Here is a 60089-nt window from a genome sequence, read left to right as displayed (position 1 = left end):
TGTTGCTCCCAGTGGTCTCAAAGCAGGAGCTTATTTTTGAATTCCTGGCTTAGAGGCAACTTTTGGTTACATAAAAACCAGGTGTACTGCCAAACAGAGACTCCTGTACCAGACCATATAAGGGCTACCAAACAGCCAATCACAGCTCTTATATGACATCCCCATGGACTTTTTTCATGTTTTTGTTGCTCTCCAACTCTCTTTTACATTTAAATGTGGCTCACAAGTAAAAAAGGTTGGGGACCCCTGTCGTAGAATATGCTCAGTTGTTATTACTGTACCCAAGGGGGGAGGCCCTATAGCAGTGATCCCCAACCTGAGGCTCATGAACAACATGTTGCTCACTAACCCCAGGACTGGCAATCTGTGAGGCGCGTGTAGGCGCTGAACGCAGGTTGAGACGCAACATGCTGCATTTTTCCTGTGTTCGGCGCCTACACGCGCCTGTGTGAGTACAGCCCCATTGGAAAAAACTGTAATGTGTCTATTCCTGCGCTCCCCTGCGGCTGAACGCAGAAGAACGGAACGCAGGGGAACGCAGCTACAACCGCTCGTGAGTAAGATCCCTAAATTAGTCTTTCCAAATACTCTGTAAGGCTACAAATGTATTGTTATTGCTACTTTTTATTACTCGTCTTTCTATTCAGGCCTCACCTATTCATATTCCAGTCTCTCATTCAAATCAATGCATGGTTGCTAGAGTAATTCCGACCCTAGCAACCAGATTGAAACTGTAAACTGGAGAGCTGCTGAATAAAAAGCTAAATAACTCAAAAATCACAAATAATAAAAACCAATCACAAACTGCCTTAGAATATCACTCTCTCTACATCATACTAACAGTTAACTCAAAGGTGAACAACCTCTTTAAAGAGTCGGCAACCCCCCCCCCCGAGCTGCTTTATAAGGTGAAAGACATGTGCCTCTTCTACCTCTACCCCTACTTCCAGCTCTGATTACCAGTCTCCTGTATCATAAATCTGATCTTCAGAAATATAAAGTGATCCCCTTTTCCCCTGGTTTGAAACCATGGCTTCTGTATAATCTGCACTCACTTAGAAAGATATATTACACTCATTTTGCATTTGATTATGTAAACATGACCTTATTTCCGTAAGAGGCATCAATGTAAAATGCAATTCATTTTATTGATATTTTCACTTCTAATAAATCAAAGATACTAGTGGCTTCTTTTTGGCACTTTCAATGTCAGAGCCAAGAAAAGCAATCTAGCAGCAAAATGGTAAAGAAAGTACAGTAGACTCCGAATGTTAACAGCCATGTCTGGGAACAACAACTAAAGAAAAATAATTGTTTCAAGTAATAAAACAGCAGTCATTTTGCTCTCAAAATTCTTGGCCATTAGGATAAATATTTCATGTTACTTTGCTGAATCCTGTAACCCAGTGTATCACTTACCCATTATTATAGCATTGTATGCATTTGTATAGCACTGCTGAGAGCATCAAATCATGGCACTTTAAGGTCACAAAACGGTCCCCTCTGTTATTGCCCTATAGGAAATTGTTACTCCTCTTTCAATAATCACTGTTCTGCAGTTTCAATTAAAGCCCCAATTAGCTGTTTGTAGTAACACAATTGTACCTCCTTTTTGGAGCAACTGGCAGAGCCGAAGATGAGCTGAGCTTTAAATAGGTGGTTCACCTTTAAGTGAAATTTTAGTATGGATGTGGAACATCTTATCCCTAGCAATTTTGCAATTGGTCTTCATTAATTATTTTTTATAGTATCTTCTGGCTTTCTCCAGCTTTCAAATGGGTCACTGACCCCCAGCAGTCAAAAATGATTGCTCTGCAAAACTACAATTTTATTGTTATTCTTACTTTCTTTTTAGTTTACTTCCCAATCAGACCCTTCCTTCCTATCCCAGTCTCATTCAATACACTGCCTGGTTGCTATGTTAAATAAGACCCTAGCAACCATATAGCTGCTGAAACACCAAACTGGAAAGCTGCTGAAATTTACCTTTACTGACCAAGCTTAGGCTGCCTGTACTAAACTGCCAGTTCTGACACAACTGTGGTTTAGGGGCACTTTTGACAAAAGAATGGATATGCTGTTTCCTTTGTTTCCCCATTATTCTGTTTTTCATCCCTGCCCTCAGTTGGCAATAGATGGTTTCTCAGCCTGTTGTGCTTGTACAAATGACTTTAATATCTGTTGATTTCAGAAAATAAACCAGTGTCCTGTAATTGTTCACACTGACATTTCAATACAAAATATAGGGGTTCATTTTAGGGACACGCCGAATCCAGAATTGGGTTCGGGATTCGGCCTTTTTCAGCAGGATTCGAATTCAGCTGAATCCTTCTGCCTGGCCAAACCGAATCTGAATCCTAATAGGGAGGGAAATTGCGTGACTTTTTGTCACACAAAAAGGAAGTAAAAAATGTTTTCCCCTTCCCACCCCTTTCTCAAAGGATTCGGGGGTTCGGCCGAATCCAAAACAGTGGATTCGGTGCATCCCTAGTTCATTTAATATATAGCAGCACTGAGAATTAGCAATATCATTGCTGTATTTCTCCTTCCCTGTCAAACATGGGCTGAAAGGAACTTAAAAAAAAAGTGTTTTAAATGAATGGCAATATAATGTATTGTTGACCTACACTGGTAAAACTGTTGTGTTTGCTACAGAAACTCTACTATAGTTTATATACACAAGCTCCTTTGTAGCCATGGGGGCAGCCATTCAAGCACAGGATAAACAGTAAATAACAGATAAGTTCTGAAGAATCCCATTGTATATAACAGAGCTTTTCTGTTACCTGCTATTCTGTGCCTTTTCTCTTTCTTCAGCTTCTGAATGGCTGTCCCCACACAGCAGCTTTTTTATATAAACTATAGTAGAGTTTCTGTAGCAAACACACCAGTGCAGCGCAATCTGTACATTATATTTTCATAACTTTTTGGTGTTACTGGATCTGGGCTATTATTTCCTGCATTGCAACAAATCACTGCCTTTCCTAAAAACCTTTCCCATTTTTCAACTGTCAATACTGATAGGGTTCAAACGGAAAGAATTGTTCCACAAAGGAAATTTTGAGACACGCTGGAGGATAATATTTTGGGCCTTTGTCACTAACGAATAAAGAAGTAGCAAGGTTATATGCTGGAAGGTTACCATTATAATCAGTAACCCAAGGAAATGAAAATGCCTTAGTGGCTTTAATACAAACAGTTAATTTATTTTATTTTATTATTTATAAGGGAAATATGCACCTTGTTTCAACTTAAACTATTCTGCTCTTTAATCATCTTGTCCAATTCAGCAGTAGGCTGATATATTTCCATGGATCTCACAAGTACTTGTTCCATTCTATGCATTGTTTCTCTCTCTCTCTTCTTGCTCCTCTTACTTTTCTTTGCCACAAGGATAGCAATCAGCCAAAGATGTAGGGGAGTAAATAAAAATGAGGACAAGCACTGCATACATCAATACTGACAGATTTAAAGATGACAGTGAGAGATGTAGAGGGGCAAGTGATAGGCATGGGATTCAGTAATAATTAGGCAAAACTGCCGAGGCTGAATGATTGTGCCTGAGACAGGTTTATCATTTCTTCTCACCCAAGGATTTACCACCTTGAGGGCACACACTCAGATTCAGGGAGATTAGTTGCCTGGCGACAAATCTCCTTTTCTTTGGGGTGACTAATCACCCCGAACTGCCTCCCGCCGGCTAGAATGTAAATCACCGGCGGGATAGCATTCTGAACGTTTCGTTTTCTGAAGTCGCCCGATGTTTCCTCGTGAAGGTGACAGTAGCTCTAGGTTTCCACAATGGCGTGCAATATGCACATTACTCTTTCTCCTAACGAACTGTGCGCAGATTTTATTTTAATGATGAACACCGGGAATGAAGATATCCCGAAAAGATTTCCAGGGTAATGCTGCAATTACACTTTTGGGTAAAAAGCACTGTGTCCCCTAAATAGCTGCACTTCTGCCGTCTAAATGAGCCTGTACTGTGTAAGCTTGATTTGACTATGTTTATCTTCAGGAATTTTTCATTTAAAAACTTTTTTTGAGCCTTTATGTTTTTTTTAACCAGGCCAAGCATAACAGACAGCAACTTTATATCTTTTTACAATGTTAAAAGATTGGCATAATACTTTGAACTGTGTGAACGTGTGTTGAACTATTTGTCAGTGTATATTGATGCCAATTCTACCCCATCAAATTGTAGAGCCATGTGACTAATGTCTGTAAAAGTTCAAAGAAAGGCATAAATAGGACTGCAATAAACACTTGTGAATGAAACCAGATTTTAAAACGGTCACCTTTAGGCCTATGGCACGAGGGTGATTTCACTGTTTGCTGCCCTCTAGTGGAGATCAGCAGTGGTCAAAATGGCCGTTTGGCACTTCTTCTAATGTTACTTAAAGTACCTTGTAATGAGAAGAACAAAACAGAATAAAAAATGCACAACATAGTATTGGTGACAGGGGTGTTGTGACCACTGCCTTTTACTGGTGGATGCCAGTTGCAAATGTCTCCCAAAGGCGTTACAGAGAAGAGCCTCAATGTAAACTCAATGTACAAAACAGAGTTCCCTGAAGTGAGTTTTGTTTTATTTTATCCCTGGGATGAAAGGCAAAGAGGCCAAATCTAAAACTTGCCATGCCAAAAGCAACATTCAGTGTCTGCAGACATTCAAAGGTTCTTCTTCTTTCCTGTCTGCCTGTTCACAGGTATTTAAGCTTTCTTCTAAGATTTGCAAATCCAAAACGCATAAGGAAACTGAGTGTTCTTTTTGCCATTCCAATATAAAGGATCAAAACCTACTCAACTTCTTGCCTCTTTTGACACCCATTATAGCTCCTCTTACAAACACACTTTTTATTTGTTCTTCGGGCTACTTGGAGAAATAGTTTTATCGCGCGGGACGGTAAAAGTGGCTTCGAAAAATAGGAACAAATCAGTTGGCCCACAGTGCACAGGATCATTAGGAAGCCATACCCTTATATTTATACATTTTATATATTATTACATATGGTATGTTAGCCTTGATATATATATATACAATTATAGGGATAATTTGTTTAAAACCAACAACTGAAATTCCATTTAACCTTGTTTTGCTGCCACGGGGCTACGCATAGCATTGGCCCTACTGGCAATTAAAGGGTTAAATATTACTGTGTGGAAAGTGCATGCATTGATTTTCGAGGTACCAAGGTTGGAATATTCTTTTCTTGATCACAAACAGTGACTTGACCTAAGTCCAGTTATGCAGATTCATTGAGTTCCTGACTCACTCACTGCACTCCTTGCCCACACCCATTAGGTTGTCCAGGATTGCATATTTTGGAGCATTTCTTCAAAGGCTTCTAGCGATGGAGCTTCTGATTGCTGGAATCTGTCCCTCATCCGACTGTACAGGCTAAAAGATTTCAGCTCCAACCATATAAACCCGAAACGATCCTCATCAAATAATATGAATAGACCTGGGGTCCGTTCAGGACTGCTGAATCCATGTCCAGCAATGAGGCCAAAAACCATAAAAGCTTATGAAAGGTAAAAAATAAAATCAGAACAGAGATTATCATTAGAACAGAGTAATTCTTATTTATCCAAATTATCCAAATTTCTAAAGATTATTTACTTTTTCTCTATAATAATAATAATAATAATAAAAATAATAATAAAACAGTACCTTGTATTTGTTCCAAACTAAGATATAATTAATCCTTATCAGAAACAAAACCAGCTTATTGGGTTTATTTAATGTTTACATGATTTTCTAGTAGACTCAGCGCCGGATTCGCTGGGCGGGCACCCCTAGGCTGTGCACTCTGCGCGGTCCTAGCGCCTGCCCGCACTACCACATGCTTGCGCAAAAGCGCCAGTGTGCGAGCGCCGGAGCACTGGGGAGCACAGGCTCCCCACAGAGCGGCTGGGCGGCATGCCGCCCCCAAAAATGTGCCGCCCTAGGCCTGGGCCTATGTGGCCTTGCCACAAATCCGGGCCTGAGTAGACTTAAGGTATGAAGAACCAAATTACAGAATGATCTGTTGTCCGGAAAACCCCAGGTCCAAAGCATTCTGGATAACAGGTCCCTTACCTCTACTCTTTTTGCACCTTGAAAAATATTTCTGAACAAAATTAAAGGCAAATCACTGTGCATATTATTTAATAGCGAAAGTCTTAAAAAATAAGCTATATCATTAAAAGAATAAGAATATACAGTATGTGTTTTGGTTACACAAATTTTTGTTTACCATGGCAATTGTCTGAAATATTACATTAAAATATATGTAAACCTTCTAAGAGCCTTCAAATGGTAAAATACTGTATGTTGGTTTAGCTTACTGTGTGCACAGGTGAACCAATATAAATGGTCAATGTTACTGTTCAAATGATGACAATGCATTACATTTGTGGAACAGTGTGTATCAGACTTGTCTGATGTTTACACAAAAGAGAGAATATTTTTTGGAGGTGTGCCACTTCCTTGATATTTACATATAAATATATATGTATGTACATAAATATCTCCACACAGGTTTGTATAGTGTACTTATTTTTATATAGTGTATTCTGTAATCAGTTGGTCACAGATGACTTGAAGCTGTTCATCAATTGAAGAACTTTAAATATATGAGCATGCGTCGTAGCTATTTATAAAGTATGAATGAACAGAAGCTGGCAGGAATTATTTCTTGGCTGGTGTTCTGCTAAGTGTCTGATGCCAAGCACAATCTTAGAGCATTTCTCTATCTTGTGTTGTATATAAACAATGGATAAAGCTGGGCCAGGAACTAAATCCACAATTGTGTGGTACAAAATAAACCATGTACTGGTAATACTATACTGAAATCATAAACAGGTTACTTACCACATCTTACAGCTACGAGGGTATTCCTCATTCCTAGCCATCACCCCAGCAGGGAGTACAAAGGACTGTTCATTTGGGGGTTTTTGTTCTCCACCATCACCATCATCAGCTCCATTTGCATCTTCATTTGGGGGCCTAAGGAGAGGGGCAGGTTGTTGAGCAGTTTCTGCTTTGTCAGGGCCTGCCCCTCTTCCATCATCTTCTTCATTGTCTGTTTGTCTCTGCTCTCTGTAGATCTGTGCCTCAACATCCAGAATAAGACGGGACATCTCATCGAAATTCCGTAGGTGCTCCACATCAGGAAGCTGCACTGGCCGTGTCAGATCAACCTCTACTGTCTGTTGACCTGCTGGAACATTGGGATCTCCCTAGCGGTACATAAAAATACAATATTCAAATAAATTGTACATCCAAAGTAGCCATTCCTCAAAACATTATTTCTAATGTGTCATGTCAACTGAAGGAAATATTACTTTTGTAACTGCACTAGTCACTGCCCTGTGACAGTTAGGGGCAAGTCAGGTTAGTAAATTGGTAAAGGCCAATGTCAAGCACAGTTTGCCATGTTTTTGCCCACAAAATTGTTTTTCCCCACAATTCCATCATTGCATCTGAGCGCTAAATTGCAGTTTACACAGTGGCACCTGATTTGCTAAACGGAACACAATTGCAAGTGTGTATGTTGATAAGTAAGATGCTATTGTGTACGTTTGTCGTAGTGGAGACTGTATTATTTCCTGTGCTCCAATTGCACAAGTTTGATGCATTTACCGATGTAACATGCACAGGGTAAAGTAACACCAAAAATGAAGGTGTTTTATAGTAATTAGAATACAATGTAATGTTGCATTGCACTGGTACAACTGGTGTGTTTGCTGCAGAAACACTACTATAGTTCATATAAATAAGCTTCTGTTTAGACAGGGTGCAGCCATTTGAAGGAGAGAAGGCTCAGGTTACACAGCAGATAGCCGATAAACTCTGTAGAATATAATGAAGTATATCTGTTACCCGCTATTTAACCTGTACCATTTAGCCCTACTTCAGTTAGTGCCATTGCTACACAGCAGTGTTTATAAACACACAATAGTAGCGTTTCTGAAGTAAACAGACCAGTTGTACCAGTGCAGGGCAACAGAACATTATATTTTAATTACATTATATCACTTTAATTTTTTGGTTTTACTGTCCCTTTAAAGGTAGTGTCCAGTGTTCCCATCAGTGGTGTAACTAGAAGTTACTGGGCCCCACAGCAAATACATTTTTAAGCCCCCAACATATCCAGAAGTTGCCCTGTTTTACCAATAAATGTTAAAATGGCTCTTTATTTAGGTCTCATGGGGGCCCTCTATAACTCCTGGGCCCCCTCTACCTAATGCCCCCCCCCCGTGGCAGCCACTGGGTCTGCTTCCTCTGTAGTTAAGCCCCTGGTTCCTATATGTCAGTAGTCGTTTTTACACATGATTCAGAAGATTGTTACCACTGTGCTTAAGGTGTATTTGAGAGTAATTATTTATATTTGACATAATGTCATTGGAGAGTGTTTGCCATAAAAGCCTTTCTTTTGCTTGTTTGTGTAATATTGTCATACTCGGGATCGGACTGGCCCGCTGGGATACTGGGAGAAATCCCTGTGGCCCCTCTCCAAAAGTCCCTTTGTATTTGGGTGTGAACCTTCAAAGATAAAATATTTCAGGGTTTTGTTGCGCAGTGACAACCCCATTGACGTGACAGTTATTTTAAGTTAGGGTGAAATTCAGCAGCATCGATTGGGTGTCATGCACATGAGTTCATGAATTCCTTATCAGGAATCTGAGGGGATGAGCACACTGTTAGAAGTTCCATAAAAGGGTGCTGTTGCAGGAGATTGTCTCTGATTGCTGGCCATGCTGTATGAAAAAAGTTACCCAGTTATTCTGTTGGTAAAAAAAAAAATGTTGGCCCAGGGCCCCCCATAAAGGTTTTTTTGAAAAAAAAAAACATTGGTGCAAGGGCCTCCCCTTACAAAAAACCAAAAAACATTCGGGCCCAAGAGAATATTTTTTAAAAAAAACATTGGTGGCAGGGGCCTATAGAGTATTAAAATAATACATTGGTGGCCAGGGGATAAATAAAATAAAAAAACACACACATTGGTGTTCAGTATAACTGAACTTGCGGCTTCAGGACTTCAAGTGCGGCTCCTTTCGTGACTTTGGGTCTTTTCACAGATACTGGACTTCCATTTTGGCTCCTTTCATGGCTTCGGGACTTCAAATTCGGCTCCTTTCTTTGGGACTTCAACTTTGGCTGTTCAGCTCTTCTGGACTACAGCAGGGCTTCGTCACTGTCAAGGGGGGCCCGGCAATTTCGAAAAGTGCAGCACAGCCAGGCCCCCCTTGACAGCGACGAAGCCCTGCTGTGTCTTTTGTAGTCCAGAAGAGCTGAACACAGTAGGCCCAGGCCCGGTACAGTAGACCCAGGCCAGTCTTTAATAATACAACAAATGGAACGTTGTCTATTTGATTCCATAGTATAAATGTGCCATATTCTGTAACTGATATATGTTCTAATTTCTTTTTCTGGTACATAACATGAACAATATGTCCTTGGCACAGCCTTCTCTAAGCATCTGAAATAGTCATAGCTGGTTTTAGTCTTTACAGTAACAAGGTCGACTTGTTTATTCTGAAATATTTAGTTTCAAGGCTGGATTCCCATGGCCTGGAAAGACTTTTCAGATTAGACAATTATATTTTTGTAATATGTTATTGTAATTGGTGATAATTTGGGTGGCAAATTCTCCAGAAAACATCGATGTTATTTTAGCTATGCTTTTGGGCCATAGACGGACGCCATAGTGATGGATTATAGACTGAAGGTGTGTGGATATTTAAGTAGTGAAATATCTTGATCATAATGTTGGTTGGGAAGTGATTTGTTTATTCATATGGGCTTTGTGCAAAATATCAGCACAATTTGTCATGTTTTTTCCTACTCAATGTAATGTTCTTATCAAGTAGTATTCAAGCACAGAACTTGTGTGTGCCTGTGTCAGATTTGTTAGTACAGGCATCATTCTTGTCATTTGTTTGGAAAATAAACCACACATTGTGCTGGCATTGATGGGGTGGGCAAATGTGTTGGTTGACTATAGTGCCATTTGCACATCATTAAACAGATGCATATAGGAGCATCTATAGGTGCATGATACAAAGGGATTCTGCCCGCTTAAGTAGGGTTGCCACCTCTTCTGGGAAAAAATACCGGCACTCCTATATTTTGCTATTTCTGCCCTAATTATATAACATTGGTATTATACACCATTTTTTAAAATACCAACCAGGTGGCAAGCGACCCTACGCTTAAGGCAGATATAAAGTGTTGTCCAAATAAAGGGCCCCTTGTGCCGGAGTGTTGTACTCTTTTCTGAAAACAGGCAGTTCCTTGTATAGCACAACTTTAGATGAGCACAGACAGGCAATATAGTGCTTTGCTGAATGGTATTTTGCCTGATGAATTCTCTGCCCATTATTGCACCTATTGCTGCACATTCCAATCTTAAACAATAGCTTAAATGTTAGACTAGAAATAGTTATGAATGCAGGAAGCATCATTATTGTATGTATAGAGGAGCAACATTGTGGGAAATAGTCTAAGGTAGGCCCAGGGGTCTTTTTGTTACCCAGTGCACTTTCGGGTCAGACAATTGCCATTTGATATAGCAATATGGCAATATAAATACAGCTTCTAGTTACACATTTTGTAGCCGAGAATTTATCTGAGCAGAGGTTGCTTTGCCAGTAAAAAAAACATACAAAGGTGATAATTACCCAGGCTATGCAGGGGGCATGCCCAGGATTTCCATGGGGAATTTGATCATTGCATGTCACCAAAATGTTTATTCTTTCTGGACTTTTGCTTAAAACGCACAGACTTTATATGTTCTGCAAAATGTACTGCCACCGCCCTGAAAAGAGGAGTTAATATTGACGCTTCTGCTGTGCCAAAAATGAATGGTCAGATAGAGCAGTGGTTCATATAGAGCAGTGATACCAAGCAAGATTCTTCTGTGGAAGTCATTTAGAATCTTTTTTCTTATGCACTGGTTGTAGTAAACTTAATAAAGTGTTATATTTCCAAATAAGTATATGATACTGCACACAAGGTATTCAGTTAGCGATTATTGTTGCTTTAGAAGGCGAAAAATTAAACGTTACACTTCAATATTAGAAAAACAATCACAAACAGAAATTAAGAGTCATTATATTGTATTTGTAAGGCACCAGTATTTTCCATAGTGCTGTACAATTGATGCATAGTGTAGCAATGGCCCTTTGCTCACAAAAATGTACAGTTCAGATGAGATGAGAGCTATGGCCCCATGATCAAAGAGAAGAGAATAAGAAATTTATAGAGACAATTCTTGTATGAATCCATATACATGAGGCAAAATTGTAATAACAACATTGGGAAAAAATGATATCATTGAATAGTAAAGTTATTCATTTTCATCTTTTTAATGAAGAACCGCCTTGCAATAAAAAATGGCAGCATCCTGAGGCTCACAACATCACCTGTAAGCTAAAAAGCCGAAAGCAATACATTTTCATTTCATAACATGCTAGTGAGATTGCTCTAGTCTTGTTGTGGTGTATGTATGTATATAATTCATTTAGAGTGCTTGCAACAAAACCCTTATATGACCGATGGCTGAATTCAGTGTCTTCCAGTATTTGAGGTACAATTGGTTCCTGTTGGCTTAATATTCCATCCTGTTGATCTCATGTACCAATTTTTACCAATTATTTCTCTCAATGGATAGCTTCCCCATCACTTGCCTGGCCCTACATCACTTGTCAAGCAGAGAGCAAAAGGGGGGAACATTATCTTAACAAATCAATAACTAGTATATAGATTCGATCACCCATTGTTAACTTGTGATTAAGCATTATAACCAATGCTTAACCAAAGACTCATATGACCCCTTGATTCTGTGTTTTTCACGGGACTCAGTGTTTTTAATTAAGGATTTTATGCTTTTTGAGCTGGCTACACTTTAATGATAAGTAGGTTTTCTTTCACTAATATTTCTTTGCTTGATGAGGAATTTTAGACTGTATGTATGAATGCAAACTGATATTTAAGGGTTTGCAGAACGTGGGCTCTACAGCCCTCGGCTGCGCGCCTTTGCGCACGTGCGTCCTCAGTTGCACACGGTTACGCACCCCAGGTACATTTCACTTAACCCATATATGTCGTAAAATAAGAACTACAATTCTCATAAACCCAGAGTCAGCAGAACTCCGAGAATTTCCTGTAACTGCAACAACCAAGAGCCCTGATAATTACATTTCCCTCATCAAAGGATCCATAGCTCCCTTGTCTTTGCTTTCCTTGTCTGCACTCTTACCATGCTGCTTGCCCGCCAGTTGGTGTTATATATATATATATATATATAGATAGGTTAGTAGCCTGTACAGGTCTGGCATCCTCATTCCCAGTGTTAATATGGATCTTTGATCGGAAAAGAAATGCACAAACCTGTATAAAAATATCTCCATTCATATATCAAGTTTATCGACAGACTTGAAATTTACTTCATTTAATTCTCTGGTTTAAAGATTCTGAAGACTTGGTTAAATCAGGGAAGTTACAGTGAGAGCTGATGATTGTGCAAATAGTGGTAGTGTTGGTGGCCTTTCCCTAGTATATACAATATATGATTTGTATCCGTACCCCTAAATGAGCACACATAACGTATGTTCCATTCTTACCTCCATGTCTTTCTCTAGGTCACACTCTTGCAAGTTTTGGAATGCGCTGGTAAAGACTTCAAGGGATCTAGCATGGAAAATCATTTCTACTGTCAGGAAGTCTGAGAAAATTTTCTGTAGATTTAAAAAAGATACATAAGTGCATCAGTAATTAGCAACTAGAAATATTCACAGCTAATTGAAAAAGCAAGGAGACATGTATCTAAGGTCACATGGGTGATTTTCTTGCAGTTTGTCTCTTTTATTGGGTGCCACTGCACACTTCTGTTACCGTTTGCAGAGCGCTGTTCAAAGCAATCACGGAGTCTGGCAGATTAATATCAATATAATGGCTTTATTGAGCGCATTGAAAACTAAGCAGTTTTCAATGCGCTCAATAAAGCCATTATATTGATATTAATCTGCCAGACTCCGTGATTGCTTTGAACAGCGCTCTGCAAACGGTAACAGAAGTGTGCAGTGGAAGCCGGCTAGAAGGAACCGAACTATCGCGAGAGCTGCGGCTTAGCAGGAAATGGCGTGCAAGGGAAGCGCTCCGCCATCAGCCACATCGCATTCTTTCGTTTATTGGGTGCCTGTCAAGAATTCAGTGGGTAGCAACTTGTAATTTCTCACGGAGCACCAGGCAACTTCGGGTCTTAAAAATCTTGGTTTTTTTAATACATTAATAATAGTTAATTATCCGCAGTACTGAAACAAAACCCCACACTTGACGCGTTTCGTGGCTTCACGCCACTTCCTCAGAAGCATAGGGAACAGCCCTGCTAACCACCCATAAATAGTGAGAAACCCCACCTATTAAAAACCTTTAACCCTTAGTGCTAATACATACAAGGTCCTAATGCAAATAGAGAGACTGACATAGAAATAAAGCATTATGTGCAAAAAAAGCACTAAGCATCCACTAAGTGTGTGAAAATATATTGATAAATTGGGGGGGGGAAGCTCATGCGGTTTAGTAGTTTTCAGGAAATAGTGAGAACTTTTCCAATATTGATAAACCCCCTAAGTGTTATATATATTTATTTGTTTATTAAGTAAAAAATGTATGCAGTGCTTTGCAAGGGTTGAACAGGGGTACAGTTATTATAAATTAGACATGGATAATATTTAAGAAGGATTAGGTGCCTGCCCCAAAGTGCTTACAATCTATTAGAAAGAGAGAACACTATGGGATGGGGATTGTCTAGTTGTAAAGGAAAATAGCAAAATGCTTCCTTTAGAAAATGATGCTTTAGGAGCTTAAGGAACAGAGATAGAGTGGAAGTTATCCTGATCAAGCATTCCAGGGGCTATTAGAAAGAATGGTTTTATGTGTGACTCAGCTCTAACTACGGGGAGGTAGTGTAATGGGAGATGAGGGCAGAGTGTAATAAAGCCAATCTGTTCAGCCATTGTATGAATGCTAAAGGTTTTATACTCATCTTACTGTTCATATACTAAAAGGCTAATGCTCTGTGTGTCATTTATGTGCTCATACAGAGGCAAAGAATCCGTTCATACCAAGAGAATCAGCCCCTCAGCCCGGTTGCAGTAACACCCATCGGATTTCGGCACTAAAACACAAGTATGCATCTTGACCAAAATCTGCCACATTGCCTGCACCCGAGCCAACACAATGGTTCTTAGTGCAGGCCAGAAAGTCACTGATTCTTGTGGTAGGAGTGGATTCTCAGCCTGTGTATAAGAACACAGGTCTGGCATTAGCCTGAGACAACTACAACCTCAAATCAGTTTTGGTGGTATGCATTTAGAAAACAAGCTTTTTTGTCTAGTTATCTGCAGGGGTTGGTTGCATCCACTCTTTTTCTTTTTGTAATACATACAGTTTTATTTGTATTTTTAAACCCATTATCTGTAAAGAGAGATTGATTCTACCCACTGACCCATATGTAAACTGTAACAACAGTGTTTACTTAAAGCAAGATGTCTGCTTTGAGTTTGCTGTTGGACTTGTACAGACTTGGTGCTGTCACTAAATGCCAAACAAAAATCTTTTATTGCATCCAAATATGAATCACAAGCGAAGCAGAAGAAGAAAGCTATGTTTTACATGAATGCATTTGCCCACTGGCTCCCAACTGATACTGGAAGCAGTAGTTCAGGTGGATGGCACAAGCAAAACCAGTGTAATATTTTTATGTAAGATATTATGTGAATGAGTACCTGTATGTCCTTGATCTTCTGCAGCTGGAAATTATCAATGACCTCCTCCAGCTGGAGTGGTACGTGCTGCATCAACTGAAGCTTTCTGAACATTGGATTCTGCCTGGAAAATTTGGGATGAAGCACATTTTTAAAAACATTTGAAACGTAACTTTCATTTTGAGGCTATTGAATGAGATTGAATGTGCACAACCTAGAAACTCCTCCCAGACCAGGCAGTAGCTCTACCATTTACTCAGTGCCTGTGTCAATAGGCACTCTGCGTTTGCTTCTAAAGAATCAGGTGCTTTAGGTGCTAAATTGTGCCTAAGTTACTGTTTCCCATATGAATAAATTCATTTTATTTGACCCCACTACCAGTTAAAAAATGAAAGCATCTGATTGGATGTTATGGACAACTGCACTGGTGCAGTTTCTCATCTATCATTACAAATGAGTGATGAGTTTATGTGAATTTATTTTACTGAATGCCATTGTAGGCCTTATTTACGGTGCCCCCACAAAAGTGTGATCATTATTTGCAGTGCACTTCTGCCTGGGGACTGACAGTGAGGAGAGAATGAAAGGATGAGGAGGCACAGAGAGGAACAGGTGACAAATTCTGGTCACCCAAACATACTAATACACAGCAAAACAAATAAAAAGCTTCTCCCAAGTAGCTAACAATAGAGTGCTCAGTTTAAATAGTGTCTCCTGAAAATAAATCATTTAAAACTTGTGCTGATTCCAAAGTTTTCTCATTGTTAACAGGCCATGGAACCAATTTAGCAAGCACCTTATTCCACCTTATTCCATGGCAAAATGGATTAGTGTTCATTAAAATAAATGAGTGACACATTGGTCTGTCAATGAAGTCTGGTACAAGCTGCACAATTAGAAAGTGTTTGCTTTCTCTGAGGGATATTGGAACAAATATGCATTGCTGGTGAATCTATAAGATGTATGTGCTCAGCCATCTAAAGTTTATGCTCTCAACAGTCTCTGTTCCTTGATGGACTTTAGTTCACACACACACACACACACACACACACACACACACACACACACACACACACACACACACACACACACACACACACACACACACACACACACACACACACACACACACACACACACACACACACACACACACACACACACACACACACACACACACACACACACACACACACACACACACACACACACACACACACACACACACACACACACACACACACACATATATACAACCACAGCCCTAGCCTACAATTAAGAAGTGCTGATTTCCACAGGTTGCCAATACATGTGACCTTAGGATACACAGCTGTTTCTCTTGTGACATCTCCTGGACCTAATATTTTGGGGATTGAACTTATATTTCCCCAAATCTCAATATTTTTTAGGGCTAGCCATTATAGCATCCTTCTCACTCTCCTAGACATATCAGACAGTAACCTGATTTCTATCACACAATTATAACTCCCAATTGTAGTTATTTTTGTGTAGCAGTTCCAAATTAAGAAAGGCAGGACTCACTTGAAAGGCAATGGTGTTTTAAGCAGAGGGGGCTTCAGAACATAACTGGCTGGTGTGGATCAGAGAATGGCCTAAATTATACAGAACCACAGAGCTGATTATTAGTTACAATAGACTGACTGGGAAACTTATTGTTCCATGTGTTGAATCACAATGATGGCCTGCCTGACTGATATTGGATTTGCCAGATACTACCTATAGGACAATTTTGAAAGTCACATTGAATGAAGATTGTATCAGGCCTTTGATGTGGTCTTCTCCTGATGGGTCTGCATTGGACCCTGTTATAATCTAAGCATTAGCCTGGGGGACAATGTTACATTATATGAATAGTAGTTGCTTCACCCTTGCAACATGCTGGTTATATTATCTAGTTATACTTTCCTTTTGTTTTATATGTAATTAAAATACTTTAAGACATGTAGCCCTGTAGGATACTCATCGGCAGACTCACCTGAGACTGGAAAAGAGAGTTAAGGAATAACCAGAAAGCTTTCCCCTGCTTTATATCCCATGAGACCTATAGCTGCATTGCTGTTAATGGTATCATTTACCCTAGAGTCTTCCTATTTAATTACTTCTAACTCATTCTAAACATGTTTTAATGGCTACAGGAAACAGGCAGTCAAAATATAATGGTTTCAGTGGAAGACATTTAAATTAAGAAAGTGAATTAATGAAGGCACTACAACTAGGCCAATTAAAGAGCATGGATGAGAAACATCATTCTACTTTTTAAAGTCAATGTTACACTTGCTGGACAATGCTACATCTAATGAGGATCTTTCAAATGTGCTGCCCAACAGTTTTACAGTAGATCTAAACTGATTTTCTAGACAGTGAGGCTTCAGAACATAATATATACATATAACATTAGCAACTTCACAAGGGCCTCCATCCCATTTCAAAATACAGTATATGCACTGTTAATGCACTTACACATTTTAAAGGAGAGTGAAACCCCTCTGACAACCCAGGCCATAGCCACAAACCTCCCTCCCACCTCCTGCACAGCACTACCAGGGACTCTCATGCATTTGGGAAGCAGCCTTTCAGCTTTTTTCTACTCCCATTAGCTATAAATTTGGTGTGGACAGGGTCGAACTTGACCACCAGGACACCCGGCCCTATTGGGCCCTTCCTGCAAACAGCTCTGCACTCTGCTACAAGGCATTCACTCTGGAACACACCACCATCATTCATTTTTAACTGCAAAGTAAGTAGCATCTTTGGTTGAAGGGGGAACAGAAGCAGCTAGTGCCAGTGGCTGGGTGGTGGTCCCTGGAGTCTTGTACCCGGTGGGGACCAGGTACACCAGTTCGACTCTGCGTATGGAACTTCCTTTGTTTAGCTTGTCTTTATCTCAGTTGTTCTGCTAACTAATCATATAAAAACAATGGTGCACAGCTTGGTAGCAAGCTGCTCCTCCATAGACTTTCATGGAAAATATCTGAACCTAACCAGTGGAATCAATTGTTTGAAATGCTGCCTGCTGTATGAGGTGGAGATCATGCAAAAAGCTCATTATATTGCTGTTTGCCAGTTCTCTAAAAGGGATCTGTACCCTGACAAACAATTAGACCTATTGCACATGTAACAATTCCCAAGAGTTTTACCTACTGCTGTCATCTCTGCAGAAAAACCCCAGTTTACGGAAGCTGATCAATATTCAGGAATGGATTTTACACATATCAGATTTATATTATATATATATATATTTTTTCAGTTGCCAAGGAAGGTTGCATTTTATGATCTACTATGTTAACTAACAAAATGTATCATTCTATATTTTCCTATTTTGATTTATGGCCAACATGGAGCAACTCTATGCTACTATGTCTATAATCAGTGAGAAACATTGTAAGGGTAACTGTATTGCAGTATTTTACAATGACAAGGATACAATAATATGGCGGTCACTGGGGTTCTGTGCCGTAATTTCTCCAGCTTCTCCAATTCCTTTATTTCTCTGTTCCTGACTGAGTTGAACTTTTTGATCTCTGCCTGATGGGAATATAGAAGAGAAAATAATTAATACATGTTACAAACCCCCATACACCCATATAGCACCAATTTGCTTCAAACTTTGCCTAATTTTCTTTTTGGAGTCTGTGACTGTCACACCTATATCAAGTTAATTAAGAACTATGGTTTAATGCTACAGGATGGTTTAAAAAATGCTTGACACATTTTACTTATTACAGACCTGATCTTAAATCTCCTGCTGACAAAATATAAATAACATGGAATGTGGATTTTACATGTTACTAGCCTAATATACAGCATATTGTGATGTGCAGTGGACACATTTCCAGAATACCTACTGCAAATGAGGCAGACACTCTACATACCCTTTTGTCTTTTATTAAGGTTCCATATAATTTCATTGGATTTACCACTTTTGTTTCCAGCCTCTCCACCTAAAAGTTAAACATAAAGGCACTAAACATAAAAATCTTTTAGCCAAACTAAATTATTATAAGGGTTTATGTCAGGACAAGATTAACAAGGTTTTAAACAAATTATAATATTCATTGCATAACCTTAATATTGTTTTATTCAGGAAATACATTTGGATTTGGGAAATTCGGGAAGCTGGAAGTTGTCCTTCCCACACAGACTGGACATCCCTGCTGCAGAACAAGAGCTGGCCATAACATTATAGGATCTGCGGTTGCCAAACAAGTGGATCTTTCACCCATATGCCCACCTTGACATGGGAAATATCAAGCTAAACTGATCATTTAGCCTATGGGGCAACGATTGGACCATAATTGTTGTAATGCCGGTAGTCGGATTGAAGACCACATCAACGCAGAGATGCGGACCTTGATCCGGCAAGAAAAGCAAACTTGCCTAATCGATCTCATTGATTTGGTTGGTTTTCGGCCTGATGTGGGATGTCGGAGGGCCCCATACATGGGCAGATACAGGTCCCGACTGAGAATTAAAATAGGCCCTGGCATTTCAGGTACACAGAGGCCCAATCAGCCCACACAGAGGCCCAATCAGCCCACACCAGCCCACTAAATACTGACTTTCTATGGCACCTTATAGCAGCCCCTCTGGCATTTGCCAGTACCCACAGATTGCCAGTCCAAGCCTGGGCAGATAAGATGCCAAATTGGTCTGAAGGGCTCAAATCGGCAGCTTAATGAAATCTTCCCTTTACAACTACCTGTTGGAGTCTTCTATGCAAAGCATTCCAGTGAGATAATAAGCCCTGGCAAGGTTCACAAGCTCGCAAGTCATATGTAACGAGCAATTAATGTCTAAATAACTACCTCAGCAGCAGCTTCACGTCCCAGAAAAATAGCCTGATTAAAAAGTTAATCCTTGCCTCTCCTATGATTTTCTTCTGCCTATACAGAGATCATTTAACTGCCAGCTCCGCCTGATTCATTAACGCTGCTTTGTGTTTCAAATTTTTTCAAATTACCCAGTAAAGGTCAGTTTTTCATGGGTTGAAGATGAAAATCCTTACATGCAGATTATTGCTTTGAGAACTAAGTAGCTATGAATATGGAAATGAAGCAGCCAGAGTCCAGGCGCAAAAGATACATACACTTTCAGATACATAGCTGTTTGTCAGACCTTTCTCTGATATTGGAATTACCTTTGAAGACTCCAGCTCCCCTTTTAATCATCATTCATATTCTTGTGTGCAAAACCAGTAGCCACATGATAAATTAACACTTCCAACAAAAAATAAATAACTTCCAGTTGTAAATACTTTCCCATATTATGGTTGGTTTAGCCAATCACAAATCTTCTATTATGCTATAGAAATCTAATATTCTCTGCTTAGGGAAGTGATTTTGTAAAGAAAATGGAGATGGATATGCCTTAAATTTAATTGAGCAATTATCTCATTATTTCTTGAGAGATACTCTGATATATAATATATTATGATACCATACATATCTTTTATATCTTATAAAATCAATGCACCAGAACTGAAGCCCTACATATATCTGGAAATACTGATTTCTTCTATAAGTTTAGTGTAGTGCCACACAGGGCTCATTCTTGGCCTGCATATAAATGTAAGCATCAGCCAATTAGCAGGCCCTCCGTGTGTTGGGACCCACAGTGCCTATGAGTGCAGACACACAAGCGGAGGCCTGCAGATTCATGGTGTCAGTTTATAAAGAGGCTGAGAATCAGCCCTGTATAGCACTAACATAAAATAGATTGAAGGTTAAAATTGCTGAGTGCATCCACAGTAAGTAAATTCACTTTCTCCTACAGCGTCTCTCTACCATCGTTTACCTCCTCACAAGTTTCTCTTGTACCAACTGAAGCTTGGCTCATGCACAGTACAGCTATCGCTCTAGAATTACTATACTGCACATAAACCTGCTCAGGGTGGTACAAGAGAGAACTCAAAAGATTAGTTAAAATGGTTAAAGAAAAAGGAGTGTTGGCCTTGGGTAAAAGGAAGGGCCAAACATCACCCCCTAGCGATATTAAAATTAGTTCTACTTTAAAAGAGTAAAGCATGCGCTATCCCTGAATAATATTTGTCTTGTGTGAAGCATGCACATAGTCTCTATATCTACTACTTGCTTGAAATGGCAAGATAGGTCTAAATCAGTGATCCCCAACCAGTAGCTCGTGAGCAACCTTTTGCTCTCCAACCCCTTGGAACTTGCTCCCAGTGGCCTCAAAGCAGGTGCTTATTTTTGAATTCCAGGCTTGGAGAAAAGTTTTGGTTGTATAAAAAACAGGTTTACTACCAAACAGAGCCTCAATGTAGGTTGAAAATCCACATAGGCGCTACCAAATGGCCAATCACAGCACTTAGTTTGCACCCCAAGAACATTTTTCATGCTTGTGTTGCTCCCCAACTTCTTTTACTTCTGAATGTTGCTCACGGGTTCAAAAGCTTGGGGATCCCTGGTCTAAATGAAGCCTATGATTAAGTATCTGAGTGATATGAAACGCGTAAGGCTGTATCCTTGTGTACTAAAATAAACTACTGAATGATTTCACAAGCCTGCCTAGAAGACTGGTCTCTGCTAGTGCCTGCCTTTTTCTGTATACAGTGGTTCGCTTCCCAAGCTGAGGGTTCAGGGCGGTGCACCTGGTGACCTGGACCACCCTTCACAACTGGTGAGTTCTACTAAGAAACCCAAAATTTTTCTACTGACTACTATCAACACAAGTAGGTCTAAATGAAGGTTTCCAAACTGAAAAGAAGGCTGCCATATGAGGGACCCTAGTAGGTGATGAGAGGCACCGATCAGTTAATCTGGGGTAATATTCAGGGGAAAATTTACTGTATTTGTTACCACTGATACCCGTGGAACTACAACAGGATAATTTGTTTTCCAAAATTCTTATGAGATATGAGGGACATGGACAGTTGTTGACCTCAGTTAAGAGCTTGAACCTTAAAAGTTTAAAAATTATTTGCCAGAAGTTAGCAAACCAGTGCACTATAGTGAAAAGCACTATGAAATTGCCAATCCATATACACTCTTGCAAAATTGCAGTAAACTCTGTTTCTGTGTGCACAATACAGTTTTCAAAGCAACCTTCAAGATCACTTTGGGCTTGCATAGTCTTGCAGTACATTGCAGTAAATTCAATAGGATTGATCAACTACCATACCAATGTATGTGATTAGTACAGTTCTGTAGTGTTTTCATTGATATAGTTTACATTTTAAAAAATACTGGGATTCATCAGGACTGGAACTAAAGGGAGGCAGAATACACACTAAGTTCCCAGATGCTGTGGGGGCTTGCATAGGCATTCCTCTCCCACACTTGATTTTGTTTTTACATGATCTGGAAACTGTAACCCTAAGCAGATGAACTAACATGTATATAGCACCTATCTTTAGTTGGAACAGTATTATTGATCATATGGTATCCAATAGGTGTTATACCCATATGGAAGATGAGAGGATATATTTGAGCACTGCACATTACATTCCCTAGATCTGACAGTAGCTTCAGTGGTTATTTGAATGCTGCAGTAGCGAAGATTTAAATGCGGGTGACAAAGCTCGCCCTGCCACTTCAGTTGATTCAGGGTGAAACAAATGTACATGTTCTCAGTTAAAAACTATGCAACACATTATGGGTACTCACTGACACATACAATCTTCTTTTGACTAGATTCTTAGCTGATATATTTTGCTGGCCTGTCTCAGCCAAGACATACCTGTGCATGCCGATAGTCTTGTATTTTTGCCAACTCTTCCGCCATGTTTTTAAGGGCAGTCCTTAACTCTGGGTTTTCAGTGTTAGCGAAGTCTATAAGGTTCTTAACAAGCTCATCAGACTTATCCCTTAGTTTTGCTGTTTTACGTGTGTAGGATGCTAGCACAGAGCAGAACTGCCCAAAGTACTTTTCTGCATTGGCCACAGTGGTCTCCATAATTTTGACCTGAGCATCCCTAAAATGAGAAAAGTTAACAAGGCATTATATTGAATGCAAGTATATCTAAGCCAAGCTAAACTGTTGCTGCAAAATACTTTAAAAAGGACATAAACCATCTCAAAATGTCTTGCTCCACCAAAAGCTTGCTGGATCAATACTCCTGGGACAGGGATGGGTCCTTCAAATAATACTAACAAGTTCCTTAAAGGAACAGTAACACCAAAAAATGAAAGTGTTTTAAAGTAATGAGAATATAATGTAGTGTTGCCCTGCACTGGTAAAACTGATCTCTTTGCTTCAGAAACACTACTATAGTTAATATAAACTAGCTGCTGAGTAGCAATGGCAGACAGATAACATTATGTTCTACAGAGCTTATCTGCTATCTACTGTGTAACTTGAGCCTTTTCTCCTTTGAATAGCTGCCCCCATGGCTACACAGCAGCTTATTTATATAAACAATAGTAGTGTTTCTGAAGCAAACACAGCAGTTTTATTAGTACAGGGCAAACTGCATTATTTTTTTATTACTTTAAATCATTTTAATTTTTTGATGTTACTGGTCCTTTAAATTGACTTGTCAGTATCACTAGTAATGCAGGACTGCAGTATTTTTCTTCCCCCCAGACATATGGTTTACCATTGATAGATGAACTGTTTGTTAAAAAGATTAGTTAGCCAATAAGATCCTTCTGACTAAATCTGCCCATGTATGGCCAGCTTTAAAGAAATGTTGGGATAGTTCCAGAAAAATCAGTAAACAACTTCAAGTTTTACTCCAGTTGACCATTAAGATGGACCCCCACCCCTTTCAAGTCCAGTAGGCCACTGCCACCTCTCCACTTAGGGTCAGGGCACACAGGCAGATTCAGGGAGATTAGTTACCCGGCGACAATCTTCTGTTCTTTTTCCGAAGTCTTCGTTTCCTCGTGAGGCAATTTCGGGCGACTTCGGAAAACGAACCACGCTTGGTGCCATCCCGTCGGCGATTTACATTCGGTTCGGGGAGATTAGTGACCCCAAAGAAGAGGAGATTTGTCGCCGGGCGACTAATCTCGCTGAATCTGCCTGTGTGCCCTGACCCTTAGGGATCCATTATTCTTAACTATTTAGTGTTAGTATTCTATTGTTAAACGTTAGCGTTTTCTTAAAATGATAGAAGGTTTATTGATAAGATTAGGCAATGGCATATACAGCCTTAAACTTGGAGACATCCTATGAGGCTACTCTCTTTGCCATATACCAATTTTGCAGTCAATATAAATGAATTGAAATCTTTTGGAATGCTTTGTTCAACTGGTCAAACAGAAACTGGGTTATCAAAGAAAAAAAACCCAGGTTTTTTTAAAGTACACATCCAAGTTTCCTCCCACAATTCACATACAGGCCTGCAGGCAATGCGATTGGTTCCTGATACAAGTAATGCTAGTAGGTGCGTAAATGTGATAAGGACTTAGACTGTAAGCTTCACTGGTGCAGGCACTGATGTGAATGATATAGCTGTAAAACACTGGTGAATAGCTTGGTGCTATATAAAGAATAATAATATTTATTCAAAATAATAATCATAAAGGAAAATACAGTTTCAGTATATCTCAGTTTCAGTATATCTCAGGCCCTGACCACTTGTTGACATTTTATAACAAGGGAATCAAACCCCAAAAGAGCTGGCAAATAGTAAATACATGTTCATCACTCTCATCTAAAGCTTGACCAGCAAATGATGTTCATAATTTACATGGTGTTGGGACTCTAATTGAAACCAACTACAGAAATCCTCTATTTATCTCTAAATCAACTCTTAAGGGCGAATTTTCGCCAGGGAAGGCTCTGCCACACTTGCCAGTTGTAAATTCGTTACCACTACACTAATTCACTGAAATGCTAAGTTGCGCCACAGCAGCCATACGCTGGTGAAATTTCGCTAGTATTAATTCGTCAGCGCGACCATTTTATATCGATTTTTCACTCGTGTTCATTTCTACCTCGCAAAACTTCATTATTACTTTTGCGCTTAGGTCAATTTGAATAGGACGGGTACATATAGGTTTGCCCTTTAGTAAATCTGCCACATGTATCCAGCGCCATAAGGCGAGCACGTCAGCCTGCTTTATTGGCGGAGCGCCCCTGCATGTATCAACCACTGAAATCCTTTGAGGGAAAATCCCAGTCTTCGATGCACCTTTTACACCTGCAGCTTCTTCTCGTTCATGTGAATGGGAAAGTCACTGCTTATGGCAGATCCAGAGGGATAAATCACATTTGAATGAGAAAGCACACTTCAGTGGTCACAACTCACAAGCCAAGCCTGACAACATCTATCCCTGGGAAAAGGCCCTTTCTCCATTGCATTTTTCCTAGCATAACTGCTTTCCAGTCCATTACTAGATAATGGAGAAGCAACCAGTGAATAAAGTGCTGGACTCTGTGTAGCATAGTGCATAAGAAGGCTTGTTTTTACTGCAGCTTGCCTGTGCAACAATGGCATTGTCACTTGAGTTAACTGTATGTATTTATATGGCACTACAGTATATGGAGTGGTGCTGTACATTTTTACAATCTATTAATAGCCCAAGTGGGGGATTTGCAATAAATATATACAATTATGCACAGTAAGTAAGATTCAGTGGCACAAGTTGAGAGCTATACGGTGAAGCCCTATGGCAGCTCCCTGCGCTATTAACCCTTTGCCCTCCCCAGTGCCCCTGGTTTCTGATCGTAGCTGTCTTACCGGGAGAGGACAATATTCATGCCTTCACATACCTCCCAACTGTCCCTTTTTCGGAGGGACAGTCCCTCTTTTGACAGCTCAACCCGCAGTCCCTCATTTGTACTGGAAAGTCCCTCTTTTCTCTGCACTGAACAGCCAAAAAAAGAAACAACGTTTCTCACTTAATTGGCTTTTATCAGAGAGCCCAGAACAGCTAACAGGTGCAAATAAGATACTTTGTAACAGTTTTGAGACACAAAAACACAGTTGAGATAAGGAGAAATATTTTCAAACTTTCATAACCTGCTAAATTTTGTAAAACAAACATGGTAATTAGGGGGTGTGGCCACAGCAAGGGGTGTGGTCAAAAAATTGCTGCGCTATGTGCGGAAAACATTTTTTTTTATCCCTCTTTTTACTTCCAAAATGTTGGGAGGTATGCCTTCAGATGAAGTGGATAGCAGATATTGAAGAAAAAGTGCTAGATACAAAGACAGCTAGAGCTCAATGGAAGTCCCAAGTAGCAGCCTTTCTTTCTTCTCTCCAGTGGTTGCTAGGTAACCCCACAACAAACCTATAGAGTCAGGGCGGGCCATCCCTGGTCTCCAGGCAGTCACTGTGGGAGTCGCAGATGCCTTTCCTGCTCCCAAGTTTACCTCCAGCCTCTCCTTTATTTTGACAGCACGGGATTAGTTCTTATTAAAGGGTTAAGGCACGTAATGACCCCAGCTGACCTGCCAAATAACCAGTGTATTGCACACTAACTAACAACGTTCAAACACAAATTCTGCTTTAGACAGACTAGACAGATTAATGGAATCAAATGCCATTCTCCTTACTACTGCTATCGTGGGTTTCTCGATATATAGTGAATAAAGTACCCCCTCTTCTAAAATATAAGGATATTACAAGTTACCGAGGAGTTTCATGACCACTTCGGCCTCGTGTTTTTATACAGGTCATGGAACTCAGAGGTAACTTCTAATATCTTTATATTTTGCAACTGGGGGTACTTTATTTATTATAATACACAAGTTTTAGGGAGTCATGTGACAGAAATGACATCAGAACTCACCGTTTATAACTGATGACATCAGAACTCACTGTTAATAAGGAAATCATTTACAAGATATTCATGGCTTTTGTGTATTATAAAGATATAAAGCAGATGTATTGCCATTATGATGATATCATTTATTAATTAGACGTGGGCTGACTGGTACTTCTGACTTTTTTTCATCCAGTGCTCTCTCAGTGCTGTGCTTGGGACTCATCCAAAAGAGTTTCTGCTGCCAGAGTGGATGTTTATTGTGTAATTTTTCCACTGTGTCCTGGACTAAAGAGCACTGCCAGTCTCCTGGTTTGTATAGGTCTGTACCAGGACTCTCTCCCACCTCTCATCTTGGACAGAATAGAATACTAATGGAATCCAACACAGGAACTTAATACTGATGTTCTTCCAGCTAAACACAGTTGTAGTGATAGGGTGATAGGCAAACTAAAGCAGCAGCACAAGCAGTGATCAGTGTCTCACCATTTGACCAATAGAAACAAACCTCTGCAGTGCTGAAGGTGGAGTGACAGCCAAACCATCAAATCAGGCAGAAGGAAGGTGGCCATTACTGCAGCAAAGGAGGAAATCGGCAATAAACAGCGTTACTATCTGACTTGCACTGTAGGGGCATATGGAGGCGGGGTCAGGCAGGAGGAATTCTTCCCAAACTTCACAACACACAGCAACGGGGAAGGAGGCGGTGCACAGTCGTCTGTGACGTACAGAAGGAACTACATCTCCCAGAATGCATCGCTCACACAGAAACAAGGTGAGGGAGTGGGAGTGACGCAAAGAGCCTGGAAGAGGGGAGAGCAGTGAAATGGTCTAACACACTAACATTGACTCAAGCACATAACATTTTACAGTGTGCCAATGGTCTGCAAAATGAATAGTAGGGCACAAAACAAAGTATAGTAAATAGCCTCAGTGGCGTAACTAGCATTCATCCCCCCAAACAAATGTTAGAAGGGGCGTGGCAACCCCCCTCACCCCTCTTTATGTGCAGCAGACCCCACAGTCCTGGTCCCCTTGCATCTGTGTGGGTCTGTTTCTATAGTTACGCCACTGCTTAGCCTCATTATCTGCTGTTTTCTGATATATGTATAGGTGTGGTGACTGAGCTAGCATCCAGACATTATTTAATCAGCAGGGTATAAAGAAATCATATAGATGGGCAATAAAGGGAGAGAGACATTTAATGTTTAACCTCCCTTCTATTGGTCACCCTTCTCCCCAACCATAGCAAAGAAACCTGCTGTTTTTTTAGGGGAAGGAAATTTAAAATCACCAGGGGTGTCAAATGTTAACTTAAGGTCCCCATAGATGCAGAGATTTCTCTTGCCAAACGACCGATTTTAGCGAAGTCCGACCAATCCTTCGAAATTATCATGAAGTTAGTAGGATTCAAACGATCGCCTCTTCTTCAGGCAACAAATCTCCCCTTCCCGCCAGCTAGAATCTAAATCGCCGTTGGGATGGCATGCGGGGTGCTTCGTTTTCTGAAGTCGCCTGAAGTTGCCTCACGAGGAAACTTTGGGCGACTTCGTAAAATGAAGCGCTCCGAGTGCTATCCCGCATTACACAACTGAACAAATGACCTACTGCAGGCTTTTTTTTTTTTGCACTGTAGGCTGCGTACGGAAATAAGGCGCATATTTTTCTTTGCTGCGGTTGGGCTGAGGGGGGGGGTGACTGGTAGAGCGAACCCCTTGTTAGGCATGCCGATGTGACGCATACAACATCCAAAAATACAGCAGGAGAGGGGGGCAAATTATCTTCTAAATGCTATGTTACTGGTTCACTCTGACTGGTGGCTTCTCTGGATCACACAGTACATAATAATTGCGCTTTCTATACAGGTCAACATGCAATGCAATGCAATGCCTCCATCCATCCTCTCTGAAAATGTTCATCTGCCTGATTGAAAACTCCTGCGCTCCGTGACTTTCTGACACCCAAGACTATATTCAGGGCCTATTTTAAATCTCAGTCCCGTCTGCAATTGCCTCACATGAAATTGAAAGGGGCAGAGAACACCTATTTATTTTTAGCGTTACCAGATTTTGGGCTCTGTCTGACAGTCTCCTGTTACTCATTAGCATTCCCCCGATTTCTGGCAAAAATCCAATGTGCACATGGGCAGAACAGCGGAGTAATATGTGCAGTGCATAATCTTCAGGCTTCATGTGTGCATGTGCATGATGTTGCTTCCAATGACAAAATTATCAACAAGTCCCTCTGTGACAAATTAAGAAAGTTGAAAGATCTGCACACACACACCCAGGGCCATCATCAGGGGGACACAGGGAGTAACAGTTGTACTGGGCCTAAAGCAGTAGCGTCACTAGAGGGGGGCGGGCCCTGGTGCGTGACGTGCAGCCGGGCCCCGCCCCCTCCGTACGGCCGCATTTGTCAGTGGCACGTGAGCTGCCGGGGGGCCCTGAGGGGGTGCGGGCCCTGGCCCGCTCGCACCCCCTGCTCCCCCCGTAGTTCCGCCACTGCCCTAAAGGGGTGCTGCTCTTTCCGAATTAGCAGGCCCCCCTTGGCAGCCTGTAAGCTGAATCCGAAGTGCAATGTCCCAAAGACCTGGAAACCCAAAGACACAAAGTCCCGAAACCATGAAAGGAGGCAAAGGAAACAAGAAAAAAGAACCTGAGGTAAGTTCTACTGAACACCAATGTATTTTTTTAATTATTAGTTTTAGTTATTAAACCCTTGGCCACCAATGTTATATTTTAATACTCTATAGGCCCATGGCCACCAATGTTTATTTAAAATATTCTATGGGGCCCTTGAACACCAATGTTTGTTTTTTGTAACCTGTAAGGGGAGGGCCTGGCCACCAATGTTTTTATTTTACCTTGTTGGGGGGGGACCCTGGCCACCAATGTTTATTTTAACTTCTATGGGAGGCCCCTGACCAGCAATATTTTTTAACTTGTAGGGAGCGGCATGGCCACCAGTGAAGTTTTTTTTTTAACTTTTATGTTACTTTTATGTATTATGGGTAGTCCCTGACCACCAATTTCTTTATTAAATTTGTACCACCAATAGGTTTTTAGCGCCCATGTTTGTATGGGTGTGGGGTCAGGCTCAGACTGGCAATCTGTGGGTTTTGGCAAATGCCAGAGGGGCTGCTGTAAAATGGCATAGACCCGTGCAGGCCAAAGGAATAATCTGCTATAAATATTGTGAATTTTTCATGGCGCCACTGCAAATGCCCACACTTATGGGCAGCCATGGAAAATTTTCCAGTCATCAATCAAAAACAACTTGTTTTATTCTAGATCAACACTGTGGAATGCAGACCCGGCCTGTGGATTCTGGCAAACTGAGCCGCTATCAGTGGGGTGCATGGGGAACAGTCACGGGCCTGGTGGCTTTCAAGTCTTAAAGGGGCTGGTTCACCTTTAAGTTAACATTTAGTATGTTTAGCAACTCCTCAATTAGCCTTCATTATTTATTTTGTTATAGTTTTTTTTAGTAATGTGCCTTTCCCTTCTGACTCTTTCCAGTTTTCAAATGGGGGTCAAATGTATTGTTATTGCTACTTTTTATTACTCATCTATCTATTCAGACCTCTCATATTCATATTCCAGCCTGTTATTCAAATCAATGCATGGTTGCTAGGGTTATTTGGACCCTAGCAACCAGATGGCTGAAATTGCAAAATGGAGAGCTGCTGAATAAAGAGCTAAATAATTAAAAAACTACAAATAATAAAAATGAAAACCAACTGTAAATTGTCTCAGAATAACCCTCTCTACATCATACTAACAGTTAATTTAAAGGTGAACAACCCCTTTAAGGAGGACCTGGTTGTGCTGCATTTCCCGGATTAGCCGGGCTCCCCTTGAGTCGCTAAAGCCACCGGAGAGAACGGAAGAAGAGGAGGAGAATGAAAAGGAACACACCAAACTTTAAAGTTAAGTTCCATTGAATGCCAATGGGCTTTTTTTTTTATTTAAACTCAGGCTATGATTTTTTTTTTAACTTTTATGGGGGGACCCTGGCCACCAGTGATTTTTTTGTAACTTTTATGGGGGGGACCCTGGCCACCAGTGTTTTTTTTACTTGTAGGAGGCACCCTGACCAATGCATTTTGTAGTGGGGGGGACTGCCACTGATCTTTTTTTTAACTTTAAGGGTGGGCTGGCCACCAATGTTTTTTATAAATTAGGTGGGGGGGCTAAAGGATGTGCTGATACCGAGTGCCTGTTTCACTGATATTAATAAATTGTCAGTCGAGCATTCTAATGTCAAAATGTGCTATTCATGCAGTGGATACTGTACCTTTGTTGTTATATATAGAAACATACTAGAAGTGACCATGGAGTTCTGTGAGCATATAAAGGACAAAGACTGAGTGCTCTTATACACGTCATAAAAGTTTCCGCACGGGACAAAAAAACAGCATTTGAACAAGAAGGTGCTGAGAATTGTTCATATTAGTCAGTGAAATAAAAATGAAGCAGCTCATACATCCACCTACTAAGGGCAATGAAGTCAGAGGTGAAACTACGAAAGCAGGAGGGTTTAAGTAATGCAGAAATGTGTACATGAGAGTAAAGATGCAGGGAGTTTTGCACTGGAAACAAAATGCTACCATGTTAGTAATCATTTGCTAGACATGAGGTGCCATGGGCCAGATTCCCCAGTTCATATAGTCCTTTCTCACTGATGCAATTTAGCTGTAGTTTCCACATACAGTACCACATTTCTCTCCCACTTAATTCGATCTTGCCCACTCCCACACCTTGTGTATTACTCCCTTCCCTTTAGAGTGTAAGCTCTTTCTGCATAGGGCCTTCCTCACCTTTTGTACCGGTATTGATTGTGATGAATGTAACTCCATATGTTCTATGTATATAATTCATGTGATTTAGTTGTATAATCACATTTACTTTACAGCGCTACGCAATATGTTGGCACTTTATAAATACATAATTATAATAATAGTTTTCTGTCTTTTTTTGTGGCTAATTCCATGAAGGAATTTGTATAAAAAGAGTAAAAAAAAGTCCCCTTGTTTTTTTATAAAGCAAATCCAAATAAATGGCCAACTGCTCATGATTAATGAGGCTATATACATTAAACATGGGAAGCTATGTAATACATGTCCCTGTATAACTGTCATTAACAGTAGCGTGCACACGGCCAAATCACAGTTGCTGAATGACAGTTGACCATAGAGCTGTCTCAGTGAATGGTTCACTTTCACAGCGTCTCCCCAGTGAGAAGCGTTTTTTCTATATTTTAGTCATTTTCAGGATATATCAACCAACTATGGATAGATACAAAAATTCTCCAGAATCCCGTGGGCTCACGAGGAAGAGAACCATCAAGGAGAAGACAGAAGGGGCACCTAAAAAGACCAAGCTTATGGGTAACAACATGGAGGAGAAAAGCTTGCGTCAAGTAGAGCAAGAGGTGCTGAAGAGAGAGAGAGAGCGAGAGCCAGCAGAAGGTAAGAAGTACCAGATTGGTCATAAACGTAATTTTCAAATGTTATCTGTAATATGACTATGAAGATTTTCATTCATAGTTATCTGTAACTCATCCTTCCAAGAAAGTTTCCCTGCACCCTGCTAGTTTGTCAGTTGGGCTCAACTTACAGTTGGGGGAGATCTATGGAGAATGCCCATTTGCTTTCCTAGTTACATCTGGAAACCCAACTGAAGGGATATTAGGCTATAATTTGAAGGACATTTACTGCTCTACTACTTAGAGGTTGGTTATCTGTCATTGATGTTAAAAAATCACCAAAATCCCATCGGCAAGTATGTTTAAACAGTCCCCTATACGTTAGAAAACGGAAACAATGCTCTGATTGATTTTTGTGGACAACAACACTGGTGACATTGCTATCTATGCTAAAAGTGCAGCCTCAAACATATATCCATGGCAGTTAAACCTTTCTCACTGATCCACTCCAGCTTGTATCATTTACTAACCATATTTTTCTGCATGAATGTATTAATAATTTGCTCATGTAAATAAAAAGCACAGCAAACAAGTGTTCGCCCCAAAACTCACTCTAATTGACCCTTAGAATGGACTTCCATAAGTAGCAACAGAGGTTATGTAAAAAAAAAAGGTGCTAATAAAAAAGAAAGTCTAGTTATCTAAGACAACCAATCAGCAAATGGCATTTATTGGTCACCTGTTTAAAAGCAGACATCTTATTGGATACTATAGGTTACTTTGTGTATTTAATTATGTATATGGGTTTATAGGGTAAAACTGTTGATATGAAGCATAAAACTAGTGTTGTACAGGCAATATCTTTATTGAATAACTAAAATGATAAACACAGCAAGCTTTCAGAATATTTCAATTCCTTTTTCAAAGCTGATTGCAAAGATGCTATGTTGGCTCCTACTGGTGTATTATATTGTGTGGTGAATGGTCCTTTTTCTGAGGCATTCTCCATCTTCTCCAATGTAAATGCCTTCACCAATGGGGTTTATTGTATAAAACACATTTATTGCATAAAGCACATCTATTGTATAAAGCAGATTGGTGGATGAGCAAGTGTAGTGGTCGTACCTCTGGTGTGCCAGGAATTGTGAAGATGTGTGGGCAGGTTTTGCTTCTCTTCCTTCCACATGGGTGGGTTCCATTGCTCCTGGGTCTTTTTTATAATAAGTCTCCTCAAGGTTGTCTCTAAAGCTACACATTTTTTTGTTGATGGTACTTTTTATTGCTCATTTTTCTATTCAGACCTCTCCTATAAATACTCCAGTCCCTTATTCGAATCAGTGCATGTTTGCTAGGGTAATTTGTACCCTAGCAACCAGTTTGCTGAAACTGCTAACTGGAGAGCTGCTGAATAAAAAGCGAAATAACCCAACAACCATAATTAATAAAAAATGAGGACCAATTGCAAATTGTCTCAGAATATCACTCTCTACTTCATATTAAGTAAAGAGTGAACAACCCCTTTAAGGTTGGGTGAAAAGTATTTACTTGTTATTGGAACTGGATGAGCTTTTTCTCAGTGTCTGCCCAAATAATAAAATGTCATCAATGGTGCAGAGGTATGTTAGTGGTTTGGTGGTACTGTACAAGTAGATAGGAAATCCAGTTCTAGTTTAGCCCTAAAAACTGCAGCATACTGGGGTGCAAACCGCATTCCAATCTGGTCCCATCTGCTGTAGGTACAATTTTTGGCCAAATGAGAAATAGTTATGTGTTAAAGGAGAAATAAAGCTTAAATAAAGAAATAGCTAGAAATGTACATTATGATTTGGATTTATGTACTAGCCCAAGGCAACCACAGTCCTTTAGCAGTAAAGATCTGTGTCTCCAAAGATGCCCCAGTAGCTCCCCATCTTCTTTTCTGCTGATTCACTGCACATGCTCTGTGCTGCTGTCACTTACTGAGCTTAGAGACCCACTCACAATATACAGTACACATAGAATAGAAATATCACAATATAAGGCTGATTAGTACTTAATACAGATAATTTACTACATGGCAGCACAAAAACCAGTGCAACTAGCATCAGAATTTAATAATCAGCCCTGTAGCATCAGCTTATATTTCAGTGAAACTCAATGAACTCTGGCAAGTAATGGTGGTGACATGGGGCATCACTAAGAATGCAGAAGGGACCATAGCCCTAAGACAACTTGTGAACCTTGTGAATGTTAGAAACATGGAATATATATATATACAAACAGGCCTGCACATCTTTTCATCTTATAAACCATGTGCCAATCAGATTTGGGGTTTCTGCAACTTTCCAATACATTTAAAGCAATGCACTGATGCTCAGAGGCTCATAAATAAAAAAAATATCTTCTCGCATTAATTCAACACCACAGAAAGGTGTCTTCCAGGGTATGTTAACATTTTGAATGATTAATATTCTTTCCCCCCAGCAGGAAGAAGTGGAGCGAGTAGGCCTTGTGTTGAAGCTCAGATGCCTAAAAATCCTAAAAACATCACCAACTACAAGTTTCACAAGGAGCTGGGAAAAGGAAGCTTCGGAAAGGTGAGTGTTTGGCTTCCCAGGTACCGGTATATTTAGGTGTGTTTAGAAAATGCAAATTTGAAGCAACTCAGGCAGAAGCTACTGATAAACATGTAAAAAATGTGCCAATTTTAGAGAAAGCAACAGGGAGCTATTGTATGTTACAGAAAACAATTCTGCCTATTTTGTGATGTTTTCCCTTAAAAATAAAATACAAAGCCATCAGAACAACTACAGACAATTTGTGTCTGTTCATATCTCCCAACATTTTGGAAATAAAAAGAGGGGAAAAAAACCACGCCCATTTTGTGGTCGCCCCCCCCTAATTACCATGTTCATTTTACAAAATTTGGCAGGTTATGAAAGTTTGAACATATTTCTTATTACTGTTTTGCTAATGAATGTGAATTGCCCTTTAAGCTGTGAGTGTAACTTCTTCCAAGAGACCTGTTATCTTATATTGTTACAATTACTCATTTGCTTATCTCAAAATTGTTGCAAAAGTATCTGCAGCTGTGGCTGTTCTGGGCTCTCTGCCAAAAGCCAATTAAGTTAGAAACTCTGTTTCTTTTTCTGCCTGTTCAGTGCAGAGAAAATCGGGACTTTCCAGTACAAACGCGGGACTGCGGGTTGGGCTGTCAAAAGAGGGGCTGTCCCTCTAAAAACGGGACAGTTGGGAGGTATGTTTAAGCCTGTAGCATAATTAACTCTATAACATCAAATTCAGAAACTTGGAGCTAAAGGAGAGGTACACTTTAATTCAAATAATGGCTTTTTTTTTTTGTATAATTGTATAATAAAAGAGAATGTAAATTCCAGTGCATTACACACGTTATCCTCCATCTCAAGTCTGCTAATCACAAAACATTGAAAGTATGGTGAGAATCAGAGGCCCACCATACAACACAATTTTTCAGTGGTAGGGCAAGAGTTTGCAAGACAGACACTGCTTTAATAGTAATTATTAATAAAGTTACATTAATTAAAATGTGCAATTAATGTGTAGTTGTATGAGAATCATTTTGTAAGTGAATACTTAAAAAAACCCGCATATTGTTTATTTTGTCATTCTCAGGTTATGCTGGCGTCGCTTAACAACTGCAGAGATCAAGTGGCAATCAAAGTGATTCGGAAGACTACGAGTGTAGAGGACATCCTGACGGAGGCGCGCACTCTCAGAATCACTGGAGCTTGTCCCTTTCTCTGCCATGGATATGGAGCTTTCCAAACGCAGGTACAGCATAGAGCCAATAGTACCATGCAGTTTATGTTACTGTTTGCCTTATTTAAAAGCTGCTACTGACTTTACTTAAGACACCATATTATACTTCTTTTCTTAAAAGGAAATTGGGCACCCCAATGATTCTGGTCTCTCAGCCCTTAGCCAGAGCTGCTGCTTCTCTGCTTCAAAAACTCACCTGTCGGTAGTGTCTGCTCCTGTTCTCCAAAAACTCAGCCCAGGGTAGTATCTGTTTAGTACTAGATCACTTTTAGGGGTTTATGTAATTAAAGGCATTACGTTTGCCCAGGGGCAGTAACCTATAAAAAAACAATCAGCAGGTAGAATTCCCTGGTCACCTGTTTAAAAGCAAGCATCTTATTGGTTGCTACTGGACAAACTTTGTGCCTTTTATTACATATGGGAGTTAGTCTGATGTAGTGTGATATTCTGAGACAATTTGCAATTGTTTTTTATTTATTTATTTATGATTTGTGTTATTTAGCTTTTTATTCAGCAGCTCTCCAATTTGCCATTTCAACACTCTGGTTGCTAGGCATAAAGTTACCCTAGCAACCATTTAGAATAAGAGCTATTTAGAATAAGAGACTGGAATATGAATAAGGGAGGGCCTGAATAGAAAGATGAGTAGTTAAAGGTAGCAATAACAATACATTTTTAGCCTTGCAGAGCATTCGTTTTTTAGACGGGGTCAGTGACTTCCTTTGGAAAGGTGGAAAGAGAAGAAAAAGGCAAATAATTAAAAAACTAAATTCAAAAATTTAAAAGTTGCTTAGAATTGGCCCTTCTATAACATACTAAAAGTTAACTTAAAAGTAACCCATAACATACCCATATCTGCCTGCAGCAGGATTAACCTCTCCTTGTTCCATACCAACCCTCAGCAGTGCAGGAGATCTTTGGGCAATACATTTTGGGAGTTGCTTAGGCGAATCATTCCTCATGTGCCGAGAGAAGGAGCAGAAGGCACAACTTCAAGACTAAGTAAAAGAAAAAGGGAGGAAAAAAGTTAGTCCTGTTAACTCCTGCCGGTCCTGCTTCAGTCTCTACACTGTAAAATTCCTTCACAAAGAAAAACGGATCAGCACCTCTGACAACGGAGAGAACAAAACAACAAAAGCAAAAAGCACAATATAATTGTAGTATTTTCAAAATAATCCAATTAGACACCATGTGTTGAAGTAGGGAAATAGGGATATATTCTTTTATTTCCCCTTTAAATATTGTTTCACTCTTGTTCTCTCCATTGCCAGAGGCGCTGATCTGTTTTTATTTGTGAAACAACTTCAAGACTAGACAGAAAAAAATCCACTACATTTTTTGGAATTGTTTTGCTCCATAATGTGTAAAAGTGATCCCTGTATTTGGTTCTGCTTTAAAATCGAATACAGTTGTGCTCTAGTAGTCTTGTTTTAACAGCTCCCATGTTTCACTCTCTTCTCATTTAACCAGATGCATGCGTTTCTTATAATGGAGTTCATGAGTGGAGGGACCCTGGAACAGCTTATAAATAAGAGAGGTTGCCTGAACAGGGACATCATACAGTAAGTGACATCCCAAGATCTATATGGAGTTGCATGTTATTCCCAATCTTCCCTACCTGTTAGAGTATTTTTGCCACCCCAGGTTTTTTTATGTTTCATGCGAAAGGGAGATTTGAATGGGTGCAGTTTCTTGTGGGTTTTCTCCCTCCTTCAGAGCGAGAAAGAGGTGGTATGTCCCATCCCTCAAACTTTATATATCCCTATCAGCATCTTTGAATAGAGAGATTTGGGACACTTGGGCATTTAGGGACCACTAACCCCTGTGCTGATATTAGTTAGACACAGTATTGGGCACTGTTCAGGTGTTATGCTCCAACTCTTGGTGCATTTTACATGTAACTCACTTTTTCTTATGTTGTTGGCACCACAGTGTTGTACCAAGGGAATGTCAGAGGGCAAAAAAAGCAAATTTGTTTATAGCAATGGCCTAGGCTGTTGCACAAGAAGCAATTAGCATTTCATAACCCTAATCTCCTCCTCAGCAATTTTTTAATTGTTTTTTCTTTGAATAGAATCCAATATTGCGCGCACTTTCACGGATCAGCAGACAGTGATGGTTTTAAAATGGCTTTATTTCCCCAACAGATTAATTTACGCATTTCATGTGTCATTACATGTACTCATAGGCATAGACACTCATAGTGCCTGTGATCACGTGTGATGACAGACGAAACGTGTTAGGTAATCTGTTGGGGAAATAAAGCCATTTTAAAACGACCACTGTCTGCAGATCCGTGAAATTGCATGCAATATTGGATTCTTTTGACTGTCGTGTCTACCAAATCTGCGGGTTCAGGACGCTGCACCTGGGCCAGGGACTTCAAGCGGTGAGTGACCTGCAAATATTGAATGCCTGTGATCATAAATGGAATAAGCGAGAGGTCCAGGGCATTTGCACCTGGGCCCACCCAGTTACAGGGTGAGCGGTGGCAACAATTAGCCCAATTAAATTAACTTCACAGAAGGGGGGAGTAGAGTTTGACCGCAACCAATTTTTTTGTTGTATAGTTTATGTACTTTTCCTTTGAATACCTTATGTTTACTATATATATATATATATATATATATATATATATATATATATATATATATATATATATATATATATATATATATATATATATACTAAATGAGTTAGCCCCAGCACTCTCAATATATAACCCCCTGAAAATATATTCTTGCACAACTGAACTGTAACTTTCTTAAAAAAAGACACTTTTAGCTACAAAGTTTGTAGAAAGTATATGCATAAGCTGATGCGTCAGTCCTATCCAAGTGAAAAAATAAAGTGTTATCTTGGGGGAAGAAAGACCATACCTGTTTTTCTCTTTATTTAGCATGATCTATAGCATGACCAAAGATGACCTTTATATGTGGGTGCTCCAGCGTTACCAAGGATTATATATATATATATAAAATCACAAAAAGGTGATCAGCAATTAAAAATTAAACAGAATTTATTTAGTAAAATAGCAGCAGACTGACGTTTCGGCAGACTTCTCAGCCTTGACTGAGGAGTCAGCCGAAACGTCAGTCTGCTGCTATTTTACTAAATAAATTCTGTTTAATTTTTAAGACCTGACTAGTGCTGATCCCCTTGTATGGAGATGTTTGTTGATCGTGCACCCAGGCAACTTATTGCATCTTATCGAGAGTGCCGGCTCCACATGGCTTTGTTTATATATATATATATATATATATATATATATATATATATATATATATATATATATATATTTAGAATTTTTTATATATGTTAACTACTATTTGCTTATATATTGGATTAGAATCCAAGATTATATTATTAAAAAGATGCTTACATTATTCTTCTTTTTTTTTTTTTTTTGCATAGATTCTATTCTGCAGAGATGATCATCGGTCTACAGTATCTGCATTCATGTGGTATTATGCACCGGTAAGTACAAGTTTTCAGTCTTGGCCCTAATTCCTCACTACTTTTCCACTATTACGTTCATCATTATTAATTACTACTACCCATAGCTGAATACAGTTGCCAGGCCTATGTCATGACTTTTGTTTCTTTATTCCAGAGATCTTAAACCACCAAACATCTTACTGAGCGCCGAGGGGCATATCAAGATCAGTGATTTCGGCCTAGCTGTAGAAGGGATTTTCGGCAACAAGAAGATGTACGATCTAGTAGGGTCCTACCACTACATGGCTCCAGAGGTGAGAAACTTCTTTTATTTACTATCAGGAATTCATTTACATCTGTAAATTAGCTTTGTTCAATTATTTTGTTTAAAGAAACAGTAATCAAAAAATGAAAGTGTTTTTAGTAATGAATAAATAATGTAGTGTTGCCTCGCACTAATAAAACTGGGGCGTTTGCTTCAGACACTCTATTATAGTTTATATAAACAAACTGCTGTGTAACCACGGGGCCGACCATTCAAGCACAAGACAAATAGTAGATAACAGATAAGCAATATAGAATCGCATTGTATACTATAGAGCTTATCTGTTATCATCTGTTTATCCTGTGCCTTTTCTCCTTTTTCAGCTTTGAATGGCTGACCCCATGGCTACACAGCAGCTTGTTTATATAAACTATAGTAGTGTTTCTAAAGCAAACCCACCAGTTTAACAAGTGCAGGGCAACACTACATTATTTATTCATTACTTAAATCACTTTCATTTGCAGGCCTACAGTGCATTATAATTTAATTAATTTAATACACTTCCATTTGTTGGTGTTACTGTTCCTTTAATGTATGTTAGGTTTGCTTAAATGTTCAAACTATGCAAATATGTAACCAGTATGTGCTGTATTAGAATGCGTTGATTGAGCTTACCGCTGTACGCACACGCCCCAGACCTTCAGCAAAGGGAGCCAGCAGCATTCCTAGAGGGGGGCGGGCCCTGGTGCGTGACGCACAGCCTGGCCCCACCCCCCTCCGTACCACGCACTGACAGGGGGATTACAGTGGCGTGCGGCGCTGCCGGGGGCCCCTGCTCCCCCGGTAGTTCAGCCACTGAAGGGAGCAGATACCAGGAAACATCAAAAGAGGCTGGCACAAGCCTGGACCCATAAAGTAGTAAAGCCGGAATTAGATTGTAAGAGGTTAAAAGGCTTACATTTTATTCTCCATAATTAAGAACCAATGCCTGCCGCGTTTCGTGTCTACCAGGGACACTTAGTCATGGGCTGTGTCCCCGGTAGACACGAAACGCGTCAGGCATTGGTTCTTAATTATGGAGAATAAAATGTAAGCCTTTTAACCTTTTATAATCTGACTCTGGCTTTACTACTTTGTGGGTCCAGGCTTGTGCCAGCCTCTTTTGTTTAAATGTTGTTTATCCTTGTCCGACACAAGGAAGGGATCTCCTGCCCAATGTTGCATCTCTGTTCCTAAGGCTTCTGTGAGAATGATGTACAAACTTATTCCAGGAATGCTTCCCAAAGAAATGTAATTATCTAACAAAAGATCTTTTTTATTCTCTAGATTCATCTGATGAGTGGATATGACGCAGGAGTGGATTGGTGGGCATTTGCCATTATTCTGTGCCAAATGGCCGCTAGAAGATCTCCATTCCACGAAGGCTTGACACTGCTCAACATCATCGAATCAGTCACCTTGAAGCAGCCTTCCATTCCAGAGGATATCAGCCCTGACCTGAAAAGTCTGATGCAGGAGGTGCGTAGGAGCATGTGCCGGGAAATAACTGACCCTTAAAAAAAGGACAGAATCTAAGATATAAAAATGAATGGGCCAATGAGATGGTTATCTTTGCATTCCTACAGGTGGGATGAGATAGTTACGTGGTGCAGAAATCCCAGATGAATGATAGAAATATTAACTTGAAGGAAATATTACTGAGTGATCATTTCTTAATGAGGACCCTGGGGGTGAGGAGCATAATATGAGCTGTGTATTCAGTAAGGGGAACAGCCTGCATGTCGCTAGTTATGTTACACAACAGCAGAGAAATTGCAGACACCCTCATCATACATATGTACTCACTGCTGACATAATTCCTACTATTTGCTGTGGAAAAACTTAGAATAAACCCTCCTGGTAATTGTGTAGCCACTTATCCATTTGAACATCTGTTAATGAGTTTTTTTCCATTTAGCTCTTTGAGAAGAATCCAGACAAGCGCCTGGGCACATCGGGGGATATAAGGAAACACCCGTTTTATAGATCGGTTGACTGGGCAGCATTGGAGAACAGGAAGATTCCACCTCCTTTCAAGCCACAATCTGTAAGTCCATCACTGCAGCAGCTCTATCTGGAGGAAACATCATTTTCTGCACACCAAGTATCAGGTTTATTCTGGTGGGATACGACCTGTGCATAGTAGGCATATTACTTTTAATGGAGAATTCAACCTTTTTTAAAAAAAACAAAAAAAACTACCAATTGAGTCTCAATGTATTCTTTCACCTTTTGCCCACTTCACCTATTGTATTTCCCCAGGTCCCTTTATTACAAGTTCAGTAAGTGTATTGTGCTCATGATGTGGCTTCCTTCCATTATAGAGACATTTTCATTTGCCTTCTCCTGAAGTAACCAATCATTGCTATTTTCTGTAATTCAGCAGGTCCTTTCTCCTTCAGTGCTGTGGCTGGAGGTATATTCTTGAAACGCCAAACCCCCACCCCCTTAGCCAGACTATGACAAATGTGGTTGGTGCTTGGCTGGTTCTGTTCTGGGCAAGGCAGGGTAAGAGTTAAGAAAGCCTCTTTTTTTAAGACACTGTACAGTACATGCAAATATACCCGCACACTCCTAGGTCAGTGCACCTGGGGCTGCCACTATATTGGTCTTTAGTCGAAACCCTACAAATAGTAAATAGTATGAGAGAGAGCAAACAAATGTGTATATTCCTTCTTGCAGATACCGACTGTGGATGTCAGTGCAGTCTGTGAAGAGCCCCTGTCATTCATAGAAGAGCCAGGCTGCATCAACCCATCAGGTGGTATAAAAATGATTCAGGGTCTGTCATTCCTGAGTCCCAGTTGGGAAAGATCTGCAGGTCCCTTTTGCCTCCACCCTCTGCGCTCTCCACCTAGGGCCCCCGCCATCGGCCCTCCTATACTCAGACCCCTGCCCTCAGCCTTCCCCACTTCTGCCCCCCCACCTCTGGCCCCCATCTTTCCTCCCCCATCATTCCCCCCCACCTCTGGCCCTCACCATTTCCCCCCCCACCTCTGGCCCCCATCATTGCCCCCCCACTTCTGGCCCCCGCCATTCCCCCCACCACCTCTGGCCCCTGCCATTCCCCCCCACCTCTGGCCCCCGCCATTCCCCCCACCACCTCTGGCCCCTGCCATTCCCCCCCACCTCTGGCCCCCGCCATTTCCCTCCCCACCTCTGGCCCCTGCCATTTCCCCCGCCCACCTCTGGCCCCTGTCATTGCCCCCCCACCTCTGGCCCCCGCCATTTCCCCCCCACCTCTGGCCCCTGCCATTTCCCCCCCACCTCTGGCCCCCGTCATTGCCCCCCCACCTCTGGCCCCCGCCATTCCCCCCACCACCTCTGGCCCCCGCCATTTCCCCCCCCACCTCTGGCCCCCGTCATTTCCCTGCCCACCTCTGGCCCCCGTCATTTCCCTCCCACCTCTGGCCCCCGTCATTGCCCCCCCCCACCTCTGGCCCCCATCTTCGGCCCTCCCACCTTGGGTCACCTGTCATTGACCCTGAACTAAGGCTCTCTATCTCTGGGCCCCTGGCTTTTCCATCTCTAATTGTGGGTGGCACTTAGTATTGAGCTGGGGGCAGAGCTGACTGTGGTGTCAGGTGACTAACAGGGCGCAGGATGAAACTTGTGGCGCGTGATGATTCCATGGGATGAATTCATCTCTACTGCTGATGCCACAAGCTTTAATGTCCCTGGCACCTCGAAGGCTCACCTTTCAGTTCACTTACTATGGGCTATCTGCATTATTTCTATCATACATTCTTTCTTATGCTTTTCAGCTGGTGTTTGATCTTAGGAAAATGTGGAGGTAAATATCTTCTTCATAAACGTGGTGCAGCTTTTGTATAGTTGCACATAAATAGTCACTGTGTTTTGTTACTTGTTTTTGAGATTTTGCTAAGAAATCTGTGAACCTATTTCTTTCCTTCAACGCCCAACCACGGACTTCTTTGAGGAATTGTGTCCAGAATTCAGCATATGGTAAAGCAAAGACGGTGCCTCTACATACCAAAAGGTAATGTTTGATTTGAGAGAACCTTTCATCTTGCTCCCGAGTCTGTTTTAGAAAAAAAGAATTGAAATGTACTGATTAATATTCTCTGTGTTTTACTCCCGGACTGCACTGAATCAACTCCACGTGGAGACCTGGGTCTCATGTTCCAGTTAGAAGAAGTAGGAAGCCATCGATCAAGACTAAGAAGCTGCTTGCACAGTGAATCCCACGCAAAACCCGTAGAACTGACTCTCCTAATACCACAGACAGAGATGGAAAATGGATTCTCTGCTCTATTTTGCTCTTCTTTTTTTGCTGTAAAAACTTTGAAAAATGAATAAAAAAGGAATATATGAAAAAGTATATGAGTGACAGTTTCTTGGGGGGGATAATAGTTACATGTTAGTTATATTGTAATAACCCACAGGCTTGTTTATTCGTTTCACTGTGCTGTAATATTCTATATTCTGGGGGAGGGTCTCATGCACAAGAACAGTTGGTTCTCAATACATACTACTTTTGGATTTGGAAACATCCGGGCTTCCGGTAATTACAGTAAATAATATTTCTATGTAAAGAAACTTAAAATACATAGAAAGTGCTCAAAATGTTATTTATATTTCACACAAAATGCTCCAGTAAAATTACAATATTCAGTGTATAAAATAGGGATGCACCGAATCCAGCATTCAGTTCGGGATTCGGCCAGGATTCTGCCTTTTTTAGCAGGACTCGGATTTGGCCGAATCCTTCTGTCTGGCTGAACTGAATCGGAATCCTAATTTGCATATTAAAATTAGGGGCGGGGAGGGAAATTGTGTGACTTTTGTCACAAAACAAGGAAGTAAACAATGTTTTCCCCTTTCCACCACTAATTTCCATATGCAAATTAGGGTTCGGATTCGGTTCGGTATGCGGCTGAATCTTTCACAAAGGATTTGGGGGTTCGGCCGAATCCAAAATAGTGGATTCGGTGCATACCTAATATAAAATAATAGATCATTTCCCTGGTTTTATACTTACCAATTACTTCAAGCAGAAGAGCTGAGTGGGTGTGGCGGGATGTCTGACACTGTGCTGTTTGGGATGGGAGTGGACATGCTGAGCAGTGGTGTAACTACCGGGGGAGCAGGGGGTGCAGTTGGGCCAGGGCCCCCCAGCAGCTCGCGCGCCACGGATTCCGGGCGTACGGAGGGGGCCCAGCTTCGCGTCCTGCGCCAGGGCCCGTTCCCCCTGTAGTTACGTTGCTGATGCTTAGGATCAGTGCTAGGGTAGCACCGGGCCAGATTTCTTCTTTTTTTTTTTGTTGCTTTTTTCCCCAAAAAATTAATAAAACACTCAGGGAAACAGGTGGCAGCAGAAATGGTGCAGAGTACATCCCAACATAGAAGATGCAAGCCATACATAGTGAAATCGGGTTGAAACAAAGACCAAAGTCCATCAAGTTCAACCCCTCCAAATGAAACCCCATAATCATCTTCCCCAGCCTTGGTTCTATGGGCAGTTTAACCAAAATTCTTCCTAGTGGAGATAACTCATAACTGGAGTCCAGTGCATCCAGTTCTCGTAGAGCAGTGATCCCCAACCAGTAGCTCGCGAGACACATGTTGCTCACCAACACCTTGGATGTTGCTCCCAGTGGTCTCAAAGCAGGTGCTTATTTTTGAATTCCTGGCTTAGAGGCAAGTTTGGTTACATAAAAACCAGGTGTACTGCCAAACAGAGACTCCTGTACCAGACCATATAAAGGCTACCAAACAGCCAATCACAGCTCTTATATGACATCCCCATGGACTTATTTCATGTTTTTGTTGCTCTCCAACTCTTTTTTACATTTAAATGTGGCTCACAAGTAAAAAAGGTTGGGGACCCCTGTCGTAGAATATGCTCAGTGGTTATTACTGTACCCAGTAGGGAGGCCCTATAGCAGTGACCAACCTGAGGCTCATGAACAACATGTTGCTCACTAACCCCAGGACTGGCAATCTGTGTGGCGCGTGTAGGCACTGAACGCAGGTTGAGACGCAACATGCTGCATTTTTCCTGTGTTCGGCGCCTACACGCGCCTGTGTGAGTACAGCCCCATTGGAAAAAATGTAATGTGTCTATTCCTGCGCTCCCCTGCGGCTGAACGCAGAAGAACGGAATGCAGGGGAACGCAGCTACAACCGCTCGTGAGTAAGATCCCTAAATTAGCTTTTAGTATGTTATAGAATGGATAATTCTAAGCAACTTTGCAGTTGGTCTTCATTATTTATTTTTTTATAGTTTTTTCATTATTTGCCTTTTTCTTCGGACTCTTTCCAAATACTCTGTAAGGCTACAAATGTATTGTTATTGCTACTTTTTATTACTCGTCTTTCTATTCAGGCCTCACCTATTCATATTCCAGTCTCTCATTCAAATCAATGCATGGTTGCTAGAGTAATTCCGACCCTAGCAACCAGATTGAAACTGTAAACTGGAGAGCGCTGAATAAAAAGCTAAATAACTCAAAAATCACAAATAATAAAAACCAATCACAAACTTAGAATATCACTCTCTCTACATCATACTAACAGTTAACTCAAAGGTGAACAACCTCTTTAAAGAGTCGGCAACCCCCCCCCCCCGAGCTGCTTTATAAGGTGAAAGACATGTGCCTCTTCTACCTCTACCCCTACTTCCAGCTCTGATTACCAGTCTCTTGTATCATAAATCTGATCTTCAGAAATATAAAGTCATCCCCTTTTCCCCTGGTTTGAAACCATGGCTTCTGTATAATCTGCACTCACTTAGAAAGATATATTACACTCATTTTGCATTTGATTATGTAAACATGACCTTATTTCCGTAAGAGGCATCAATGTAAAATGCAATTAATTTTATTGATATTTTCACTTCTAATAAATAAAAGATACTAGTGGCTTCTTTTTGGCACTTTCAATGTCAGAGCCAAGAAAAGCAATCTAGCAGCAAAATGGTAAAGAAAGTACAGTAGACTCCGAATGTTAACAGCCATGTCTGGGAACAACAACAAAAGAAAAATAATTGTTTCAAGTAATAAAACAGCAGTCATTTTGCTCTCAAAATTCTTGGCCATTAGGATAAATATTTCATGTTACTTTGCTGAATCCTGTAACCCAGTGTATCACTTACCCATTATTATAGCATTGTATGCATTTGTATAGCACTGCTGAGAGCATCAAATCATGGCACTTTAAGGTCACAAAACGGTCCCCTCTGTTATTGCCCTATAGGAAATTGTTACTCCTCTTACAATAATCACTGTTCTGCAGTTTCAATTAAAGCCCCAATTAGCTGTTTGTAGTAACACAATTGTACCTCCTTTTTGGAGCAACTGGCAGAGCCGAAGATGAGCTGAGCTTTAAATAGGTGGTTCACCTTTAAGTGAAATTTTAGTATGGATGTGGAACATCTTATCCCTAGCAATTTTGCAATTGGTCTTCATTAATTATTTTTTATAGTATCTTCTGGCTTTCTCCAGCTTTCAAATGGGTCACTGACCCCCAGCAGTCAAAAATGATTGCTCTGCAAAACTACAATTTTATTGTTATTCTTACTTACTTTTTAGTTTACTTCCCAATCAGACCCTTCCTTCCTATCCCAGTCTCATTCAATACACTGCCTGGTTGCTATGTTAAATAAGACCCTAGCAACCATATAGCTGCTGAAACACCAAACTGGAAAGCTGCTGAAATTTACCTTTACTGACCAAGCTTAGGCTGCCTGTACTAAACTGCCAGTTCTGACACAACTGTGGTTTAGGGGCACTTTTGACAAAAGAATGGATATGCTGTTTCCTTTGTTTCCCCATTATTCTGTTTTTCATCCCTGCCCTCAGTTGGCAATAGGTGGTTTCTCAGCCTGTTGTGCTTGTACAAATGACTTTAATATCTGTTGATTTCAGAAAATAAACCAGTGTCCTGTAATTGTTCACACTGACATTTCAATACAAAATATAGGGGTTCATTTTAGGGACACGCCGAATCCAGAATTGGGTTCGGGATTCGGCCTTTTTCAGCAGGATTCGAATTCAGCTGAATCCTTCTGCCTGGCCAAACCAAATCTGAATCCTAATAGGGAGGGAAATTGCGTGACTTTTTGTCACACAAAAAGGAAGTAAAAAATGTTTTCCCCTTCCCACCCCTTTCTCAAAGGATTCGGGGGTTCGGCCGAATCCAAAACAGTGGATTCGGTGCATCCCTAGTTCATTTAATATATAGCAGCACTGAGAATTAGCAATATCATTGCTGTATTTCTCCTTCCCTGTCAAACATGGGCTGAAAGGAACTTAAAAAAAAAAGTGTTTTAAATGAATGGCAATATAATGTATTGTTGACCTACACTGGTAAAACTGTTGTGTTTGCTACAGAAACTCTACTATAGTTTATATACACAAGCTCCTTTGTAGCCATGGGGGCAGCCATTCAAGCACAGGATAAACAGTAAATAACAGATAAGTTCTGAAGAATCCCATTGTATATAACAGAGCTTTTCTGTTACCTGCTATTCTGTGCCTTTTCTCTTTCTTCAGCTTCTGAATGGCTGTCCCCACACAGCAGCTTTTTTATATAAACTATAGTAGAGTTTCTGTAGCAAACACACCAGTGCAGCGCAATCTGTACATTATATTTTCATAACTTTTTGGTGTTACTGGATCTGGGCTATTATTTCCTGCATTGCAACAAATCACTGCCTTTCCTAAAAACCTTTCCCATTTTTCAACTGTCAATACTGATAGGGTTCAAACGGAAAGAATTGTTCCACAAAGGAAATTTTGAGACACGCTGGAGGATAATATTTTGGGCCTTTGTCACTAACGAATAAAGAAGTAGCAAGGTTATATGCTGGAAGGTTACCATTATAATCAGTAACCCAAGGAAATGAAAATGCCTTAGTGGCTTTAATACAAACAGTTAATTTATTTTATTTTATTATTTATAAGGGAAATATGCACCTTGTTTCAACTTAAACTATTCTGCTCTTTAATCATCTTGTCCAATTCAGCAGTAGGCTGATATATTTCCATGGATCTCACAAGTACTTGTTCCATTCTATGCATTGTTTCTCTCTCTCTCTTCTTGCTCCTCTTACTTTTCTTTGCCACAAGGATATCAATCAGCCAAAGATGTAGGGGAGTAAATAAAAATGAGGACAAGCACTGCATACATCAATACTGACAGATTTAAAGATGACAGTGAGAGATGTAGAGGGGCAAGTGATAGGCATGGGATTCAGTAATAATTAGGCAAAACTGCCGAGGCTGAATGATTGTGCCTGAGACAGGGTTATCATTTCTTCTCACCCAAGGATTTACCACCTTGAGGGCACACACTCAGATTCAGGGAGATTAGTTGCCTGGCGACAAATCTCCTTTTCTTTGGGGTGACTAATCACCCCGAACTGCCTCCCGCCGGCTAGAATGTAAATCGCCGGCGGGATAGCATTCTGAACGTTTCGTTTTCTGAAGTCGCCCGATGTTTCCTCGTGAAGGTGACAGTAGCTCTAGGTTTCCACAATGGCGTGCAATATGCACATTGCTCTTTCAACTAACGAACTGTGCGCAGATTTTATTTTAATGATGAACACTGGGAATGAAGATATCCCGAAAAGATTTCCAGGGTAATGCTGCAATTACACTTTTGGGTAAAAAGCACTGTGTCCCCTAAATAGCTGCACTTCTGCCGTCTAAATGAGCCTGTACTGTGTAAGCTTGATTTGACTATGTTTATCTTCAGGAATTTTTCATTTAAAAACTTTTTTTGAGCATTTATGTTTTTTTTAACCAGGCCAAGCATAACAGACAGCAACTTTATATCTTTTTACAGTGTTAAAAGATTGGCATAATACTTTGAACTGTGTGAACGTGTGTTGAACTCTTTGTCAGTGTATATTGATGCCAATTCTACCCCATCAAATTGTAGAGCCATGTGACTAATGTCTGTAAAAGTTCAAAGAAAGGCATAAATAGGACTGCAATAAACACTTGTGAATGAAACCAGATTTTAAAACGGTCACCTTTAGGCCTATGGCACGAGGGTGATTTCACTGTTTGCTGCCCTCTAGTGGAGATCAGCAGTGGTCAAAATGGCCGTTTGGCACTTCTGCTAATGTTACTTAAAGTACCGTGTAATGAGCAGAACAAAACAGAATAAAAAATGCACAACATAGTATTAGTGACAGGGGTGTTGTGACCACTGCCTTTTACTGGTGGATGCCAGTTGCAAATGTCTCCCAAAGGCGTTACAGAGAAGAGCCTCAATGTAAACTCAATGTACAAAACAGAGTTCCCTGAAGTGAGTTTTGTTTTATTTTATCCCTGGGATGAAAGGCAAAGAGGCCAAATCTAAAACTTGCCATGCCAAAAGCAACATTCAGTGTCTGCAGACATTCAAAGGTTCTTCTTCTTTCCTGTCTGCCTGTTCACAGGTATTTAAGCTTTCTTCTAAGATTTGCAAATCCAAAACGCATAAGGAAACTGAGTGTTCTTTTTGCCATTCCAATATAAAGGATCAAAACCTACTCAACTTCTTGCCTCTTTTGACACCCATTATAGCTCCTCTTACAAACACACTTTTTATTTGTTCTTCGGGCTACTTGGAGAAATAGTTTTATCGCGCGGGACGGTAAAAGTGGCTTCGAAAAATAGGAACAAATCAGTTGGCCCACAGTGCACAGGATCATTAGGAAGCCATACCCTTATATTTATACATTTTATATATTATTACATATGGTATGTTAGCCTTGATATATATATATATATACAATTATAGGGATAATTTGTTTAAAACCAACAACTGAAATTCCATTTAACCTTGTTTTGCTGCCACGGGGCTACGCATAGCATTGGCCCTACTGGCAATTAAAGGGTTAAATATTACTGTGTGGAAAGTGCATGCATTGATTTTCGAGGTACCAAGGTTGGAATATTCTTTTCTTGATCACAAACAGTGACTTGACCTAAGTCCAGTTATGCAGATTCATTGAGTTCCTGACTCACTCACTGCACTTCATGCCCACACCCATTAGGTTGTCCAGGATTGCATATTTTGGAGCATTTCTTCAAAGGCTTCTAGCGATGGAGCTTCTGATTGCTGGAATCTGTCCCTCATCCGACTGTACAGGCTAAAAGATTTCAGCTCCAACCATATAAACCCGAAACGATCCTCATCAAATAATATGAATAGACCTGGGGTCCGTTCAGGACTGCTGAATCCATGTCCAGCAATGAGGCCAAAAACCATAAAAGCTTATGATAGGTAAAAAATAAAATCAGAACAGAGATTATCATTAGAACAGAGTAATTCTTATTTAGCCAAATAATCCAAATTTGTAAAGATTATTTACTTTTTCTCTATAAGAATAATAATAATAATAAAAATAATAATAAAACAGTACCTTGTATTTGTTCCAAACTAAGATATAATTAATCCTTATCAGAAACAAAACCAGCTTATTGGGTTTATTTAATGTTTACATGATTTTCTAGTAGACTCAGCGCCGGATTCGCTGGGCGGGCGCCCCTAGGCTGTGCACTCTGCGCGGTCCTAGCGCCTGCCCGCACTACCACATGCTTGCGCAAAAGCGCCAGTGTGCGAGCGCCGGAGCACTGGGAGCAGGCCCCACAGAGCGGCTGGGCGGCATGCCGCCCCAAAAATGTGCCGCCCTAGGCCTGGGCCTATGTGGCCTCGCCACAAATCCGGGCCTGAGTAGACTTAAGGTATGAAGAACCAAATTACAGAATGATCTGTTGTCCGGAAAACCCCAGGACCAAAGCATTCTGGATAACAGGTCCCTTACCTCTACTCTTTTTGCACCTTGGAAAATATTTCTGAACAAAATTAAAGGCAAATCACTGTGCATATTATTTAATAGCGAAAGTCTTAAAAAAATAAGCTATATCATTAAAAGAATAAGAATATACAGTATGTGTTTTGGTTACACAAATTTTTGTTTACCATGGCAATTGTCTGAAATATTACATTAAAATATATGTAAACCTTCTAAGAGCCTTCAAATGGTAAAATACTGTATGTTGGTTTAGCTGACTGTGTGCACAGGTGAACCAATATAAATGGTCAATGTTACTGTTCAAATGATGACAATACATTACATTTGTGGAACAGTGTGTATCAGACTTGTCTGATGTTTACACAAAAGAGAGAATATTTTTTGGAGGTGTGCCACTTCCTTGATATTTACATATAAATATATATGTATGTACATAAATATCTCCACACAGGTTTGTATAGTGTACTTATTTTTATATAGTGTATTCTGTAATCAGTTGGTCACAGATAACTTGAAGCTGTTCATCAATTGAAGAACTTTAAATATATGAGCATGCGTCGTAGCTATTTATAAAGTATGAATGAACAGAAGCTGGCAGGAATTATTTCTTGGCTGGTGTTCTGCTAAGTGTCTGATGCCAAGCACAATCTTAGAGCATTTCTCTATCTTGTGTTGTATATAAACAATGGATAAAGCTGGGCCAGGAACTAAATCCACAATTGTGTGGTACAAAATAAACCATGTACTGGTAATACTATACTGAAATCATAAACAGGTTACTTACCACATCTTACAGCTACGAGGGTATTCCTCATTCCTAGCCATCACCCCAGCAGGGAGTACAAAGGACTGTTCATTTGGGGGTTTTTGTTCTCCACCATCACCATCATCAGCTCCATTTGCATCTTCATTTGGGGGCCTAAGGAGAGGGGCAGGTTGTTGAGCAGTTTCTGCTTTGTCAGGGCCTGCCCCTCTTCCATCATCTTCTTCATTGTCTGTTTGTCTCTGTTCTCTGTAGATCTGTGCCTCGACATCCAGAATAAGACGGGACATCTCATCAAAATTCCGTAGGTGCTCCACATCAGAAGCTGCACTGGCCGTGTCAGATCAACCTCTACTGTCTGTTGACCTGCTGGAACATTGGGATCTCCCTAGCGGTACATAAAAATACAATATTCAAATAAATTGTACATCCAAAGTAGCCATTCCTCAAAACATTATTTCTAATGTGTCATGTCAACTGGAAATATTACTTTTGTAACTGCACTAGTCACTGCCCTGTGACAGTTAGGGGCAAGTCAGGTTAGTAAATTGGTAAAGGCCAATGTCAAGCACAGTTTGCCATGTTTTTGCCCACAAAATTGTTTTTCCCCACAATTCCATCATTGCATCTGAGCACTAAATTGCAGTTTACACAGTGGCACCTGATGTGCTAAAAGGAACACAATTGCAAGTGTGTATGTTGATAAGTAAGATGCTATTGTGTACGTTTGTCGTAGTGGAGACTGTATTATTTCCTGTGCTCCAATTGCACAAGTTTGATGCATTTACCGATGTAACATGCACAGGGTAAAGTAACACCAAAAATGAAGGTGTTTTATAGTAATTAGAATACAATGTAATGTTGCATTGCACTGGTACAACTGGTGTGTTTGCTGCAGAAACACTACTATAGTTCATATAAATAAGCTTCTGTTTAGACAGGGTGCAGCCATTTGAAGGAGAGAAGGCTCAGGTTACACAGCAGATAGCCGATAAACTCTGTAGAATATAATGAAGTTTATCTGTTACCCGCTATTTAACCTGTGCCATTTAGCGCTAATTCAGTTAGTGCCATTGCTACACAGCAGTGTTTATAAACACACAATAGTAGCGTTTCTGAAGTAAACAGACCAGTTGTACCAGTGCAGGGCAACAGAACATTATATTTTAATTACATTATATCACTTTAATTTTTTGGTTTTACTGTCCCTTTAAAGGTAGTGTCCAGTGTTCCCATCAGTGGTGTAACTAGAAGTTACTGGGCCCCACAGCAAATACATTTTTAAGCCCCCAACATATCCAGAAGTTGCCCTGTTTTACCAATAAATGTTAAAATGGCTCTTTATTTAGGTCTCATGGGGGCCCCCTATAACTCCTGGGCCCCCTCTACCTAATGCCCCCCCCCCCCGCGGCAGCCGCTGGGTCTGCTTCCTCTGTAGTTAAGCCCCTGGTTCCCATATGTCAGTAGTTGTTTTTACACATGATTCAGAAGATTGTTACCACTGTGCTTAAGGTGTATTTGAGAGTAATTATTTATATTTGACATAATGTCATTGGAGAGTGTTTGCCATAAAAGCCTTTCTTCTGCTTGTTTGTGTAATATTGTCATACTCGGGATCGGACTGGCCCGCTGGGATACTGGGAGAAATCCCTGTGGCCCCTCTCCAAAAGTCCCTTTGTATTTGGGTGTGAACCTTCAAAGATAAAATATTTGAGGGTTTTGTTGCGCAGTGACAAACCCATTGACATGACAGTTATTTTAAGTTAGGGTGAAATCCAGCAGCATCGATTGGGTGTCATGCACATGAGTTCATGAATTCCTTATCAGGAATCTGAGGGGATGAGCACACTGTTAGAAGTAGCAGGAGTTCCATAAAAGGTGCTGTTGCAGGAGATTGTCTCTGATTGCTGGCCATGCTGTATGAAAAAAGTTACCCAGTTATTCTGTTGGTAAAAATAAATGTTGGCCCAGGGCCCCCCCATAAAGGTTTTTTTGAAAAAAAACATTGGTGCATGGGCCCCCCTTACAAAAAGAGTTAAAAAAGAAACATTCGGGCCCCAGAGAATATTTTTTTTAAAAAAACATTGATGGAAAGGGGCCTATAGAGTATTAAAATAATACATTGGTGGCCAGGGGATAAAAAAACACACACATTGGTGTTCAGTATAACTGAACTCGCGGCTTCAGGACTTCTAGTGCGGCTTCTTTCGTGACTTTGGGTCTTTTCACAGATACTGGACTTCCATTTTGGCTCCTTTCATGGCTTCGGGACTTCAAATTCGTCTCCTTTCTTCGGGACTTCAACTTTGGCTGTTCAGCTCTTCTGGACTACAAAAGACGCAGCAGGGCTTCGTCGCTGTCAAGGGGGGCCCGGCAATTTCCAAAAGTGCAGCACAGCCGGGCCCCCCTTAACAGCGACGAAGCCCTGCTGCGTCTTTTGTAGTCCAGAAGAGCTGAACACAGTAGGCCCAGGCCCGGTACAGTAGACCCAGGCCCGGTACAGTAGTACCCCCTGTGCCCCCCTGATGGCGGCCCTGTTCACCAATCTATCTGGAAATGGGTAGCAGTGGCGAAACTAGATATTACTGGGCCAGTCTTCCAGGCCATGGAAGCAAATTATTTTTCAGGCCCCCAAAATATCTAGAGTATGACCTGTTTTACCAATATGTATTGAAATTGTATTTGAATTAGGGCCTTATGGGGCCCCTATTCCTTCTGGGGCCCCCTGCAGTCGCAGGGTCTGCTTCTTCTGTAGTTACACCCATGGTTCCCTTCCTCCCTTCCCCTGTCTAGAATCTTGTAGCCCTCCCCTCACTGTACATAGCAATATTTCCTTTCATTTGCTCTACATCTGCCGCGTTGTCCTTCATCTATGGCCAGTCTTTAATAATACAACAAATGGAACGTTGTCTATTTGATTCCATAGTATAAATGTGCCATATTCTGTAACTGATATATGTTCTACTTTCTTTTTCTGGTACATAACATGAACAATATGTCCTTGGCACAGCCTTCTCTAAGCATCTGAAATAGTCATAACTGGTTTTAGTCTTTACAGTAACAAGGTCGACTTGTTTATTCTGAAATATTTAGTTTCAAGGCTGGATTCCCATGGCCTGGAAAGACTTTTCAGATTAGACACTTATATTTTTGTAATATGTTATTGTAATTGGTGATAATTTGGGTGGCAAATTCTCCAGAAAACATCCATGTTATTTTAGCTATGCTTTTTGGGCCATAGACGGACGCCATAGTGATGGATTATAGACTGAAGGTGTGTGGCTATTTAAGTAGTGAAATATCTTGATCATAATGTTGGTTGGGAAGTGATTTGCTTATTCATATGGGCTTTGTGCAAAATATCAGCACAATTTGTCATGTTTTTTCCTACTCAATGTAATGTTCTTATCAAGTAGTATTCAAGCACAGAACTTGTGTGTGCCTGTGTCAGATTTGTTAGTACAGGCATCATTCTTGTCATTTGTTTGGAAAATAAACCACACATTGTGCTGGCATTGATGGGGTGGGCAAATGTGTTGGTTGGCTATAGTGCCATTTGCACATCATTAAACAGATGCATATAGGAGCATCTATAGGTGCATGATACAAAGGGATTCTGCCCGCTTAAGTAGGGTTGCCACCTCTTCTGGGAAAAAATACCAGCCCTCCTATATTTTGCTATTTCTGCCCTAATTATATATATAACATTGGTATTAAACACCATTTTTTAAAATACCAACCAGCTGGCAAGCAACCCTACGCTTAAGGCAGATATAAAGTGTTGTCCAAATAAAGGGCCCCTTGTGCCGGAGTGTTGTACTCTTTTCTGAAAACAGGCAGTTCCTTGTATAGCACAACTTTAGATGAGCACAGACAGGCAATATAGTGCTTTGCTGAATGGTATTTTGCCTGATGAATTCTCTGCCCATTATTGCACCTATTGCTGCACATTCCAATCTTAAACAATAGCTTAAATGTTAGACTAGAAATAGTTATGAATGCAGGAAGCATCATTATTGTATGTATAGAGGAGCAACATTGTGGGAAATAGTCTAAGGTAGGCCCAGGGGTCTTTTTGTTACCCAGTGCACTTTCGGGTCAGACAATTGCCATTTGAAATGGCAATATAAATACAGCTTCTAGTTACACATTTTGTAGCCGAGAATTTATCTGAGCAGAGGTTGCTTTGCCAGTAAAAAAAAACATACAAAGGTGATAATTACCCAGGCTATGCAGGGGGCATGCCCAGGATTTCCAAGGGGAATTTGATCATTGCATGTCACCAAAATGTTTATTCTTTTTGGACTTTTGCTTAAAATGGACAGACTTTATATGTTCTGCAAAATGTACTGCCACCGCCCTGAAAAGAGGAGTTAATATTGACGCTTCTGCTGTGCCAAAAATGAATGGTCAGATAGAGCAGTGGTTCATATAGAGCAGTGATACCAAGCAAGATTCTTCTGTGGAAGTCATTTAGAATCTTTTTTCTCATGCACTGGTTGTAGTAAACATAATAAAGTGTTATATTTCCAAATAAGTATATGATACTGCACACAAGGTATTCAGTTAGAGCAAACCTTTGTCGGCTGTGCGAAAGCATGTGTATGTGATGTGTAAGTGCTTGTCAAAAATCTATACAAAAATTCTCAATGGCAGCACAGGAAACAATATGCATTCTCATCATTTGTTGATGCGTCCTCGGTTGCGCACGGTTAAGCACAATTACGCACGCGCGTCCTCGGTTGCGCACGGTTACGCACAATTATGCACGTGTGTCCTCGGTTGCGCACGGTTACGCACAATTACGCACGTGCGTCCTCGGTTGCACACTGTTACGCACAATTACGCACGTGAGTCCTCGGTTGTGCACGGTTACGCACAATTACGCACGTGAGTCCTCGGTTGCGCACAGCTGTGGCGGGGACCGAAGTTGCTAACTGCCAGCTGGGTTGCCTGGGGCAAGTGACAGACCTGGCCCAGCACTGGGATTTCTGTGCCATCTTTTCTAAATCAAGTCAATAGTAGATGGCAGAGGGCAATAACAGACTGAAAAATAATCTGCTTCATAGAGAGCAGATCTTTTTGTAAATTGAACAGTTTATTTTTCCCAAAGTGCATTAAATGTTATATTTGGTCATTTTGATTATACCTCTGCCTGTTCTGCCTTGGGTTATACTCTCTAGCATTCCTTTTCAGAGCAATTATTGTTTTCAGCATGCATTAAATGATGTAATGGATTGATTTGCTAAATTCTCCTGTGCCTTTGCGTTGGTTATTCTATCAGACCAGTTACATAGTCAATCCACCAGAGCTTCCTTTATGACTGGCCTCTTTATTTACTGAGACATTCTATTGTAAATTGTGGTGCAGTTGCACTTTTTTCAAACAATGCACCAGTTCTGCCAGAAATTTGCTGAACATAACAATGCTAAGGTATTCACATACGTATTTCCTTTGCTTGCAAAGAAACAACAGTAAAAAATCTGGTACTTGCTTTATAGTATTCCACACACAAATTCTAAAATGGACTGGTGATTATTAACTGCTTGTTGTTCTTGCCATTCTCCAGGTGGAATATTAATAACTCCGAACACTATGCACTGCAGTATGTGGATGGGCACCAAGAATACATCAGTCGGTGAGGCTGTTGCACAGGGCTTCTCATTTGCTTAGGGGAAGAGTGCAGTGATACTACTGTTCTCTCTAGAAGTTCATAAAGGCTTCCTAAAGTTCCTAAAAGTTTTTATATATTTGAGGATTTATTCATTCCTGGCCCCAACATTTTTTGCCCTTGGCTACAGGCAACACACTAGGTGCTGTGATTTTCCCTGCTCTAATTAACATGCACTACTGACATGCAGTGTTGTTTGATTGATTGCTGTAGGGAAAATTTTAAGTTGAGGAAGCAGACTAATAAAAATCATTAAAAAAAATAAAAGCTATAGTTAAAAAGAAAACAAAAACATTAAGCATCTACTTTTTGGATTTTTTTAAGGTTTTTTTTTCTCTAGATAAGAGGTGCTTGTGAGGGGACATGCACATGCTTTACAAATATATGAGATTATATTAGCCGGGGATCTTTTGTATACATAGGAAACAGCAGCAGACAAGAGGCCATATTTACTCCTACATGTAAGGATACATTTACTACTACATCCTTTATCTAATTTGTATGGAAAGAGTCATTATATTGTATTTGTAAAGCACCAGTATTTTCCATAGTGCTGTACAATTGATGCATAGTGTAGCAATGGCCCTTTGCTCACAAAAATGTACAGTTCAGATGAGATGAGAGCTATGGCCCCATGATCAAAGAGAAGAGAATAAGAAATTTATAGAGACAATTCTTGTATGAATCACTATACATGAGGCAAAATTGTAATAACAACATTGGGAAAAAATGATATCATTGAATAGTAAAGTTATTCATTTTCATCTTTTTAATGAAGAACCGCCTTGCAATAAAAAATGGCAGCATCCTGAGGCTCACAACATCACCTGTAAGCTAAAAAGCCGAAAGCAATACATTTTCATTTCATAACATGCTAGTGAGTTTGCTCTAAGTCTTGTTGTGGTGTATGTATGTATGTAATTCATTTAGAGTGCTTGCAACAAAACCCTTATATGACCGATGGCTGAATTCAGTGTCTTCCAGTATTTGAGGTACAGTTGGTTCCTGTTGGCTTAATATTCCATCCTGTTGATCTCATGTACCAATTTTTACCAATTATTTCTCTCAATGGATAGCTTCCCCATCACTTGCCTGGCCCTACATCACTTGTCAAGCAGAGAGCAAAAGGGGGGAACATTATCTTAACAAATCAATAACTAGTATATAGATTCGATCACCCATTGTTAACTTGTGATTAAGCATTATAACCAATGCTTAACCAAAGACTCATATGACCCCTTGATTCTGTGTTTTTCACGGGACTGTGTTTTTAGGTTTTCTTTCACTAATATTTCTTTGCTTGATGAGGAATTTTAGACTGTATGTATGTATGTATGCAAACTGATATTTTAGGTTTGCGCCCTTGCGCACGGTTACGCACAATTACGCACGCGCGTCCTTGGTTGCGAACGGTTACGCACAATTACGCACGCGTGTCCTCGGTTACGCACAATTACGCGCGCGTGCCCTCGGTTACGCACGGTTACGCACGCGCGTCCTCGGTTACGCACAGCTGCGGCGGGGACCGAAGTTGCTAAGGCCAGCTGGGTTGCCTGGGGCAACTGACAGACCTGGCCCGGCACTGCAATCTCCTCCTCTACTACTACTACCCCATAGTTCCCTGTGTCGCCACCTCTGCCTCCCTCCTGCTCTCCTGCTCCACCTTTCTCTCTCTCCTTTCTGCACGGGCTGACAGGAAATAAGTTACAGGTAATGTGCTTGAGCAAAGAGCAGGAACTTCTTCACAGACACACACAGCGGTCTAGCCGTTCAGTAGCTTTGTCACTCACATTTGCCTTCTACTCTCTCCGCTCTTTTGTGTCTTCCTGTTTCTCTCTCTCTCAGTCTCGCAGCTTTCTCTTCTGTCACTCTCTTAAATTATTGTTTGTTTGTTACCCCTCCTGTTCCCTGAGTTGGGTAGTGTTTATTAAAGGATATAAAACGCTGGATGTGATCAGTTTATTTTGATAGCAGATGCGTTTCATCGCGGCAGAGGACCTTCGTGTAAGGTCTGGAAATCTCTGTATTGCCAAAACAATCTGTATTGTCACCTAAGCTATACAGAACAGTTCTCCCCTAATGAAACTACTTTAAAAATCTGAACTCTTAGGGGCAGATTTATCCAAGCGTGAATATAGAACTCACCATAAAAAAAATCACTCACTTTCTATTTATTACTATGGGATTTGTAAAAGCATATTTATCATATGTTGAACTCCACTGATAAATACGATTTTAAAAATCCCATAAGATTGAATAGAAAATGAGTTTTTCGCAAGGAAAACATACCCAAGTGATAAATGAACGACTTTCAGTGACCTCCAAATCAATATCCCTGGCTAGATGGCTTGAGAAATCAAAAAGAACACTTTAATATTGCACATAGTTACATAGTTAAATTGGGTTGAAAAAAGACAAAGTCCATCAAGTTCAACCCCTCCAAATGAAAACCCAGTATCCATAGACTTTTAATTTCCCCC

The 60089-nt window shown here is 40.5% G+C and overlaps 1 protein-coding gene, 2 long non-coding RNA genes and 2 pseudogenes across 8 annotated transcripts; 3 read left to right on the top strand and 2 right to left on the bottom strand.

Moving 5' to 3' along the window:
- Positions 1–4575: 4575 nt before the first annotated feature.
- LOC121393278 lies at positions 4576–25933 on the bottom strand (annotated as a pseudogene).
- A 630-nt stretch (positions 25934–26563) lies between these two features.
- Positions 26564–30926, top strand: LOC121393283. Of its 2 annotated transcripts, none has more exons than XR_005960942.1 (3): positions 26564–27228; positions 28319–29116; positions 30240–30926. It is a non-coding gene; the product is annotated as an uncharacterized LOC121393283 (long non-coding RNA). The 2 variants fall into 2 exon arrangements; XR_005960941.1 differs by lacking the exon at positions 30240–30926 and adding an exon at positions 29747–29981 and having other exon boundaries at positions 26565–27228.
- A 434-nt stretch (positions 30927–31360) lies between these two features.
- On the top strand, positions 31361–42367 carry LOC121393276 (protein kinase C delta type-like). 5 transcript variants are annotated; one of them, XR_005960936.1, is made up of 10 exons: positions 31361–31926; positions 34347–34459; positions 35514–35672; positions 37131–37222; positions 39075–39137; positions 39274–39412; positions 40690–40881; positions 41321–41449; positions 41786–41910; positions 42085–42367. XR_005960936.1 is itself a non-coding variant. In XM_041561227.1 (9 exons), the coding sequence occupies exons 1-9, from the start codon at positions 31635–31637 to the stop codon at positions 41828–41830; spliced, it is 1224 nt and encodes a 407-aa protein (XP_041417161.1). In that variant the 5' UTR covers positions 31361–31634; the 3' UTR covers positions 41831–41964. The 5 variants fall into 5 exon arrangements, 2 of the variants coding, with proteins under 2 accessions (XP_041417161.1, XP_041417160.1); XR_005960935.1 differs by having other exon boundaries at positions 34350–34459; positions 41321–41910; XR_005960934.1 differs by having other exon boundaries at positions 41321–41910.
- A 436-nt stretch (positions 42368–42803) lies between these two features.
- LOC108704067 lies at positions 42804–43744 on the top strand. The gene is made up of 2 exons (XR_005960940.1): positions 42804–43195; positions 43279–43744. It is a non-coding gene; the product is annotated as an uncharacterized LOC108704067 (long non-coding RNA).
- A 5932-nt stretch (positions 43745–49676) lies between these two features.
- On the bottom strand, positions 49677–53853 carry LOC121403685 (annotated as a pseudogene).
- Between the last annotated feature and the right edge of the window lie 6236 nt (positions 53854–60089).

The sequence above is a fragment of the Xenopus laevis genome, chromosome 4S (genome assembly GCF_017654675.1).
Source record: "Xenopus laevis strain J_2021 chromosome 4S, Xenopus_laevis_v10.1, whole genome shotgun sequence".
Lineage (NCBI taxonomy): Eukaryota > Metazoa > Chordata > Amphibia > Anura > Pipidae > Xenopus > Xenopus laevis.
This window is presented reverse-complemented; position numbering and strand designations above follow the sequence as displayed.

Bases quoted from the DNA above. Each gene is read 5' to 3' on its own strand.
- LOC121393276 (XM_041561226.1), top strand. From the start codon at position 31,635: ATGACAGTTGACCATAGAGCTGTCTCAGTGAATGGTTCACTTTCACAG. The intron at 31,927-34,346 runs GTAAGAAGTACC...CTTTCCCCCCAG, and splicing joins AGAGCGAGAGCCAGCAGAAG to CAGGAAGAAGTGGAGCGAGT. The intron at 35,673-37,130 runs GTACAGCATAGA...TCATTTAACCAG, and splicing joins ATGGAGCTTTCCAAACGCAG to ATGCATGCGTTTCTTATAAT.